The sequence below is a fragment of the Malania oleifera genome, chromosome 6 (assembly GCF_029873635.1).
Source record: "Malania oleifera isolate guangnan ecotype guangnan chromosome 6, ASM2987363v1, whole genome shotgun sequence".
NCBI lineage: Eukaryota > Viridiplantae > Streptophyta > Magnoliopsida > Santalales > Ximeniaceae > Malania > Malania oleifera.
Window position 1 is genome coordinate 91,397,763 of NC_080422.1, and position 72,089 is coordinate 91,469,851.

At 36.1% G+C, this 72,089-nt stretch overlaps 2 protein-coding genes across 4 annotated transcripts; both read right to left on the reverse strand.

Annotated features, from left to right (window-relative positions):
* Positions 1-2,047: 2,047 nt before the first annotated feature.
* LOC131157831 (pseudo histidine-containing phosphotransfer protein 5-like) lies at positions 2,048-5,101 on the reverse strand. Its single transcript, XM_058112231.1, has 6 exons — positions 4,890-5,101; positions 3,859-3,989; positions 3,701-3,769; positions 3,130-3,201; positions 2,512-2,584; positions 2,048-2,329 (listed from the first exon to the last, which is right to left on the reverse strand). Exons 1-6 carry the CDS (start codon positions 4,947-4,949, stop codon positions 2,282-2,284), a joined length of 453 nt encoding a protein of 150 aa, XP_057968214.1. The 5' UTR covers positions 4,950-5,101; the 3' UTR covers positions 2,048-2,281.
* Positions 5,102-7,110: 2,009 nt separating this feature from the next.
* Positions 7,111-60,532, reverse strand: LOC131157832 (protein phosphatase 2C 16-like). 3 transcript variants are annotated; one of them, XM_058112232.1, is made up of 4 exons: positions 59,862-60,532; positions 10,376-10,663; positions 9,963-10,068; positions 7,111-7,697 (listed from the first exon to the last, which is right to left on the reverse strand). In XM_058112232.1, exons 1-4 carry the CDS (start codon positions 60,339-60,341, stop codon positions 7,387-7,389), a joined length of 1,185 nt encoding a protein of 394 aa, XP_057968215.1. In that variant the 5' UTR covers positions 60,342-60,532; the 3' UTR covers positions 7,111-7,386. The 3 variants fall into 3 exon arrangements, with proteins under 3 accessions (XP_057968215.1, XP_057968216.1, XP_057968217.1); XM_058112233.1 differs by having other exon boundaries at positions 10,376-10,621; positions 59,862-60,503; XM_058112234.1 differs by lacking the exon at positions 10,376-10,663 and having other exon boundaries at positions 59,862-60,503.
* Between the last annotated feature and the right edge of the window lie 11,557 nt (positions 60,533-72,089).

A 72,089-nucleotide genomic window follows, 5' to 3' on the forward strand; every position in this document is an offset into this window, starting at 1 on the left:
TATATACAGATATGAGATGAGATATATACACACATATGTGTTATGCAGATATGATGAAATGAGAATTATATAGAAATGATGAGAATTATACAGAAATGATGAGAATGATACAAAAATAGTGAGAATCATACAGATTTGATGAGATGTATAAACATGATGAAATATGAATACAAAAATGTGGAAATGAGAACCCTAATGGACCATAGATATACAGAGAGCACAGTACCGTTGCTAGCATATGTGTTAGTGCAACCACACGTCTTGTATAGAATGTGGCGAGACAGTCAATTAGGTCTGCGGAGGGATGTTGACCGCCCCTGGAGTCTGGACCAAGCTGTAGTAAGCCAATCATACTATAGACGCGAACATAGTTTTGATCTAACCTGGTAGGCCAACCACGATTAGGCCCCGCCTTTGGGTCGCACAGACCGATCATGTGGGGTGAATACATGACGATGTGATGTGAATATCCTCAGGATGGTCACTCATTACAGACATGATAATTATATGACAGCTATGATAAACAGTCATGAGCTACAAACGCGTTGTGTTATATACTGGTGGATGTTCATGCGTTAGAACTTATTTATGAAAAGTGAAAATAAAAGATAATTGTATATCTCAGAGGTGATGAACAACCATAAGTTACAAACGCGTAGTGCTATATGCTGGTGGATACTCATGGGCTAGAATATGAATATGGGAAATGAAATGAGGAATGAACAGTCGTGAGTTACAGACGTGTTATGCTATATGCTGGAGGATACTCACGAGCTAGAATATGAACAGGAGAAATGATATGAAAACCTATGAGAATATGATTATGAAAAATGAAAGCTTATGAAAGCATATGATATAAGATTATGAGAAATGATATGAAAGCTTATGAAACTATGTTATGTGTGTGTGTGTGTGTGTATTTGTGTGTGTGATAATGAGTACATATCTGTATATTTTTCCTAGTTGATATATTCATTTAAATGAATGTATTATGAAATATTAAAACTTATGTTGTCACATACTGTCAATAATTTATTCCGTCTTACTAAAAGGTGTCTCACCAAGAATTTAAACATTTTTGAAAACCAAGACAACCAAGCAGAGAGAGCTCCGAGGGAGAGGAGACCATAGTACCCTAGTAGTCAGGGTAAGCGTTTTTGAGCTAGGGATGTGTTGTGCATGACCTCCAAAGTATTTTGTGGATTTTTGGGGAATGTATATGGATTTGGGTATGTAAGGATGAATAGAACTCTGGTATTTGTATTTGGGATGGTGTATATATTGACTTATGCTATTTGGCATACTTTTATGAGATGAACTAATCACTCGATACCCAATTTCAGGTCGGGTCATGTTGATATATGGTATCAGGTATATGTGGTAAATGATGGAATATTATTGTTTATTATTGTATAGAAAAAAATGGTAAAAAATTGGGTTGTCACAAGTATTGTCGAACCTACTATGAAACTTCTATGTTAGTTGATGTAAATTTTCTACCTAGTATGAACCGACTCACTGTTAAACTTCTATGTTAGTTGACGTTAGATTTTTTATTATGCATGAATTGATTCACTATTAAACTTCTATGCTAGGTTTTCTAGCAAGTACGGCTCGACTCACTGAAACTTCTATGTTAGTTGATGCTAGATTTTCACTAGAATCCATTCTCTCTCTCTCTCTCTCTCTCTCTCTCTCTCTCTCTCTCTCTCTCTCTCTCTCTCTCTCTCTCTCTCTCCTTAGGGATAGTCCTCCATTTAATCACTCATAATCAAACTAAGTAACCAATTATATTCGACTTGGCAATCCAAAAACAGACTTTTCAGATATTTAAATATTTTTAATGGATGAAAATCGGAGAATTTATAATTCCGACCCGTGTAGTAACGTCTTTTTGAATCAACTCTTTCTCTTTCCATTGTTGTGGGTTCGACCACCAGATTCACAAATCGGTTCGACCCGTGCATCCAACAAACGAGGAGGCTTAATTAGTGTGGATCTCATGTTTAAGCAGCAACTAATTATAATTAACACATATATGCATATATTGAGGAAAGCTAGGGGGAACATTACTTTATTGACATGTGACAGTGCACATTGGGAGGCTAGCTACCTAGCTTAGCTACTTTACACACACACAAGACCAAAAAAAAAAAAGGAGCGGCTCATCTCATGCAGGAAGTGAAAATTGCAGGTAAGCGGGAGGCACTGCAGGCAGGCACATCCACCACAGGAAGAACACAAGCTGCAGCACATTGGCTAGGTACGTAGAATTCAAAATCTACTCAGGCCTCTGAGCTGTCTCAGAAGGACCAGCTTGTCTTGCCATCTGCATCACCAAAACGACATCAATTTAATCATATCAATCATAACCCAAACTCCATTTATCATCATTGTGCATTATTTAAGCAGGGAAAATGGTTCTATGTCTATGCATCTTTTGAGAGAGAGAGAGAGAGAGAGAGAGAGAGAGAGAGAGAGAGAGAGAGAGAGAGAGAGAGAGGGAGATGCCTGAAAATAGGCCTCAAGCTTGTTCCTCAAAGCTTCATGGTGTCCCTTCATTCTCTCAAAACTTGCCTTGCATCTGCTCACATGTATATAAATACATTTATAGCATATATACCCAAGTCAAAGTTATTGCCACAAAACCCTAGAATTAACCCATAAGGCAGCAGGGCCCACCAAAGAGAGAGAGAGAGAGAGAGAATATGAGTACATGGTTTAATGTGTAGTAACAAAAAGGTTCTAATTAGCTACACAAAGAGAGAGAAATGTGGGGGAAACCTTCTATGAAAAGCAATGGTTAATTGCACTGATCCTAATTAACCACATAAAGTTAATGCTTTATTTTACTGGTTTCAGAAATTCTAATGCCCTCTCCAATGATAAGGCTTTAAATATATAGTAATAAGACTGCCTTGTCATTAAACTGCATTTGTTATAATCCTCACCATTCATTGTGTCCCTCTGTTTTAATCCGTAAATCTTTTTTTTTTTTACTCTTAATTTGGAAAGACCCAATGTAACATCTAATATATCTAAGCATATCTAACATAATTTATATAAATAAATATAGAACTCAAGCATGTGTTTGGGCAAAATTTTAATAGTGATTAATATAAATCTCACCCTTCAACATTTCGTTGCTTGCAATACTCCCTAAGCTCATCACACTCCATCCTCAGCTTGCAGGCTCCAATACTGCAGCAAATTAATAACAATAATTCTCTGTTTTCATTGTCATTTTAGCAAGTGAAAAATATTTGTGCAAACAAGATTAAGGACTGTGAAAGATCTTCCAGCTGTCTTTTTTTTCACAATTATGGTATGCATGTTCCGCATCCTGGTTTTTGTATACTGGTCTTTCACAGCCTAAAATAATCTGAGGGCTGTGATTGGTTAGTATATACATTAAAAGGAAACTTAAGAAAAATATGAGGAGAGTTCCATAGTGAGGAAGGACTTAATAACTCTTAAGCTGTCTGAATTGGCAGAAAAGGATTCCCAACCTAGTGGGACTATAGGCTTAATGTTGTTGTTGTTTAAAGAGAATTCCATTGTTGCATTGCCAAAAAGAAGGGAAGATTTTTGTTGTTGACTTGTGAAAAATGGAAGGTTGACATTATATATGAAAATTCCGGGCAGAACAGATTAAAAATCAATAGTCCATGGTGCTTTTGGTGGGGATTTTACCCCTTACCTGGCACTGCTCCCTTTGAACTGATGAACAAACCTCTCCAGCTTTCTGATATCAAGGGGAGTTTTGCTTCTGTGTAAAAGAAATTTGTATTATACCCAAAATAAAGCCAAGAAAAAAAATTTAAATGAATAGAACAAATTTTAGTATACACTGCTTACAGTGCCTCATCCACAGTAGCAAACAGCTTGGTGGAGTCCCGGAAAAACATAGTAACAATCTCTTCAACAAAGTTGGGGTTGTTACTGTCCTCCAGTTGCTCCAGCTGAACAAATTGCTTGTCCACAAGCCCCTGCATTAGCCAATTAAATATCTCAGTTTTAGCTGCTAATACTATTTAGTAACAAATCTTCAGTCACTTACAGATGGGTTATTGCAAATCTTTAAAAGAAAGAAAGAAAGAGAGAAAGAAGAAGATGAAGAAGCTAATTATTCGTAAATGTAAACAACTGATCACATAAATTTTAAGCTGTAAGAATGTGCATAAAGGCTTAACAGAAAAGAAAGCATTAAAACCACTGTCTTAAATCCAAATTTTCATTTCTTGGAGACAGTGGAGCATGCGACGAACATATCAGATGCTACCATATCTATCTATCTATCTATTTATATGCAAGTACATATTAAATATTCCTAGTAAAGACATGCGATGCGTGTGCATGCATTCATGGATCGTGTGTGTGTGTGTGTGTGTGTGTATATTATAAAGGCAAGAGGCATATGCACATTAAAACATATCTGGAGGCATCTTGCCATAAATTAAAATACTATTTCCATCAGGAACCCTGCTGTTAAATTGGAATTCCTATTCATTTTGGGATCTTTGCTGTATGCTTCAATGGCAATAAGTATGCTATATATGCGATCAATGTTAGCAGATTCTGAACCAATTGATTTGGCATCAACAAGATCAGTGAACACTAATGGACTCAATCTTCCACAATTCCTGAGATAATCATACATGAGCTAAGGATATGCATATAAAAACTTTTATTGAAATGGTCCCTCTCTTCAGAAGCTGAGGATTTTCTAAAGGAAGAAAGCAACCCTTCACTTTTAAGCATGGGTGTCTCCCAGAAGAAAAAAAAAAAAAACTACGAGCACTATATTTTTCCTCATTAGGAAGGTTAAAAGATATATATTTATAAGAATGAACATAAAGAACATATGCACTAAAAGAAGAAGAGGAAACCTCATCGAAGAGCGATTGCCTTATTCTGGCAACCTGTTGGCGCAAGGGATTGTTCTCCATCCTTGGATAGTTCTAAGAGCCACTGATAGACAGCTAGATTAAGAACTTTAAGGATTGAGCAGTAGTGCAGATACAACAGCAATGTAAAGGAAGGTTAAGGTATATATAATTGGGAAAATTAGTCGAGAGGGAACACGTGCATAAGCATGCACTATTTGGATCTAAGCAATAGAGATCATAACATCCAAACACAAGAAATGATCTTTCTGTTTGGGCGCTAAAACTCCACGATTTTTTGTCCACGTGGATGCCATAAGAATGGCTGCATGTGGTGCAGTCAGGATTGAGTGAACAAGTTTAGGACATGCAAAATGCAGTCGAATCGGCTAGAAAGCATTTTGGTACAGTTGGCTGCTACCGCATCAGCAATAACAATCTGTAAGTTTAATTGTCCTGGCATTAGAGCATATCTACCCAAGAAATGTACTTGCATTTTGAAAAACTTTAAGAAAATTTTTCAAATCTTCACAAATTTCCCACAGATCATGCAGTAAATGCTTGGAGATATGGAAACTCACTCTGTTTTAACATACATTAATTTTAGAATAATTTCAGCATTTAATGCACACTTCTGAGGATTCTAGGAAACTTTGGCAAGTTAATAAAAGCAGCAGCAGCAGCAATTATAGTCGTAGTAGCAATAGTAAAATTTAAAACACTGATGATGGTCGAATTGTAATTTCCATGTTAGTTTTTTTTTTTAAGAGGTAATTTTCATGGTATTTTTATGTGCATCAAGTTATAATTATTTCTGCTTATGCAGCTTTTAGAGCATAGAACAAAACGATAATCGTGTCAGAAAAACATGAAAATAGCTGTTACTACAGCTGCATTGCAAACTCTTTTTGAGCAAAAGGGGAAGAATTTGGTGACCAAAGAAAAGGGGCATGGGGGAATTCAGTGCTATAATCTCCGAGGGCTTTATTTTTTATTATAATTATTTTTGCTTACACAGCCTTTAGAGCATAGAACAAAACAATAAGCGTGTCAGAAAAAACATGAAAATGGTTCACTACAGCTGCATTGCAAATTCTTTTTGAGAAGAAAGGGAAGAACTTGATCAGCAAAGAAAAGGGGCATGGGGGGGGAATGGTTAAAATTTCAGTGCTGTAATCTCTGAGAGCTTCATTTTCATTTTATTTATTTTTTTTTCACGTAGTAATTGAAACAAACTTCTCATTCTCTGGGCTGGAGCATCTACACAAGGAAGACCATTATAGAAAATGAGGGCCAATACTGTTTCATGAAGCATTATTTGGCAGCTCCCAATTCATTTAATTGGTCAAGTTCAATGGCATTGTCCATGTTCTAGCTTGAGTGGCATATCCAAATAAAAGCTCCAAGTCATTTTGGCCCTTCTTTTCTTCCTCTCTCTCTCTCTTTTTAAGGGTGAGGGGGGGAACAAATTGGGGCTTAAGTGCAATTTTAAGCGATGGATTTAAACTTAAGATAAGAACCGAGCTGAAAGGATAACAAGTCATGGATTTAAAGTCAACAGAGGATACTGAAAGAATTTCACTCTAATAAAAAGGTAACTATTACAGAGCTTTCCTTACACACTTCTCTCGTGTCTTAAAAGGGTAAGCAAAAGAAAATGCTAACGACAGTACATAATTGACAACAAATGATCTACATACTGCTGCAGAAAGCAGGGAATATCATGGAAGAAGACTCGCACAGGACATTTCTTCACACGAATTTTGCATCTTCGACTCCCACTGACAAGCTTCTGTGAAATTACCGAGAAACAAAATCCATGTTCCCATACCGTTGCTTCACACAAGTGTTCCATCAATACAAGAAGAGACTAAAAGCCAGCAAGGCCAGCATGCTGCACTAGCGCACCACAACCAGAAATACCTTTCACAGAACTAGTGGAAAGTCGGACAAAAAAACTGCGACGTATTATAGTTCCCATATAGTCCTTCCTTCTCTATTAGTTTGAAACATAACCAATGAAAGCAAAATCTTATAGAAAGCTAGAAAATTTCAGAGGCATAAACCTAACTTAATTTGTCATTTTTTTTCCTTTTATCAATGTATTTGAAGAAAAAGGAATGAGAAGTTGTAAAGGTAGAAGGGAAATTTGGTAAATTAGTCGAGTTTCCACATTACTTTCGTACTGTCTTCCCTCATTTTCATAAAAACTAAAAAAAAAAAATTTCTTGATCAAACAAATTAAAATTAAAGATTGGGCCAGTGTTTTACCATAAGAAACTGATTCCGCTTGTTACAAAGCAGCAATCTATAACCAGTTGGCTTTGTACATGTTCGGGATAGCAGCTGAAGTTTACCACCATCGACTGGATTGGATCATATGATACAATTGTTGGACCATTCCTAGATTGATTGTTCAGACTTCATTGTCCATAAACTTCAGAAGGGGAGATAAAATTGGATTTCTGGAAGGAAAGGGGGAGAGTTATTCCTCTCAGTGTCACTGCCTATGCTGATGCCGCTTTCTTGATTTCAGATCAACAACAATTATAGAAATATTGTCAGAACTGTTTCTTGCAAATGCTATTTCAGTGAGATTATCAGCAACGGCTTGCGCTGGAGAAATCTCATCAACCATCGAGGACCTCCGCCGCCGTCTTAGCATACGGCAAGCAAACTCCCCAACCTCATCATTTGTCATAACATCCCAGAGCCCATCACTAGCCAATATCAAGCACTCATCCTCGCCACTCCTTGTTGTGAAAGTTATCTCTGGCACAGGAATAATCCATGGCCTCAAATACCGATCACCTGAAGAACAGAACTATTACGCTATAAGTACAATTTTAAATCATGCATGTAAGAACCATGAAAACAAAACAGGTAAATAGACAAACTATTAATCAACATTTCTTGAAATTAGGATGGCTGTCAGAAATTACCCTTTCCAATTTACCAGAACATGTTATTTCTTTATTGCGTTCACTTATTCTAAAACTATCAACATTTGTTGTGAGTGGGGGGCGGGTGGGTTTGCAAATTACCTTTCCAGCATTTGTAGATATGGCTTGTTTCCTCATAATGTTCAGTTCAGCATAGTAAAAGACCCAAAATAAAATAAAATGATTCTTGCGATAGGCACTAAATTTCATGAATAAAAATTGCAAACTTATCTCTGAAGAAAACATTTCCATTCTATAAATCTTTCAAATGATTGCCTACAAGATTGTATCAATATTCATGTGATTCTGTGAAACAAGACAATCACCAAAGAAATGCTTGAAAGAACTAAAAAAAATGCTTGAAAGAACTAACCATTTTTTTTATGCTTAATGAAAATAGATGCATGCATATATTTCTTTGCTAGTCCAAAGATGGTAATGATTCACCAGCATCAATTCTAATCCATTCTGTTTCCTTCATGGGAAGACATTCCCTTTTTTCCATTTCTCTTATGTATATATACCCTTGTAATCCTTGTATTGAGTGAAAATCAATAGAGAAAATTTCTTCTCCATTCTTAACAACTGCAACAGAGTTACTGGGAGAAAAAGTTTAAGAAAGATGGACAATTGGACATAATATTGAAATTAACCAACGTAACAGTGGTTAAGCTGGAGAATGTTCAGCCAGCATATGATTACTGTCTCAAAGAAAAAGCCCGAGTTTCTTTTCCTCTAAATGAAACACATATTGCTTAGACAAACAACATCGACATTCGAGAGCCATTATATCATTAAAAGTCGGTTACATTATAATCCTTCAAACCCGAGAGTGAGAACTTTTGAATAGTTCAATGAATCCAAGTTTCCCTCAGATATTAGAGCTTCCATCTATATTGTTTAGGCTATCTTCATGGATGACATTTCTAGGTAATGTAACAGAACTTTATCAGATCAATATGAAACAATATAAACCTAAGAATTTTAGAAGAAAAGAACAGAATGCTGAACAAATGGACAACATAAATCTGCCAGCAGCAAACAAATCCGATAATCATGCTTAGAAGAAAAAAAGAGACTACCAAAACAGTCCAAAATTTATCCCATAAATTCAGAAGTTGTCTCAAAAGTTAAGACGTTGAAATTATGACGTGTGTAATTAATGAGATATCACCACCGACGCCAAAACCTGTCATGCATCGGATGCCAATCTATCTGCTGCAAAGCCACCAATATTTTTTATAACAAAATAAAAAGAAGTCAAAAGTAGAAACTCGTGAATTTGAAGACCAACGTATTACAGGTTATTTGAAGTCAAAAGTGATTGCTTTGAACTTAATCTAAAGTCTAAGAAATTTGGTAAATTTCTTAAATGCATGTTTGCGTGTTCAAAAAATATTCCAGATTCTTTCTTCCCCAAGTGACCACATACTCTCCAGTACATGAAAACATCAAAGTTTTCTGTCTGTAATTTCTCTCATTTCACCAGCTAATAATGTGTTAGTTCAGTCTGTTAACAAGTAATGACTCAAAACATCGACGAGACGAGGCACAGTAGCAGTGATCTGCATCATCTAACTATGCCTAAGGCCTTGTAAAAGGACAACATCATCGATTTTTTTTTTTTTTTTTTGGTCTTTGTTAAAGCTTGATATACATTGCTGGCTTACAACATAACAGCTTAAACTTTTAGGTAAAGTGACATGGTATCAGAGCTGGTGACCAGGAGATCCTGGGTTCTAGTCTTGTTGCTCACATATATCGTGCGGTATTTAAAAAACTATTGTATTCCCTGCAATGATGTTATTATTGTGTTTATTTCTCCACGTGTTATTGGGCTGCACGTGCGGGGGAGTGTTAAAGCTTGATATACATTGTTGGCCCACAACCTAACAGCTTAAGCTTTTAGGTAAGTCTTAATCTAACATAAAAGAGCTGCAAAAAATGTAAATACCCAACTCTTCCAGGAAAGTAATTCAACAAAGAAAGAGAAGCCAACTAAGATCTGCAAAATGATTTTGACAAGGCATATTTAATGAGATGCTTCAATCAATGAAACAATGGTAAACAAGCTGTTGACAATTGATACACAATATATTCAAAATGAAATTAAGAATTACAGAGAGAACAAAACCTATGGCTCTGGACATGGCAAGAACTCCAAACACCCTAGCACCATTCCAGTTTATGACTTTCCCACCCTCTCCTTCAATTCTCATGAGTTCGTCTTCTCTATCAGGCTGTAGAAGCAACAACAACAATGTCCTTAAAACATTCTTGATGAAGTAATGATTTTTTATATCCAAGATGTCATTACAAATCATACAGACAGTGAACCTAGTATGTAAATTTTTGCAGGCAATTGCCTCCATTTTAACCGCCTTCATTGTTTGCCAAGTGAGTGACTTCATTACATACAGAAAACTGTATGCAAGGATATGAGTGCACATGCATTTACACACAATAGCATAATAACAAAATCATATTAGAATGACCAAGTCAACACAAAACTGCGAAAACAGAACATGAGAGAGTTTCTAATATGACCTTCTGATCAATGGTTAAGGGAATTGTTTGAGTCCCTCGGCAAAGTATTGCCCTTGAGTCACCACAATTGGATGTAATTATTTGGCAACCAGAAAGAACTACCACAGCAGCAGTTGATCCAACCATTTCTGGTGCTACTGACTGCATCGAAACCTCATTATCGACCCTATCAAAACTTGTAGAGAATGCCAATTCCCACCGCTTCCGCCATTCATATCCATCAATTGTTTCCCTATCCCACTCTTCCTGTACCACATTATGCATCCGCTCAGCACAAAATTGAGCCACCTATAGATTACCCCAAAGTAAAGTGGATTTTGTCAGACTTCATATATTCTAAATGTGGAAAATTTGTATATATGGGCATGTTTAATGTTACTCTGCCCTTTTCCTTATTCAATGAACAAATATGAAAAATGGGTAAGCAACATAGTAGCATTAACTGAAGTGCATTATATAGTTCAAAAACGGCATAAAATGGTTGCAGTAAGATGTTTATACTGAAACCTAATCATGATTCCAGTAATCCAATGCATAAGATGAAAAAAGATCTTACTAGACAGACAAATGCTTATGATGTTGAACAGTAAATCTGGTAAGGATTTAGTTTAGCTTCGATAATTAGATATTGATCTTCATTTCCACATATTATTTTGCACCAGTGTGTATATGTGGAATATTACTACTCTTAAGAAAAAAGTTTATAAGACAGAAATGGAAGAAGTTTGATCCCTGTGATTGTATTTTGTGAATTAGTTTTCACACCATTTCCCCATTCGAATGTTTTACTTCCATTTCCCTTTGGACAAGAGAGTGCATTCTTTTTTAGCAAGAAAAGTTCATTGCTCTTCCATCTACCCTGATTCTACCAGTCTAGATCCCACTTCCCATGTGTCTGTATTATTACCTTTCCAATAAAAAAGAAAAAAATAATAACAAGAAAAGTTCAAAAACTCTCTTTCGAGAAATAATTGTTCTCCATTTCCCTTCTTGAAAAGGAAAACACAGAATAAGTCCCCGACAAAGAATCAACAAATCAATTTGACTGGACAAAAATTATGTGCAGTTACCCACAAACATTACCAAGCGAAGTACCAATGAAGTTTAATGATGATCACAAGCATGAAAAATATAATATTTTTTTTATGCATCCATCTGTGTCAAATTAAAAAGTGTCATGCTGGATTACCAGGAGACCTGATGGAGCTACCCTACCTTTAATAATCGACATTTTAAATTTCAAGGAGACCGTAGCAACTAATCTCCAGGATAATAGCAAGTAATTCATGTTAACTCTTATTGATCAAGGGAGTTCTTTCAGTACACGAGTTTACATATTTATGATTTTATGCTTGACAATAATCACACCACAAGAAATGTAAGGCAATAAACTGCTTATTGCAACTTGTGGCTTGGCTTTACTTGTCCCTAAATAACACCCTAATAAACATAGGCAACCACCTTGATGGGAAACGTCAAAAGATCACCTATTACTATGAGCAAGACTAAGGCACTTGAAGACCTTCCTGTTCACCATATGTGAAGGCATAATTAGGATAACTGGACTTATTTATGCACTTTCCAGCATTTACGGATTTGCATTTGTGTTTCATTAATCAGGGATCTGCTAACACTTCCCGAATTATGTTTCCTTTATTTAGGCATTTGCTACTATCTACAAACTATTTTTCCTTATTTAATTTTAGGAGAAAAGCCTATATAGAGGCTCAGTTCACGCACAGCTTGGGAAGCAGAACTGAATATTGAGAATTAAGCCCTAAATTTAGGGATTTGCAAACATTTTCCAATATTTTTCCTTTTTAAATTTAGGAGAAAAGGCAATATAAAAAGGCTCGGTTAAGTGCAACTAAGGAGGTAGACCTGAATATTGAGAATTAAGCCCTAAATTTAGTGTTCCTTTGATTTTCCCTTTTGCTTTTCCCCATTCACTTTCTGTTACCTTCTTTTGGTTTTCTCCATTTTCTTGCTATTTCTGCGTTGCCAATTGGTTGTGCATCAATTTGGTATATCACAGCTTCATCTTAATCCTCCTTCATTACCATCATCAAATTATCATCCATTACAACCAGCCTAGCCATCACACAACCATGAGTCCAGTCTTACTGGCCATAGCCCAAACCCTAGCCTCTTGTTCATCAGAAACGCAACCACTATAGATGGCTCCAAATCCTACCCCAACATTTTTTTCCTTCTATTTACTTCGTCACCCCCAGTAACAATTGGGGTGGGGGGGGGGGAAGTGACTTTGTTTTTGTCAGCCACTACCATAACCAAGGAGAAGAGCAATAGCAAATTCGGGAGAAATAAACGCAACAAAAAAAAAAACATATTGTTGCTGCTGCTGGGTCAGAAGTAACACCACATCACCATCATCTTCATCATCAAGAGAGAAGCCCAACCATCTTCCTTTTTGAACAACTCCTAAATCATCCACCAAAATTTCCTTTCCATTCAATTCCAGGTAACAACCAGAGCACCATGGTAGTCAAATCCTTGCCTGCAATAGTTGCGACACTGCAAGTTGCTGGATGCACATATCTATCACCACAGATCTGTGGCTCTGCCATCTTCCATGTACATATGCAAGAGGAAAGCTAGAATCACTGAGAGACTCAAAATAGATTCATCCAAGGACTAACCAGTACTACAGAAATAAGGCAAAGATAGTAACATCTATACTAACATATTATCATAACATCTACACCCTTTCCAAGTACTAGAGTACCAACAAGGACACATTTAACAGCTCAAGGAACTAATTTTGACAATATGTGGAATATAAACAAAGCATGTGCACCCAAAGGAATGACACACAATAGAGAACATTGATGTTTATGAGTAAACAAAAGAAACTTCATACCCCTAGAACACCACAGTGCATAGTGTTAGGGAAAAATTAGTCTAAAAGGTTTAAGGAACATGCATATGAAAGGGCAAAGACCATGCCATATCATTTATCAAGTAAATGTCTATTTTTCAGTTCAGCTATTCCATTTTGCAGAAAGGTATGTACATATGACGTTTAATGAATAATCCCTTTGGCCAAGCAAAAAGACTTAAACTAATGTTTCAAGTGTACTATCACGTTGAAAAAAAAAATATTGAATACCAATTCCAAACAGAATTTTATTTTTAGGTAATTGAGTAAACCCGTTAAGAAATTCAAACTGATCTTTTCAACGGATAGATCAAGGTCATACACGAAAAATCATCCACAATGGACACAAAATATTGATGACTAATCAAGTTTTTGACTCTATACGAATCCCAAATATTTGAATGAATGAAAAAACAATGATTTACCATACGACATGACTCTCGCAAAAAAGACATCTTTATATACTTCCCTAACCATGCAGAAACCTCAAAGGAGAATATGCATACTGATTACGCGTGCAAACTGCGTAATTGGGCACTTTAACCCGGTCTTTACGGCGTATATTTTTAATTAAATGTCCAAATTTGTCCAATATTTTAATAAAGTGCCGATATTATCATTCTTGAGTTTTATTGTGCAATTTACGAGTTTTTGATAATTTTTTGTCGCAGGAAAAGTCCCGCGAACCAAAACCGACACCTGTTCGTATTTCGTGCATAACTTTTCCGTCCAAACTCTGATCGAGGCGATTCAAATTTCTGGAGAAAGAGGAAAGGATTATCTACAACTTTCGTGTTTTGAGTTTTGTGAGAAACTAGCTTCAGAAGGGTCAAATTTTGCGGTGAACAGAGAGCAAATATGTGACCCGGCCATGCAGGCCAGGTCGGGTCAAGTTGTTGAGTCGGGTTGGCTAAACCGGGTCTAGGGCTTCCCCCAATCTCTTTTAAATTCTTCTTCTTCTCCCCCTTCTTTCCTAGGCAGCCCGAGGGCTTTCCTCCTCTTCTCCCTTCTTCCAATTCCCTTTCTCTTTATCTTTTCCTTCTTCTTGGTTTTCTTCCTACCCTTCTGTTCTCGCTCTTTTTTTTCTCTTTTCTCTATTCTCTGCTCCAACCACAACACTGCCTCATCCTCTGCAAAACACCAGCAGCAGCAATACCAGCAGCAGCAGTAGAGCTTTGAAGACCCCAGAAGCTCCTCCATAGCACAGCCAGGCTAGCCGAGCACCACTCCAACTGCAACTCCCATGGCTCTCTCTATCTCTCTCTCTTTTTTTCTAACTCTTTCTTTTATTTATTTATTTACTTTTTTGTATTGAAAGTTGGACATGGTTAAATTAGTATTAAGGTTCATTTTAGATTTTAAATAATTGTTAAGTTGTTTTTGCCTTTGGAAAATTAAATTAGTTGTGTTTTTTTGTTCAAGATTTATTTTTATTTTTTTGTTGAAACTCAATTTAGATTAGGTTCGGTTTTATCAAAGTTTGTATTTTTCTTATGGTTTTTCGTTTTATTGATGCAGTGAGCCACCGTGGAATTAATTTGACCCGGAAATTGTGTATTGTAAGCATGAGTGGCTAAGTTTGGTAACTCGGGTTGTGGGTCAATGTCGTTTGTTTTCCATGGTTTATTAGTTCTCCTAAGAAATTATTGTTAAACTTTTATTTGGTTAAAACCGAATATTGAAGGCATCGTTGATAAATCGCTGGCTCTTATTTCTTGTTTTGTTGTTAACGATAGGCACATCAAAACCTTGATTTAATTTAGGATTTTAATCAACTAATTTTTACATAAAATTCGGTTGATGCTTGATGAGAGTTTTTATTTTCTTCCGTTTGGATGTGGCCAATTTACTCATACTTTAGTAATAAAATTTCATCTTATTAATGCCTTGATTGGATTAATAAGAAGAAGAGTAAGGCCTAGGAAATTAGTAAATGGTGGAAGCAAACAGACGTAGAACCCGTAACCTGAGTGTTTGGTAAAATTGTTTCAGTTAATCTGTTTAGTTTTGGTTGTGTTATTAGATTTACATTTTTGGAAAATTGATAAAATTTCAGTTTCATTTTGATAGTTTACTCAAGTTTCTCTCACTTTGTTTACTGTTTTCAAAATCATAAAAGACCAAAAAGATTTTCAAACCCCATTTTTCAGCAACAGGATTTCACTAAACTTGCATAAATACTTTGATACTCAGTGGTCCCTGTGGAATACGATCCTGGACTCATCCTTGATACAACTTGACACTTCTGCACTTAGAAGCACAACTCAGAACGAGTCACATACATATAAGAAAGGTGTGTTTTTTTTCTTTTTTTAAAAAAAGTTTTGGACTCCATACGAATCCCAAACATTTGAATGAATGGGAAAACAATGATTTACCATAAGACTCGACTCTTGCAGAAAAGACATCTTTATATACTTCCCTAAACATGCAGGACACTCAAAGGAGAATATGCATATATACAGGAAAAATGTGTTTTTTTTTTTTTTTGGTTGGGAGGGGGGGGGGGGGGCTTTGTCTTTATTTTGTTTTCCTTTTCCTTTATGGATATGAAGACATCTTGTCCTCACATTGTAACACTCTCTATTCTCCCTTTTTTTTTTCAACTCTCTCTATTCTCTTGTTGTTGTTGTTGTTGTTGTCATTCTTATTATTATTACTACTGGTAAAAAAAGGAGAAGATGGTGAACCACTAAAGACAAAAAGTGGAAACATGATACATGAAGGAGTAACTACTTTATGTACGACAATAATACAACATTTTGTAGGAAATCCTACCTTCTTAAGTAAAAGAAAATATGAAATTCTAAAAACTCTTAAGAAAAGAAAACTATGGGACTTTAAATGGCATAAAGATATGTTCTTAACTAAGCTAGTGCAACAAACAGATTGTAGAGTCTCATATTGGAAAGACAAATTTATTTCAGGATTACCAACCCTTGTTGCGACCAAAGTAAGAAATAAAATAAAAGATTATAAAGTAATCAATGGAAATAGATATATACAACTAGATTTGGAAGAACAAACATATAGAGAAATAATACATGCTATAAATATGACAAGATTAAAACTTTGCAATGAACTGAGATTAAAAGATCAATGGCCAAGACGAAAAAATGACTACTAAAAAGGAATTAGGAAATTGGTGTGAACAATTCAAGTTCAAAAAACTTAGGACACCTGCAACAAGAATAAAGAAGATGGCCAAGAAATATAAATTTCTTGAAAGAAAATACTAAAAAAAAAAAAAAAAACATAAAAAGTATAAGAAAAAGGACAAGAAAAGTGAACCAACTAACTGCGAAAGAAAGTCTAAGAAATGCAAGAAAAAGGATAGGTGCTATGTTTGTGGACAAAAAGGGCATTATGCCAACAAATGCAAATTAAAACAAAATATAGATCTTCTTGATATAGAACAATAAATTAAGGACAAACTAATTATGGCACTTTGAAATGATGAATCAGAATCATTAGAATCTAACACAAATGACAACCTTTTGTTAATAGAAGACACAAAATCTCTTACAACTTCAGGTATAGATTGTGAAGAAAAAGAATGTGGAAAAGAATTTTGTATGTGTAAAAAAGAAATAAACACTCTAGAAAAAAAAAGGATTATGAGACAATACTAGAAATGATGGACCAAATTGATGATCCCATGCAAAAAAACAAGCATCTTCATAAGCTTATACAAATGGTAGAACAAGAGACTATGAATCAGCAAGACAATTCTAAAGTCCCTAGTTTTGAAGAAGAAGTAATGAGGAAATTTAGAAACAAACCTAGACAAACCACTATCTAAGATTTCTAGAATGAAATAAATAATATAAAACAGGAAATAAAGAGACTCAAAGAAATAATCTTTGAAATTAAAGAACGACAAAATAAGAAAGAATTTTCCTCCACCGATTCCGAAGAAGAAGAAGAAGAAGAGGAAAAAAGTAGAGAAAAAAAAAAAGAAAAAGAAGAAGTCTTTGTAAATCTCATGGACAAAATAGTAATCCTAAAGTGGTTCGGCGAAGTCAAAATTAGGATTGAATCTAACTTCTCCAACAATTTTATTGCCTTAATAGACTCGAGAGCTTGAATTGTACAAGAGAAGGATTAATCCTAACCATATACTTTAGAAAGACCACTAAAACATTATATGGATCGGCAAATAAACAAAAACTCCAAATAAATTACAAAATACCAGTAGCATGGGTTTGCAATGAAAGAGTATCTTTTAAGACAAGTTTTATTTTGGTTAAGATAATATCACATCCTGTTATATTAGGATTACCATTCTTATGCCTCCTTACACCTTTTTATATAGCGCGAGAAGCAATTTAGACAAAATTCAAAAACAAAAACATTTTATTCAAATTTGCCCACACCCCAATACATAAGCAAATCAATATTCTCAAAGACCATCCTATTATTAAAGATAAAGAAAGCCAAATAAGCTTCATAAAGGATGATGTAGTCTATGAAATAGTTAAACAAAAGCTTATAGACAAAACTTTTCAAAATAAAGTTGAAGCTATTAAAACTCATATGAGTAAAGAAATATGTTCTAGCCTCCATAATGCCTTTTAGGAGAGAAAGAAACACATAATAAATCTACCCTACGAAAAAAAAATTCTCAAAGAAAATATCCCGACTAAAGCCAGACCAATACAAACGTCAAAAGAATTTTTAGACTACTATAAAAATGAAATCCAAGATCTTCTTGACAAAAACACTCATTAGAAAATCAAAATCTCCATAGAGCTACTCTACATTCTATGTACAGATGCTTCAGACCTAGAAGGAGGAGCTCCTAGATTAGTACTCAACTATAAACCCCTAAATAAGGCCTTGAGATGGATCTGATACCAAAAAATCAGGCTTATTAAAATGGGTTCATAATGCAAAAGTCTTCTCTAAATTTGGCATAAAATCAGTCTTCTAGCAAATTCAGATTGCCGAGGAAGACAAATATAAGATTGCATTTACAGTCCCATTTCGAATAATATGAGTGGAACGTCCAACCCTTCGAACTAAAAAATGCACCAAGTGAATTCTAGAACGTGATGAATGATATATTATTATATTTTATCCATATATAGACTTCATAATCATTTATATTGATTATGTTTAAGTTTTTTCAGATAACTTAGACAAACATTTTGAACATTTAAAGACTTTCTTGAAAATAATCAAGGCAAATGGACTAGTAGTGTCTAAGAGAAAACTTGTTCTGTTCCATACTTGGATTAGATTCCCTGACCACGTCATAGAAAATGAGACAATAATTCGTATTAACAAAAGTATTGGATTTGCTAACAAATTCTCGGATGAAATCAAAGACAAGAAACAACTTCAAAGATTTCTAGGTTGTTTAAACTATGTCTCAAACTTATACAAAGACTTAATAAAAATATGTAAGCCACTTTATAACAGACTAAAAAAGGACCCTCCATGGTGGTCCTTAGTCCACACAAATATAAACAACAAAATAAAATGAAATGTCAAAAATCTTCCTCTTATGACAATTTGTAGTCCACAAACCTTTAAAATTGTTTAAACAGATGCCTCTAACATAGGATATGGTGGAATCTTGAAACAAGCAATTGATAACAAAGAAAAAATAGTAAGGTTTCATTTTCATTTTGGTGGATGGAATGAGACTCAGAAAAAATATTCCATAGTTAAAAAAGAAATAATCAGAATAGTTTTATGTACTACAAAATTCCAAGATGACCTACTAAACACCCAAAAAAGAAAACATCTTTTAAGAGTATATTGTAAATCATCCAAATATGTCTTGACAAGAGAACTAAAGAAATTGGCATTAAAACAAATATTTGCTAGATGGAAAGCCTTGCTATCTATCTTTGAATTTGATATTGAGGACATGAAAGGTAACATAAACCCTCAACTTGATTTTCTTACCCATGATTTTTTGCAGGGAAGGAAATGATAGAGAAACCAAAGCCAAAGGGCAACTCTAAAAACAAATATGCAATGACAAACTATTCCCTTGCTACAAACAAAACTATCATAACAAATTATTCTCCTAAAGCACCCCTTCTATCATATATGTAATCCATCTCAAGGCCTTATTTAGGGGTTTGTAGTTGATTACTAATCTAGTAGCTCCTTCTTCTAGCTCTGAAGCTGTTTGTACATAGAATGCAGAGCAGCTCCATGGAGATTTTGATTTTTTGATGAGTTTTTTGTCAGAAAATCCTGGATTTCATTTTTACAGCAGTTTAAAACTTCTTTTGACATTTGTATTGGTCTAGCTTTAGTCAAGATATTTTTCTTCGAGAAATCTATTTTGTAGGGTAGATTTATTATGTTTTTCTTTCTCTCGCAAAAGGCATTAATGAGGTCAAAACATATTTCTTTACTCATTTCAGTTGTAATACCTTCAACTTTATTTTGAAAAGTTTTGTCTATAAGCTTTTGTTTAGTTCTTTCATAGACTACATCGTCCTTTAAGAAGCTTATTTGGCTTCCTTTATCTTTAATAACAGAATGGTCTTTGAGAATATTGATTTGTTTATGTATTGAGGTTTGCGCAAATTTGAATAAAATGTCTTTGTTTCCAAATTTTGTTTGAATTCCTTCTTTTGCTATTTTGAAAAGGTTTAAGGAGGTATGAGAATGGTAATCCTAATATAACAAGATGTGATATTGTCTTATCCAAAATAAAACTTGTCTTAAAACATACTCCTTCATTGCAAACCCTTGCTACTGGTATTTTGTAATTTATTTGGTGTTTTGTTTATTGCTCCATATAATGTTTCAGTGGTTTTTCTAAGTACTTGGTCAAACATTAATCCTTCTCTTATACAACTTAATTCTGCTCCTGAGTCTAATAAGGCAATAAATTTGTTGGAGAAGTTAGATCCAATCCTAATTTCAACTTTGCAAAAGCACTTTTGGATTACTATTTTGTCCATGAGAAACACTTCTTCTTTTTCTATATTTTCTCTACATTTTTCCTCTTCTTCTTTTTCTTTAGAATTGGTAGAGGAAAATTCTTTCTTATTTTGTCATTCTTGAATTTCAAAGATTATGTTAGTAAATTGAGTAAGGGTATCATGGTCATTGGTATTGTACTTGACACATTATAAATAGAGGGAAAGATCTATCATCGAAGTTAGGTCTTCCATTTAAACCCAATTATTCAACATGGTATTAGAGCATGATTATGAAACCTAAACCTTAATTTTCACAACCAGCATCAAAACCAAAGCCTTAAACCCTAAAAATCACTGCATGTCTACCGTCATATAAGAATTTCCAGCAACAATATAGCCCTAGAAAAGAACCAGCAGCTTGCAGAAGTTAGAGCAGTCACTGGAAATTTGCTGGGCGACACTGCCAGTTCAAGAACACAAAATCTACTATAGATTTTGCAAAAGCAACACCATAGTACCCACAGACACTGCCAATCTGCCCCCCACTGAAATCCCATCTCCAGGCAGTGCCTCACATGCCCTCACACACCGGTCAAAGGCTGCCAGGGCTGATCCCACACGCCGGTGCATAAAGCCACTTTCAGGCATGTTTTTTGCCTGAGTTTATGCAGCAGTGCTTGAATCCCTCTGAAAAAATATTAATGGAGTTTTTCATGATGATATTTGCCCAAAGATTTCACCTTTTTTAATTGCTCATTTGCGGCATCCAAAAATTGGTTGTTTGATGCTTCATGAAGCTATTTGTCAGTGGTTATTGAATATATTGAGTCTGAAATAGTGGGATATGCTGTGGTTATTATTCAATGTTCTAATTTCTCCCCATAGACCAAAATATCAAGCTGTTGGGTATGTGTCTTGCTCAAAGATTCCGATCTTTGTTTTGACCATGCACTCATGGTAATCCATTAGATGTTGTTCAGTGTTAGTAAAAGACATTGGTGAGTTCTTGGAGCAGTGGTTGTGTTCATAAGCTGCTTTTAGTGGGGCTGGGGAAATGTATTATAAGTTTGTTGGTGATTTTTCCGTCGTAGTTTCACTGGTTCACCTCTCCAATTGTTACACTTCTGTGTGTTGGTTTCTTGGGGCTGTATCTGAGTTTTTTGGTGCTGTGGCAGTCTTGTGCTGACTTATTTTTGTGACTTATTCATGGTGGGTCACCTTGTTTGTGGTTGTTCTAATTGTTCCAGCAATTAATCTTGTTATCATTGGTCTAAGTTTGTGAGTGTTGGAATGGAGTTTGCAAATCCCAAAAGTATGGTTCCCTCAGTAGTCACTTGTTTGAGTGAATTGCATAGTGTGACTATATCAGAGGAGAAGTGTTCAAGGTTTCTACAGTATCAATCTTCTCAACAAGCATCTTATCACATTGCATATTTTTCCCAAAAAGGTAATCCTACAATGTCTATGTCTTCTGGTACCTTCCCACTAGTCCTTGGGTTATCGTTATCAATTCTATTGCCACTAACCATATAATAGGTGCAACAAACTTCTTTTCTGCCCTCCATTATCCTTAAAATCTACCTCAAATTAAGAAACAAACATATATAAAATAAACTAGGCATAGCACTAGTCAAAGATAAGATAAGGGAGAGATAGCTTAGATGGTTTGGGCATTTGGAATGTAGGCCTAGTAGCACACCTATGAGGAAGAGTGAGTTAATTATTTTTTCTAGAATGAAAAAGGATAGATGTAGACCAAAAATAACTTTGAATGAGGTTGTGAGGAAGGATTTAATAACTCTTAATCTAGTAAGGGAAAATTCTCTCAATCAAGTGAATTGGAGGAAAAGGATTCATTTAACCGACCCCACCTAATGGGACTTAAGGATTATTGTTGTTGTTATTGTTGTTGTTGTTGGTGCCTTTTTAGGATTAGGTAAGCATTGCATATGATTTTATTTCCTCTAGAAGTTATAGCTCTTTATTTCTTTGTTAATACATCTTATTTTAGGTAAATTTAACTAGTAATGTTTCTTATGAGTGTGCGATTGCATACTTTGTCTTAGTATCCTAACTTCCCTTTTCTTGTATTATTTGCTAAATTTCTCTTTATTGTATGATTTATTTTCATGAAGTTCATCTTAACAACAAAAAAAAATCCTTAATCAATTAATACAATGATGGATACCCTAGAGGGGAGCATTAGCACTCTTTAGTAGTTTTTTAGGTCGAAGTCTTGCATTCCAAATCAAAATATCGTAAGGAATGTAAGGTGGAACAATATTAAATAGAATAGAATTAACAAATTAAACACAAAGGACAAGTGATGTGTATTGGTGATTATATATACCTTAGTATGTACCGTTCGTGGAATGGGTGTACAAGGGGCACTAATACCTTCCCTTGTTGGGCTCTGTGGAGCCTAATTGTGTTTGATCCATTGAGCGAAGGCTTGGGCTGGGCCAATAGGCCTAGCTGAGCCAGAAATACTAAGAGTCTCACCCAAGTGCTAGACCAGGAAGACCCTGAAGGGCGACCAAGTCGAGATCCTGAACTTTCCTGAAGATCAAGATCCTTCAAGTCTTCACCATCATCTTGACCAGCAAGACTTAATGGTGCGACTAGGTCGAGGATGCTGATGTTCAAGTTCCTGATTTCCCTCGAGGCTCGATCAGGGGCACGACCATGGCAAACAGGGGAGTGACCAGGTCAACGAAGATGATCTTCTGTGCAAGATTTGGGCAGAACTTTCCTCTTTCAGAAATTCTGACCTTGTAAACCCTAAGATATATAAATCAAAGTTTGACTATGTGTTGTGCGTGGTGTAGAGTGTTGTGAGTTCTTGTGTGTTTTTTCTATAAAATATGGTGAAACTAAGACATTTTTGTTGAAAAGAAATACTTCAAATCATTCTCCTATCATTTTACAGTGTGTGCGAGTATGGAGAGGAATGGGTCAACGCCTTTTAGGTTTCAGAACATGTGGACGTCACAAAGAGATTTTTTGGAAATGGTTGAATCATCTTGGAGAGAACACATTGTGGCGGATTCAGGATTGTGTAAATTGGCGGGTAAATTGAAAAGGCTAAAACAAAGACTTAAGGAGTGGAATAAACAGACTTTTGGTCGTGTTAGTGGTTTTATTCAAGAGTTGGAGGAAATGGTGGAAAAATATGAGAATTTACTACAGACAGAGTACTCGGAATCAGTTGAAGAAGAGTACTTTGTTTCTAAGGCTAAGTTGGAGGTATGGTATAGAAGGGAAGAGGCTAGGTTTGCGCAACAAGCAAAGATGAAATGGTTGATTGACGGTGATCAGAATTCAAAGTTTTTCATGCTGTGATTACGCAAAAAAGGCGTAACTCTTGTGTAAATTCAATGATGCTTCTTGATGATTCGGTGTTGGAAAATATGCAGATGGTCCATGATGAGGCTGTGAATTATTTTGAGCAATTCTTGAGACAAAATAGTTCAGTGCAAAGGTCAAATCTAGACGGTATTATCCATTCGGTGGTTTCTGAGGAATCTATATGTCGGTTGAGGGAAGAACCGACTGAGGAGGAGGTTTATGAAGCTATTTCTTCTATTTCTGTGACTAGTAGCCCGAGACCGGATGGGTTTGGGTCTTCTTTCTATATTACCTGTTGGAAGATTATTAAAAAGGATGTGATGGATGCGGTAAGAGAATTCTTCAGAGGTGATATGTTGCCTCTGTTTTTTTGTTCCTCTTATATAGTGCTTATTCCTAAAGTAAAGGATCCTCAGTCTTTTGATAAATTTCGGCCGATAAGCCTTTGTAACGTAATCTATAAAATTTTCTCCAAATCCTTGTTGGCAAGCTTTCGTTGGTGATGGGTGATTTAATATCTTTAGAACAAGGTGCTTTTGTGAAAGGGAGGAGTATTTTTGAAAATATAACGCTTGCTCAAGAGATGACAAAATTATTACATAGGCGGGTGAGAGGAGGTAATATAATGCTAAAGCTTGATATGAGCAAAGCGTATGATCGAGTGGAGTGGCAGGTGGTAGATCAGATTTTCCATGCTCTTGGTTTTCCATATTGGTTTTGTAAGTTGATTCAGAATTGTATTTCTACCCCATGATTTTCTGTCATGATGCATGACACTTATAGAGGTTTCTTCAAGGCTAAAACGGGCTTGAGACAAGGGAATCCGTTGTCACCGTATATTTTCATCATCATGGAAGAAGTTCTTTCTAAATTAATTCAAAAAAAGCTGTCTAAGAAGCAGATTTTGCCGTTTGCACATCCGTGTGGTGCACCTATTATATCACATTTAATGTACGCAGATGATGTTGTTATATTTGCTAATACTGGAAAAAAATCTGTTAGACAGATAATGGAGATGATTAAGGAGTATGAAAACTTGACTAGCCAAAGGGTGAATAAAGATAAATCAGCTATTTTTTTCTCAAAGAAATTGGGTGTTCAGAGGAAGGGAGAAATTCTTCAAGAAACTGATTATAGTGAAGGTAAATTTCCTTTTACGTATTTGGGTGTGCCGATAGTGCATGGTAAATTGAAGGGTTGTCATTTTAACCCTTTAATTCAAAAAATAAGTAAGAGAGTTAGGGGCTGGAAAAGTAGACTGTTGTCTCAAGGAGGTCGTCTAGTTTTGCTGAGACATGTGCTTTCAAGTATGTCATTGCATCTGTTAGCTGTACTAAATGTCCCCGAAACTGGTGATAAAAAAGATATAAAGTATGTTTGCTGCTTTTTTCTGGGGTTTAAATGATGAAAAAGAAAAAATGAAATGGTGGGCTTGGAAGAAATTGTTTGTTCCAATAGAGGAGGGGGGCATAGAAGTAAGAGACATTTCGGAAGTGCAACGGTCTTTGTTCATGAAGTTTGGTTAGCATTTATTAACTCAAAATTCTTTATGGGTTAGATCTTTTAAAGCTAAATACGTGAAAGGAGGACATATTACTCTTTGCAGACCTCATGGATCGGATTCTTCCTTTTGGAGGAAAGTTCTACAGGGTATGCCTGAACTGTTAAGTAAATTCAAGTGGAAGGTTAGAGAAGGAGATGTAAAATTGCGATATGATAAGTTTCTAGATTTGAGACCTTTGTTTGCAGAGTGTACAGATGGTGCACATTCACATATCAGATTAAAAGATTTGGTTATCAATAATGCGTGGGATGTGGAAAATTTGCAAAGAATACTGGGGTATAATAAAGCGAAAGAAGTGATGGACAAGGTGGGAAATCTTAGAAACTCTTCGGACATACTGCTATGGCTCCCGAAAAAGGATGGTTACTTTCATACAAAGTCCGCATGGGATGTTATCAAAGTTAGAGTTCCAAAGTTTGATTGGGCAAAGTGGGTTTGGAATAAATGGTTACCGAAGAAAATTGCTATTTGCATGTGGAAGACCGCTTTTGAGTGCTTAAGTGTTGATGAAAAGGTGAGAAGGGTGGGGGTTTCGCTTGCTTCGGCGTGTAATTGTTGTGAGATGAGGCAGCCAGAAGATATGGAGCATGTGTTAAATAAGGGAGACCTTGCTACTAAGGTTTGGAGGAAGGTTTCAGTGGAGGTGGGTGTTCTTTTCCTTAGACAACAAAGTTGAAAAGAAAAAGTTCAAATGTGGTTTAATAGGGCTTCCATATTTTCTCAATTGGGATCATTGATAGGTTTGATACCTTGTTTAGTTATTTGGAGGCTATGGAGAAGGAGATGTGCGGCTAGAATGGAGGAAAAATTGGAGAGTAGTACAGATTTGTAGTTGTCTATTAAGTATTGGGTCGAGGTTTTGAGTAGGAACATGACAAGAATGACTCAGTTAAAGGATGCTGATTTTTGGATATTGCAGAATCTGGAAGTGCAAATTGTGAATAAAAGAATTAAAACAATGCAATGTGTGAGATGGCTAAAACCAAGGCAAGGGAGGTTGAAACTAAATTTGGACAGGAGCAGCTTGGGAAACCCAGGGTCGGTGGGTGGTGGTGGCATCCTTAAAGACCTTACAGGTTCTTTTGTTTTTGATTTTTCAAAATATTTTGGTTCTTGTTCAAATAATGAAGCTGAATTTAGAGTTGTGTTGGAGGGAATAAAGATTTGCAAACATTTGGGTCATACTAGTATTGATATTGAATGTGATTCGAATATTATTGTAAATTGGATAAGATCCAGTAGGTGCTCCTTGTGGTATTTGTGGGATTTTTGGGAGCAGCTAATTGGTTTATTGGAGGGAGTAGACTTTTCGATAAAATATTGGTATAGAGAAGGGAACAAAGTGGCAGATGCCTTAGCTTGTCAAGGTGCTATGGGGAGGAATTGTTTTGAAATTAGGAATAGCTTCGCAAGAGGGGGGGTGAATTGGAATCTTTTTATTTTAATATTTTTTTTTTAATCTAGTTCTTTAGATACTAGATAGAACACAACAAATAATATATAGATACACCTTAGAATACTTGTAATTCAAACGAACAAGATAATTAATAACGTTTAAACAATTTAACCACTTAATCAAGAGTAATATATATTTTGTTGATTTCCCTATGAATATGTACCACCAGCTTTGAATTAACTTCCGGTATGTACCTTTCTTGATTAAGAATTCCGCAGATTAACCAACGTACTCCCTTTTGGGTTTCCGCAAACGGTTAATCAAAAACGTACTTTCTTTAATACCAAGAATCTTTATTTCTTTCTCTTTAAAACTTATTACCTGCACTTTGAAATCATACAACACAGAAAATAACGTATATAAAATAGAGAGAAAGACACAAGATTTTTACGAGGTTCGACTTAAACGCAGCCTACGTCCTCGCCCTTGGCAAAATACCAAAGGTTTCCACTATCGTAGTTCCGTTACCGGGTGGAACAAAACCTGTTTACAATCACTCCTTTGGTCAAGGCTAGAGCCCGCCTTCTCCAAACAATATATCCTTGCTTGGTCAACGTTCCAACAGCCTGGAAACGTTCAACATCTACAAAAGAAATATCAAAACCTAATGTACAAGAGAAACTCACTCAAAGAGCAGATTAGTACAGATAAGAACTATGTACTTCAAAAGATATAATATCAACAATGAAATAAACTTTTGAAGCTTTTCAAAGAATTCACCAAAATCCTTTTCTCCAGATGAGAAATCAGTAATTCTTCAGGATTTGATGAACAAAATATCAGAACAACAATATGTTCAGCTTTGCAAGAGATTGAGTAAGAGATATTAGAACAAGAGAGCTTTTAGAGAGTTTTCAATTACTTGAATGAATTCTTAATTCACAAGAACCATATATTTATAGGCTTTGAAGTAGGTTCCCTTGTTGTAAGAGTTTCATAAAATGTTTCCCAAGTTGTTTAGAAAATTTGGGTTTCAAACGGCTATATTTTAAAAATAAGAATTTTAAAAATTTTGTCCGTTGAACAGTGTTCAGTTGACTGAAGTATCGTGGTCAGTCAACTGAAGTTCCTTAAACCCTTAAAAATTTGAACTAGATACAGGGTCAGTCAACTGAAGTCAGAGTTCAGTTGACTGAAATCGCAGGTTTAGTTGACTGAGGTCACAGGTTCAGTTGACTGAAGTGTCTTATACTTTCAAAAATTAAAACAGGATACAGGGTCAGTCATCTGAAGTCAGAGTTCAGATGATTGAAATCGCAGGTTCAGTTGACTGAGGTCACAGGTTCAGTCAACTGAAGTTACTGCTGCAACTCTCTGCCTGTTCTGGAAATTCTTCAGTCAGCTGAACTTATTCTTCGGTTGACTGAAGTAATTCTTCAAATGTCTGAACTCAATGTTCAGTCAACTGAAGTCTTTACTTCAGTCATCTGAATTGAAAAGTTCAGTCAACTAAAGTCTCTACTTCAGTCTTCTTTACTTTCTTTTAAAAAAAACTCTTTTGTTCTCTCATGAAATAAATATTTAATTTAAATAAGTCTTTAAACATTAATAATCTCTACTTCAGTCTTCTTTACTTACATATATGTTTCCTAGGCCTTCAAGCTTGAGTCCTCTCATCTCTTGAGATATTTTAAACAATTTTCTTGAGCTTCAACAATATCAGACGCTTCATGAATCTTTGAGAAGATATCTTCATACTTGACTTATACTTTATTCTTCTCATAAATCATACTTGATCTAAATTTGAGCTTTTGCTTTGAATCACACTTGATTCATATTTCCTGAAACATCAAAACTCAACTTTGTTTTAAGTTAAATCATCCTTTGTTTGTTATCACCAAAATCAATTGAAAGACCTTGCTAGGCCAACATGTTTGTCTACAAATTGTAGTCAACTCCCTAGAGTTATCAATGGGTTGTATAAACTGGAGAAGATGAGTACGACTTATATGAGGTATGTTTAGCTGATTTCCTGTTGGTTTTGGTTTAAGCTTTATGTTGTTTATCTTTTGTTTGTTTTGTTGCATGAGATTTATTTTGTAGATCCTTGTTTTGTTTTGTTTTACTTGAACTTGTAATCCTGTTTTGGCTGAATGTTGGTGTTGTTTTTTGGGAGACCTTTAAAGTTTTGTATTTTGTTTCTCCCTTTGATTGTCTTGTAACCACGGTATTCATTTGCCAAAAGTGAGGGTTTATCAATAAATAAATGGAGGTGCCGCCCTTTTAAAAAAAAAAAAACAAAATAAATGATACAAAGCTAGTTGCTTTGGTGATTAGGGGGTTTGGTGCACGTAGTTTTCTCACAAACAGAGTGAGAGAAATTTTAAAAGCTACACTCTGTATTCTTCCTTGATAATAGTGAAATTCCTACAACTCCGTGGACATAGGCAAAATTGCCGAACCATCTAAATATTGTTTTGTGCATGCTATTTTTCTTTGGCATGTGTTCTTTCTTTATTTTGTTTCTCACAGGATTTGGGAATTTTGTGTTAAATTCCCTACAACTGGTATCAAAGCCTAGGGCTAGGTTCACAATGGCAGAGAAAGCAGGAAAGGCACTTGGAATAAAAAAGTTCAATGACACAGACTTTGGATTCTGGAGTATGCAAATCAAGGATTATCTTTATGAGAAGAAGTTGCATCTACTGCTTCTAGGGGAAAAACATGCAACTATGAAGGATGAGGAACAGGCTCTTCTTGACATACAAGTATTGAGAGTTATCAGGTTAACTCTGTCTAGGTCTGCTGCACACAATGTTGTAAAGGAGAAGACCACAGCAAATCTGATAAAAGTTGTGTCTGGTATGCATGAAAAGTCGTCAGCAAACAATAAGGTACATCTGATGAAGAAACTGTTTAATTTGAAGATGGCAGAGAATGCATTAGTAGCACAACATTTGAATGAGTTTAACACTATCACAAATCAATTGTCGTCTGTAGAAATTGATTTTAATGATGAGATCCGTGCACTGATCGTTTTGGCTTCATTGCCAAACAGTTAGGAGGCAATGAGGATGGCAGTAAGCAATTCTACAAGAAAAGAAAAAACTGAAGTACAATGACATACGAGATTTAATTCTAGCTAAGGAGATTCACAAAAGAGATGCAGGTGAAACCTCAGGATCTGGTTCTGCCCTAAACCTTGAGACGAGAGGCAGAGGTAATGACAAAAATTCAAATCGAGGCAAATAAAAATCCAAAAATTCTAATTGGAACAGAAGTAAATCTAGATCAGGTCACCAAGTACAATGCTAGAACTATGGGAAAAGGGGTCACTTTAGGAGGCAATGCAAAAGTCTTAAGAAGAAGAATAAAGATGATTCAGCCAATGCTATAACAGAAGGGGTACGGGATGCATTACTTCTTGCAGTAGACTATCCACTTGATGATTGGGTTTTGGACTCAGGAGCTTCATTTCATACCACTTCACACCAAGAAATCATACAAAACTATGTTGCAGGTGATTTTGGTAAGGTGTATTTGGCTGATGGTACAACCTTGGATGTTGTAGGTATGGGAAACGTCCGGATGTTGTTGCTTAATGGGTATGCCTGGTTACTGGAGAAGGTACGACATATTCCTGATCTAGGGAGGAATCTGATTTCTGTGGGACAACTTGATGATGAAGGGCATGCAATGTTGTTTGCTGGTGGCACTTGGAAGGTTACAAAGGGAGCCAGAGTATTGTCTCGTGGAAAGAAGTCTGGTACTCTATATATGACCTTAAATCCAAGAGACACAATTGTAGTCACTGAAGCTAGTACTAATACAAGCTTATGGCACCGTAGACTTGGTCACATGAGTGAGAAAGGGATAAAGATGCTGCTATCAAAAGGGAAACTGCCAGAATAGTCTGTTGATTTTGACTTTTGTGAAAGCTGCATCTTAGGAAAGCAAAAAATGGTGAGTTTCTTGAAAACTGGCAAGACACCGAAGGCTAAAAAATTGGAGTTAGTGCACACTGATTTGTGGGGGCCTTCTCCGGTTGCAAACCTTCGAGGATCAAGGTATTACATCACTTTCATTGACGACTCAACCAGAAAGGTATGGGTTTATTTTCTAAAAAATAAATGATGTATTTGAGACCTTTAAGAAGTGGAAGGCTATGGTTGAGACAGAGACCAGTTTTTGAAAATAAAATATTTGAGGTCAGACAATGGAGGAGAGTACATATATGGAGGGTTCCGAGAGTATTGTGCTGCAAATGGAATCAGAATGGAAAGGACCAAACCTAGGACACCACAACAAAATGGTGTGACTAAGCACATGAACAGAACTCTCAATGAGCGTGCTAGGAGTATGAGATTGCATATTGGACTACCAAAAACTTTCTGAGCTGATGCTATTAGTACTGCAGCTTACCTAATAAACCGAGGACCTTCAGTCTTATGAAGTTCAGTCTTCCTAAAGAAGTTTGGAGCGATAAAGAGGTAGAGTTTTCTCATTTAAAAGTTTTTGGTTGTGTTTCCTATGTTCATATTGATTCCGATGCTCGTAAACTTGATGCAAAGTTTAAAATATGTTTTTTCATTGGCTATGGTGATGAGAAATTTGGCTATCGGTTTTGGAATGAACAAAACAGGAAAATCATCAGAAGTAGAAATGTGATATTTAACGAACAGGTTATGTACAAGGACAAGTCAACTGTAGTACCAGATGTCACAGAGATGGATCATAAGAAATCTAAGTTTGTTAACTTAGATGAGTTGACTGAAAATATTGTCCAGGAAAGGGGTGAAGAGGACAAGGAGAATGTAGAATCATAGGAAGATGAGAATACACCTGTAGCTAAAGTCCATAGATCTTCCAGGACCATTAGACCTTCACAGCATTATTCACCCGCTTTAAATTATCTCCCGTTGATTGATGGTGGTGAGCCATGGTGTTATGATGAAGCCTTGCAGGATGAAAATTCAAGCAAGTGGGAGTTAGCCATAAAGGATGAGATGGATTCCTTGTTGGGGAATCAGACATGGGAACTGACTGAATTTCCAGTAGGGAAGAAGGCTTTGCGCAACTTAATATATGCTATGGTGTGTACAAGGCCAGACATTGCACATGCAGTGGGAGTTGTAAGCAGATTCATGAGTAGGCCAGGAAAGCTACATTGGGAGGCAATCAAGTGGATTCTAAGATATCTAAGGCATTCATCAAATACATTTCTTTGCTCCACAGGTGCAAGTTTGAAACTGCAGGGTTATGTAGATGTTGATTTTGCTAGTGATATTGATAGTAGAAAGAGTACTACTGGGTTTATATTTACTCTGGGTAGTACAGCAATATCTTGGGCTTCAAATTTACAAAAGATTGTTACTTTGTCTACTAGAGAAGCTGAGTATGTTGCAGCAACTGAAGCCGAAAAGGAGATAATTTGGCTACATGGTTTCTTAGATGAATTGGGTAAGAAGTAGGAGATGGGCATTATAGACAATGACAGTCAAAGTGCAACTTTTTTTGCTAAAAATTCAGTTTTTCATTCAAATTCGAAGCATATAGAAACAAAATACCACTTTATTCGTTATCTTGTCGAAGATAAACTGGTAATACTTGATAAGATCTGTGGATCTAAGAACCCAGCAGACATGTTGACTAAGGGTGTCACTATTGAGAAGTTGAAGTTGTGTGTAGCTTCAGTTGGTCTTCTAGCTTGAGAATAGAAGAATGAGTTGCAGGGATGAGGGATTGTTTTTGGAGGATGGCGATTGATGTTGGTGATTGAACTAGTCTCCAAGTGGGAGATTTGTTGGGCTCTATGTAGCCTAGTTGTGTTCGATCCATGGAGTGAAGGTTTGGGTTGGGCCGATAGGCCTAAGCCTAGCTGAGCCAGAAATACTGAGAGTCTCGCCCAAGTGCTCAACCAGGGGCGAACAAGTCGAGATCCTGAACTTTCCTAAAGATCGAGATCTTGGAAGTCTCGACCATCATCTCGACCAACAAGCCTTAATGGTGCAACTAGGTCGAGGATGCTGAGGTTCAAGTTCCTGATTTCTTGCAAGGCTTGACCAGGGGCGCAACCATGGGAAACAATGGAGCGACTAGGTCGACGGCGACGATCTTCTGTGCGAGATTTTGGCAGAACTTTCCTATTTTAGAAGTTTTGACCTTGTACACCCTAAGATATATAAATCAAAGTTTGACTATTTGTTGTGCGTGGTGAAGAGTGTTGTGAGTTCTTGTGTGCACAATACAAAGTTGGTTACTTTGGTGATTAGGGTTTGGTGCACATAGTTTTCTCACAGAGAGAGTGAGAGAAGCTGTAAAAGCCGCACTCTATATTCTTCCCTGATAATAGTAAAATCCCTACAACTCTGTGGACATAGGCAAAATTGCCGAAACATGTAAATATTGTCTTGCGCATGTTATTTTTCTTAGGCGTGTGTTCTTTCTCTATTTTGTTTCTCATAGGATTTGGGAATTTCGTGTTAATTTCCCTACATCCCCTTGTATACCCGTACTCCTAAACTAGGCTTTAGTACGCAGTCTATTGACTATTGGTTCCTTGGACTCTAGGTTAACTTAGAGACCAATCAATCAATAGTAATTAGATGAACTAAACCACATCTAGGCAAATAAAAGGTTGGTGGTGACTTCATAGAACCCTTAACACAATTAAACCCCCCACAAAAATCGTTTTAGGGTCGTCATCCCCTATTGAGGCATAGGGTCCCTGGTTTGCATATGTTGACGTGTCTCAACTTAAAAGGAACAAAAGGTGTGCCTTTTTGTACAAATGCTAATCCTCTACATCTAATGCATTAGCCTTTTTGGGATTTAGTATTTTAGATTCAACCTCAAGGCGACTTAGGCAAGCCTCAACTAAGACATTGACCCATACATATTTGTATACATACTTATATTTACACACACATACACATATACATGTGTATAACAACAACAATAACAACAAACCAAAACTTAAGTCCCACTAGGTCGGGCCGACTACATGAACCCTTTTTCGCTAATTTACACAATCATGGGCAATTTCCTCTAACAAATTTAGAACCATCAAATCCTTATTCGCTATCTCATTTCAAGTTATTTTAGGTCAATTTGTACCCTCCTATTGCCCCTCATGGTAACTAGTTAAATCCTCCTAAATAGCGCACTATTTGGCCTCAGTTATAGATGTCCCAACCATTTAAGCCATACTCCCTTATCTTTATCTTCTACAGGAACTACACTAAGTTCCACGAATATGTTCATTCCTTAATTTATCTTTTAACCTTATACATGAACACATACATAATATATTAGTATTTACATTTTATATTTATAATATATATTACACAAATTTAAAAATAATATTAATCTTATGATATCATTAAATATAAATACAAAATAATGAGTTTTAATAATGATAATGATAGTAATATAAATAATATTGGCATAATCACTAAAAATACTAAAGTTATTATATGTAATAATAATATATTAACATTAGAACATAAAAAATAATAGACTATTAAATAGTAAACACTATCACATAATTATTATTCTACATTAAATTAAGAATTATATTGTAATAATATAATGTCATTACTATTTAAATTTAATAATTACATATGAAAAATATAAGGTAAAATGTACATTCTTAATATAGTTATAAAATATATATATATAGATGACAAGAAATATAATAAAATATATATGCAAAATAAAGTACATGATGATAGTGATGATATTATTAATAAAAAGTTATTACAGAATTAAGTATAATAATATTTTCAAATAAATAATTGATTTTTCATATTATTATTCTATATTAAATTACATAGATTTTCATACTACGTAACATCTTGCAAAAGGATGATTAACCATAAAGCTTTGATCAAAAAGGCTACAACTATACCCTACCCACCGACTTTGTTCCAAAGGTATAATAATATTTTAAAATAATTAATTGACTGCTGATATTATTATTTTATATTAAATCACAACGATTTTCACACTATGCAATGGCACAATTGATATATTAGATTGATATTGATCCTTATGCCTCCACACACACACTGTTGCTTACCACTTTGCCAAAAATCTTAAGCTATTATGTTATGGCCAAACAATGTATCAAACTTTAACACTCTCAAGCACGGGTAACTCGATAGCAGTGGACAAATAAACAAACAATAAATAGCATCCATAATGAGGAATACAATAATTTTAAAGTAACCAAACAATAAACTATGGCAACGAGACTAGAACCCAAGACCTCCTGGCAACCTAGCTTTTGAAACTATGTCAGATACCACTTTACCTAAAAGTTTAAGCTATTAGGTTGTGGAGCAACAATATTATCAAGCTTTAACACATGCACACACACACCAAATATTATAATATAGTTATCATTGAAATCCACCAAATCAAGTATCAAATCATTTGCAAGGGAAAAACAAGATTAAGAGGATAGGTAAAAACCTATGGGGGATTCCTCTGATGTTTAGGTAAGGATATAATAGAGAAAGAGAGAAATGGCATAATCTCGATAGAGTAATAAAAGTTGTCCCTTAACTTCACCCTAGTCTCCATAGGCCCTAAATTCTCCTAACTTAAATGATCCCTTTAAATTAAAGTTACTTATATCCTAGATAAGGGGTTTATGCCCCTTCATTTCTCTTATATCCTTTAGAAGGGGTCTATGCCCCTTCACTTCCCTCCCTAGAGCCCTTTATGCATCCTTTATTTCTATGGTAACCCAAGGGTTTCTCAGTTGGTGGGTAATGAACCTATACCAAGTAAAGGACACATTTTGCCCCCATTTCCCCCCACACTAAGGCCTTAAAAGATACTTTCAAGTTTATTAATATGTTTCCCGTAGCTCAATATATGCAAGAACATAATTTCCTTTGCCACTTCTAAGTTCTTCGAGTCTTGAGCTCATTAGTTATTTTGGACAACAAGTTCTTCGGTCATTAAGACCGAGGTGGCCTTGAAGGTCATTTCAGTTTAACCAAGGTGCTCTTTGGTCTTAGTGATTAAAATGAAGATGGCGTTGGAGATCTCTTCAACTTAGACAAGATGATCTTCAACTTTTTCATTAAGATCAAGGTAACCCTGGAGCTTGATTTATAGCTGAGGTGCTACTTGGTCTTAGTCATTAAAACCAAGGTAGCCTTGTAGATTGCTTCAATTTAGTAGATGTGCTCTTTGGTCTTAGTCAAGGTAACCTTCGAGATTTGTTCTATTTAGCTTAGGTGCTCCATAATTATAGTCATGAAGACCGATATCGTAGAGACCTAAAGAATTATAGTAATTAAATAATAAAAGAAAAAATAGAAAACGAAAATTTAAAAAGGGACTCACATGGTCTCGTTGACGAACGCAAGGCGCTCTTCGACGAGCATACCTCTTGGAATCGTCGACATGGACACGTGTCTCGTCAACGAGAACTTTCCGAGAGGGGTTTAGCAGAGCCTGAAGTTTGTCGACGAGGGTATCGGGTTCATCGACGAACTCCCTTCAGGGACTCATCGACGAGGTGACGTGTCTCATCGACGAATCCACACTTTATAAATAGGTTTAACTTGGGTTCTAGCGAGAAATTCATGCAGAAAATCCATTCTCTCTCTAAAACCCGTCCCTCTCCCCTTCTCTCTATAATTCCAGCTTCATTCTTCGCCGGTTTGACGATCGGAAGCCACCACGCTACTCCTGAGAAGATTCTCTTCAAGTCTACTGGAGTAAATTGTTGGTTAGGCCAACTTGGGCACCATCCCAAAACCAAGATAAGTTGAATATTTGGGTATTTTCAGCATTGCCAAGCTTATCTGAGTTTAAATTCTGTGTTGTATGGGAATATACTGGTATTTTGTGGAGTAAAATTGGGGTATTATGTTTTTACGGTGTTTTAAGACCTTGCAGGTATGGGTTAAGGACCCCAGCAAGTATATATCCAGAAACTCAGGTAAATTATACTTTAGAAATACTGAATATGTGAAGTTGGGGAAAATATGAATGTGATAATTATTCTGGTAAATTCAGTTGTGTAACTGGGAATTATATGGGTGTTGTTTCAGGGAGTTGAAAATTATGAACGCTGCATGTGTGAAATTATGAGTAGTATTTAGAGCTAGATAGTCAGGTAAGGGGAATACATGTTATGCCAGTATTATTAGACATTTTATCAGTATATTATAGTATTTGATCAGAGCATGAAAATTATACAATTTTACAGAACATATGTATAGAGTTTTATTGAATTGTGTGGCATGAGAAATACTGGAATATTATAGAATATGTTATACAGTTTTACAGAAGCATGATTATATAACCTACAAAATTATGGAACACAGCTTATACAATTTTACATACAGAACCACGGCAACACAGAGTTATACAGAAATACAGCTTATATGAGATAAGTATTTTACAGAATCATGCTTATACAGTATTTTACAGAATTACGACTACGTAGTATAATCCAAAACAAGAATGAACAACATTTTACAGATTTGACTATGCAGTATTTTACTACCATGATATACAGAATATACAGAACCATGATATACAGAAATATAGATTATACCGAATATAGAGCTATGAAATACAAAATATAGAATTATAGTTACAAAATTACAAAATATACAGATATACAGTAATTACAGCGTCATAGCTATACAGTTGATACAGAATCATGGTTATATAGAAATACAGAATCATGGAATACAGCAGTTTACAGAGCACAATACCGTTGCGTTACAGTATAGACAGTGCAACCATACGTCTCAAATAGAGTATGGTATAGCCGATTGTGCCCTCAGGTAGAGTTGTGAGCTCCCTAGCGTCCGGGCCAGGTGGAGCGGGCCTTTTGTGCTATAGGCATCCTAATATGCATACAGTTAGGCTAACTGGAGGGCCAACCAGTGTTTAGCCCTGCCTTCGGCCCGCACAACCCAGTCATGAGGGGGTAAATCATGACATATAGTCATCCAGGGGGAAGTTAGTTATGTATAGTACACACAGAAAGCAGAGATTACGTATTATAGATAGAAGTACTTTTGAATAGATAACTCAGAAATTTCCATATTCTATATGATATAAGCATGTTTTATTATACAGATGTTTTTCTTGATGTATATCGTATACAGTACTAATTAAATGATATGTTGCCAACTAACTCATATGCCACACACTAGTGATAACATGCTCCTTACTGAGAGGTGTCTCACCCTAAAATTATTAAACATTTCAGGAAATTCGGAGAGGTGTGCAGGGCCGACTCAGAGGTAGAGGTGGTGTAGAGTCGGCATAGTTTTTGGGGTGAGTTTTGGGCTGGTCTGTGGAGCCCGCAATGTTTTGGGACTTTTGGGAAATGTGATGCATATATGTGTTGTACAGCTAGGTATATGGTACTCTAGTATTGTATTTTGGTATATGTTGGATATGAATGTACTTCTGCTACTTAGGTGTTATATGAAATGCATAGGATTCCACGATCCCACTTCGGGCCGTGATGATGTCAACTATGCTCATGCAAGTTATTAAAGATCATGTATTAATATAAAAAAAAAAATGGTTGGAAATTTCAGGTCGTTACAGATATGGCGTTCATCAGGTGCTCCTTGGCCTTCGTCATTAAAACCAAGGTGGCCTTGGAGCTCTTTTCAATTCAACAAAGGTGCTTCTTTGTCTTAGTAATTAAAATTGAGGTGGCCTTGAAGCTTGCTTTAGTTTAAAAGAGGTGGCTTTTTTTCATCAAGGTTTACTTGACAAGCTACTACTTCAGGAGGGGGCTTGCTTTCCAAAGCTATTTTCCTAAGTTACCACCTCAGGAGGTGGCCTTCTTTTCAAGTCTATTTGCCAATAATAAAACCTCAACAAATGGATTCTCAAGTCTATTTTCCAATGTTACAACCTTAAGAGGTGGCTTGCTCTCCAAGGTTGTTGCCAAAGATACCACATCAAGAGGTGGCCTATTCCCTAAGTCTATTTGCCAAATATTAACATCTTGCGAGGTGGCCTGTTCTTCAAGCTACTTTCCAAGGTCATGGTTGTTTGAATCTAACAATTCACAATTTGATTCATACGACTCATATCAATTCCACAACAAAGTGATTTGAAACAAATCAAAAATCAATAGAATCATTTCCGAAGCAATCAATTCACCTCGTGAATCTAACGAAACAATTCGAATCCATTGATTCAAACAATTCTAGACCTATCACATGATTTTGATAGACCCGACTAGTCTAAAACTCCAAAAAATAACATTGCTTTGTTTTATTACTTTTATTTTTACATAATTACCTTCTATTCTTGTCTATGTCAATTATATACTAAAAACTAAAAAGGAGAAACTAGAACTTCAGGTCTTATGTTGCCTTCACAAAACCACACTAGCTCGTACAAAGGAAGGTAATTAGGCTCAAATTCAACAGTAAATTAAGTTACATACATAAGAAGTATTCAAAACGAAAGGCAAGAGTGATGTTCAGAAGAAAGCTACTCTTTCTCTAAAGTGAGTGAAGTGCTTTGCTGCCTAAGCCTCGTATGTCCCTCATCCTACACAGACTACGGGCTTGGGTAACAAAGGCTGAAGAAACATTGCTTGACTGCTTCCTTGTGGAGGTACAACTACATGCCTATCAAGCTTTCGGATCTCATATGCAATAGGGTTTCCTTATTGTACTAGGAGACTGCTCTTCACTTTTGGAGGAGTATAATGTTCTACTATTAAAAAGAAGGGATAGAACACTCATCGGCAAAGGGGGGTACTCCTGTTTTGTTTCATTGTGAAGATTAAAAAGTCAATTTTCATTCGTAGTTTGTTCAATTATATCAATTTTTTAAAGTTAATTGTTGTTTATTTTTAGTTACAAAAAGAATATGAATGAAATTTGATTATCACATTGTTGATACACACCCAAGGTTCAATTCTTTATTTTCTTATTCTTGATTCCTGTCCTTAAACAACATAGAGTTCATTTTTTTGTTAATTTTTCTTGATGCAGCCCCTTACTTTTTATTCTCTAGGGAAAGCATAAACATGAAATATGATTTTTTTTTTTTTTTCAAAATTTAATATATCTAGTATTTTACTTGTTCTTTGAATATCAATATGTGCATGTCATTTGGAACCAATTTTGCAAATTTGTACCAAAATCTTATGATTTGATTCAATTCTCGATTCTTTATTCCCAAAATTGGAATTGCAATTAACAATTTGAATCTCGATTTGACAATTATAGCCAAGGTTACCACCTAAAGCAGTTTTCATAAGATAGTGGAAATTGCAGAAGAGCTCTATGGAGGTAGGTATACTGCTGAACCACCTATATTTGTTATGTTCTTCTGTTTTGATTCCTCTTTTCGTATTGTTATGCAGACATGCATAATATTAAGGTGTGATTATCGATGCCCATTTTTCACCAAGTCTTGTTTGCCTTGCTTAATGTGCATAAAGGAGGTTTAAAACCCCTTTTTGGTAGATTTTGTAACTTTAATTGCATATTCGAGCCCTTTTAGTGCGTCAATTTGGTGTTTGAGGCTTTTCTCCTAGTTGGATTGACTTATCTTGGTTAAGTCTAGCATTATTTGTATTCCCTATCAAAGTAATGTGTGAATGGCCCAATCGTTTGGCCTTGAGTTCTGTATATTATATATAGACTTAACAAGAATGCTATACATGGAAAGTAAATAAGTTCTAGCATGATTCTTGCCCTATACATATAAACTAAATATACGCTAGCTGTACAAAATAATGAATTAAGAAATAAGGAAATAATTGTGGGCTGAAGTAAGGAAAGAAATCTTTTGCTTTGTTGTTTGCTGTTCCATTGACAGCCCCCCTCAAATTGATGCAGGTTGATCAACAAGCATCAATTTGCTACTTAGGAAGCAATGTCGATGACGAGTGAGAGTCTTGGTGAAGATATTGGCAATTTGTAATTCAGTGGAAATATATGGAAGAGTGATAACACGAGCTTCAAATGCTTCAAGGATAGAGTGACAATCAACTTCAATATGCTTCGTGCGCTCATGATAGATGGGATTGGTCGTGATCTGGATAGCACTCATATTATCGGCATGTAGAGGTGTAGGATCAGTCTCAGAAAAATCTAGCTCAGCAAGCAAACCTTGAAGCCAAATAATTTCAAAACAAGCAAGAGACATCGCTCGGTAATCAGATTTCGCCGATGACTTAGAAACTTTGTCTTGCTTCTTACTTTCCCAAGAGATCAATGCATCACCTAAGAACACACCCGAACCAGTGATGAAGCAACGTGTATCCACACAACCAGCCCAATCAGCATCGCTATAAGTAGCAAGGCGAGTAGAATTGCCTACAAGGAAGAATAAACCACGAGCAGGAGTGCCCAAAACATAGCATATGATCCTATGGACAGCAGCCAAATGAAGATGACAAGTCTGAAGAAACTGGCTAACTTGCTGTACAGCAAAAGAAATGTTTGGTCTAGTAATGGTGAGATAGACAAGACTACCCACCAACTTCCGATATAAACTAGGATCAGCAAGTAAGTCACCCTCCTCTTTGCGAAGGTTGACATTTAATTCCATGGGAGTATCAACACAAGTACCCTTCTAAAGGCCAGTTGTGGCCACCAAGTCACTAGCATAATTATGTTTATTGAGTGAAATTCTAGAGGGACTAAGATTCACCTCAAGACCAAGAAAATAAGTGAGAGACCCAAGATCTTTCACATGAAAGGACTTTGAGATATGAGTCTTGAATTGAGCAAGTAAAGCAGAATCGGAACCAGTAATCACAATATCGTCAACATAAACCAAAAGAACAAAAATACCCATGTCTGATTTCCGAAGAAACAATGAAGTGTCATACTTGCTCTGCTTGAATGAAAATTGTGATAAAGTGGTATGGAATTTATCAAACGAGGCCCTCGGAACTTGTTTGAGACCATAAGGAGAGCGATGAAGCTTACACACATGTGAAGTCGGAGAGGGAAACAAGCTCGGGGGTGGCTTCATATAAATACACTCTTTAAGATCCCTGAGAAGAAAAGCATTCTTGACATCCATTTGATGTAGTGGCCAATCACTAGAAGCAGCAATAGCCAGAATCGTACGAACAGTAGTCATATTAACCACAGAAACAAAGGTATCTTCATAATTGACACCATATTCTTGATTATTCCCAAGTGCAACAAGGCGATCTTTGTAATGATCCAGACTTCCATCATATCGGAGCTTGACTGAGTAAACCCATTTACAACCCAGAGGAACAATGGTGGGAGGACAAGGCTCAATGTCCCAGGTATGATTGGCCTCTAGAGCGGCAATTTCTTCCCGCATAGCTTGTCGCCAACAATTGTATGCTAAGCAGCGTGTGAGTAGGAAGTGAAAATATCTAAATTGGACAATGCAGCAGTGAGAGCTGAAACAGGATTGCAAGAACTTGAAGAGGGAAACCCATACCTATCCGAGGGTATAGACACTCGAGAAGAGCAACGTACCAAAGGCTCTGTAAGTGCTGCAACTGACTGAATATGGAGCGTGGTAGGATCAAATATCCAATGAACTACCAGAAGAGACTATGGGCAAGAGCGCCACGTATGCACACTACCTAGTTTAAAACGAGAACTAACTTGATGAGGATTCGAGAACTGCTCCTCAAAGGAGGGGAGAACTGCTCCCCAAAAAATAAATCAACGCATGTACAAAGAAAACCAAGAACAACCTGCCTTCCTGCATTAAAAAATAAATCTTGAACCAAGAAACCTGCTGTGCCGAGAATCACAAGGACAGAAACCTGCTGTGCCGAGACAAAGAAGCACCAGAAACAGCAAAAGAAAGCTGCTGCCTGCACTAAAATAAATGGCAAACCAGAAAACCTGTTGTGTCGACAGCCACTGAACCACATAAATACCGAAAGAACAAAGAACAAAAAGTTCCAGAAGAGAAAAAAAAAAAAAAAATACAACAACAACCACAGAAACGAGAGACACCTCCGAAACTAAGAAGACAAAAAAATTCTAAGGGAAAAAAAACTTAGCAGTCGGCCGGCTCTGATACCATGTAAAAGTATTGTGTGAATGGCTCAATCGTTTGGCCTTGAGTTCTGTATATTATATAAAGACTTTACAAGAATGATATACATGGAAAGTAAATAAGTTATTGAATGATTCTAGCCCTATACATGTAAACTATAATCTGTCAAGCCCTATACTTGTAAACTAAATATATGCTAACTGTACAAAATAATGAATTGAGAAATAAGGAAATGATTGTGGGTTGAAGCCTGAAGGAAAGAAATCTTTTGCTTTGTTGTTTGCTGTTCCGTTGACATTCCCAAGCACCTAAAGGGGCAAGGAAACAATTTTCCTTACCCCCCAAAGACACTCTTGGAATTCTGTTTTTTTTTTTCAAGCCATAGCCCCTCGCCTATAAATAGGAGGCTAGGGTGAGAGTTAAAAGACACTTAGAAGGGAGGAAGGTTCATGCTTGCAAGAAAGAGAGAGGGATAGACTAGGGAAAGGAGAGGAAGTATGACACTTCATTGCAATTAAGCATATCGGATTTCAATTCCAATCATCATTAATCCTTGATTTCCCAATTGAGTCAAATCCCCTTTAATTTGATTGCCAATCAAATCTTCCACTTTAATCCTAATCATCACTAATCCCTGATTTCAATTAAATCAAATCCCCTTAATTTGATTACTAATCAAATTGCCTCATTACTCCCATCTTTCCAAAAGCATATCGGATTTCAATTCCAATCATCAGTAATCTATAATTTCAATCAAATCAAATCCCCTTAATTTGATTGCTAATCAAATCTCCCTATTACTTCCATCTTTCTAAATGCACATCAGATTTCAATTCCAAGCATCATTAATCCCTTATTTTAATCAAATCAACCTCTAATTTGATTGTCAATCAAGTTTCTATTACTTCCACTTTTCCAAAATTTCGGTCATCAAATTCAATCATCTTTAAATTCCTTGATTTTAGTCAAATCATATCTCATCTTTAATTTGATTACAAACCAAAATTCTCCACTTTTTTATCTTTTCTAAAACAAACCAATTCTGAAATCTAATCATCTTAAACTCATCAACTTAAATCAAATCAAATTTGGGCTTTCCATTTTCTCAACCTTTTTTCAAATTTCAAACTTAGGGAGTTTCCTAGGGCCAACCCTTTTTCAAACAAGAGCATATTAGGGATTATAACCCTATTGTTTGGGACTCTTGGACGATGATCTTTCATCAGAGGACCAAAAAAGGGATTCTTTCTTCCATCTTTCTTTTCCTTTTCGATTGAGGTGCACACACATACACACATACTTAGTAGTAACCATTCTTAGAATGAGTGTTGATAAAGGTGTTGGTTGTCTGATCTCCTTTAGCTGGTCAACCACCTTCTCTATGCATAAGTGTACTCTTGAACCCTTTTTCTGTAGCTCATAAATCTCTTGGGGGTTATTCCTTTGTTTCCCCTTCAAAAAAAGATAAATAAATAAAATGGCAACTCTGCTTTTCAATCTTTCGTGTTTTGTAATTATAGTTGTTTTTCTTAGGTTTTCTTGTTTTGGAATCGTCATGCAACTTCCATTCGTCGACACCCCTAGACAAAATCCAGTGTAGATAGTGATCTCATAACAATTGGTATCAAAGCTCCAAGTTTTTACTAGGGTTTTCTAGGGTTTGCATCTTGATCATAGCAAGGATGAGTAGGTGAAGGCCAGACTCAACAAGTTCAATGGTAAAGGACACTCTAACCTACGGCAGATGAGTGTAACCAATTTGTTGGTTCAACATAAGGTTGTCAAGGCTTTGACAAGAGAGAAACCAGAGAAGATGGATGAAGATTATTGGATGGAACTAGAAGAGATCATCTTCAATACTATCTGATCGTGTTTGGCAGATTCTTTCATATTTGATCATTTTGATGTGATAAAGGAGAAAAATGCCAAGGATTTGTAGACAAAATTGGAGTGTTTGTATATGTCAAAAAGCAATACTAACAAATCGCTCCTAAAGAAGTTATTGCTGCTTCTTCGTATACCCAAGTGTAGGAATCCAAATCAACATATTAATCAGTTCAATAATATTCATAGCGATTGCTTATAGTGGATGTGAGGATTGAAAACAAAGATAAACTGTTGATGTTACTATCTTCTTTTACTTCTTCATATGAACGCTAGGTTATGACACTACTTTATGAGAAATCCACTCCAAGCCATAAATAGGTTTTTGGGATTCTCAGGTCAAACAAGGCTAGAAAGAGACTTAACAAAAATGACCATGAACCAGAGAGTTTGGTTGCCTAGGCCAAGTATAAGAGAGGAAGATTTAAGAAGTATAAGCAAAAGGGCAGATCAAAGCCTAAATCAAAGGCCAAGAACATTGAGTACTACAAGTGCAAACAAAAGGGGCACTATAAGCATGACTATCCTCTTCAAAAGAAAACAGAAGACAAGAAAGATCGACCATCAAGCTCTGCAAGTGTGGTTTCAGATTAGTTCAAATGATGAAGAGCTTTTAGCAATTGTTTCAAGTAACAATTCTTTTTAGGATACTTCATAATTTCTAGTTGCTTCTTTCATTATTACCCATAATAGGGAGTGGTTTGATACTTACAAGGAACGTGATGGTGATCACTACTTCTAGGGGAAGATCATCCTTGTCCTGTAATTGGCATTGGTATTTTGAAAGTTAGACTATTTGATAGCACTGTTAGAACATTAAAAAATGTCACATGTTCCAAAATTTAAAAACCCGCTTTCTTTATGGTACTAAGAAAAACTTGGCATGGACTTTTAGCGACTCTAGGAAGTGGAATCCTAAAAGTGTCAAAGGGTTTTATGGTGGTTATAAAGGGTAAATGAGTCGATAACAATCTGCATTGGCTATTGGGCAGTATTGTTGTGGGTAGTGTAACAACCACTTCATTGAATACAGACATAGTTGACACTACACCTTGACATATGCACCTAGGATATATGACTGAGCAAGGTATGATGGAACTTTACAAGAAGAAATTTCTAAAAGGGTTAAGGGAGTACAAATTTTATTTTTGCAGATATTGTGTTTTAGGTAAACAGTGCAAAGCGAAATTCAAGCTATCCTTCCAAAAGAGCAAAAACATTCTATATTATGTTCATAGTGATGTTTAGGGGCCAACAAGAATATCAGCTAGGAAACAAAGCTCAATATTTGTTAGCTTCATTGATGATTACTCTATGAAACCTTTTATTTACTTCCTGAAGGGAAAATCACACGTACTCTCCAAATTCAAGCAGATGAAGGCAAAGGTCGATAAACAAACAAGAAAGTTAGTGAAATGTCTCAGGTCAAATAATAGGCCAAAGTATAAGTCTAATGAGTTTTTGAACATCTGCAACTCCAAGGGAATTATCAAGTATTTTATAGTTTGTCAAACTCCACAAAAAAAATGAGATGGTTAAAAGGATGAACAAGACACTCCTTAAGAAAGCTAGAAGTATGAGACTACATGCAGATTTGCCTAAAATGTTTTGGCAGATGCAATTAGCATGGCATGTTAAGTATTAACAAGTCACCTTTTGTAAAGATGGATTGTAAAGTGGTTAAGGAAGTTTGGACAACTCAAGAGGTTGACTTCTCCATGTTGAGGATCTTCAATTGTCCACCATACACTCACATTCTTAGTAAGTTTTGATATAAACTAGATCCTAAATCCATGAGGCTCATTTTCATTGTGTATGAAAAAAGGGTTAAAGGGTTCAAGTTGTGGGATCCAAAGAACGAGAAGGTATTTCTGAGCAAAAGATGTAGTGAATGATGAGGTATCCATGCTGAAGTACAAAGAACATGGACAAAGCAACAACGTTGACAAGAAGGGACCAAGGATGCAAGTGGAGCTTGATAGAATATAGGACCACCAACCAAAGGTGCTTTAAATTGAGTAGCATGATCAACGACAATCAAATGAGCATATTATAGCTATAGATAGACCTAGACGCATTACCCGTGCACCGCAAAGATATGGTTTTGAGGATATGATCCTCTTTAGTTAGTGTAATGGAGATCCATATTCTTTCCAAGGTGCAATTTCAGGTTCAAAGAGAAATAGGTCGAGGGAAGCTATGATGGAAGAGGTGGAGTATTTACATTAAAATCAGACTTGAGAGTTAGTAGAACTTCTTAAGGTAAGGAAAGCAGTGGAATGCAAATGGGTATTTAGGGAAAAAATGATATTTCAAAAAGAGGCAGTAAACGATTCAAGGCCTGGTTAGTGGTAGAAGGATACTCTCAGAAGAAAAGGATAGACTACAATCAGGTATTCTCTCCAATTGTCTAACATATCTTCATTAGGGTTTTGCTTTCCATGACAAAGTTTGATTTGTATTTAGAGCAGTTAGGTGTTAAAACAACATTTCTTCACGGTGATGTAGAGAAGAAAAATTTATATGAGCAGTTGAAAGGTTTCAAAGAACCTAGGAAGGAGAATTAAGCTCACTAGTTTAAAAACTCATTGTATGGTCTGAAGCAATCACTAAGGCAATAACACAAACACTTAACTACTGCAAAGAATATCCATGATGTCAATGGTTTAAAATACTTCTTGAGTAAGGAATTTGAGATCAAGGATCTTGGTGCTATAAAGAAAAATTCTTGAGATGGAAATACAAAGAGATAGGAAAGATCGGAAGCTATGGGTCCTTCAAAAGGCTTACATAGAGAAGGTGTTGGAGAGACTAAGCATGAGCAATGCTGAGCTAGTGTCTAACCTATTGGAAAATCATTTAAAACTATCTTCAACACAATGTCCACAATCATAGGATGTCGTGGAGATGTCAAGGGTAACATATGCCAATGTAATGTATGCTTGATGCATGCTATAGTTTGTACTCGTCCGGATCTTGCAAATGCAATTAGTAAGGTGAATAAGTTTATGGCAAATCCAATGAAGGAGCATTAGAATGATTTGAAGTGGCTCTTTAGGTACTTAAAAGACTTTATAGATTTGGGTATTGAGTTTGGAACAGAACAAGATTCAACTTTAGTATCGACATTTGTTAATGCAGATTATAGAGGAGATTTAGATGCTAGGTGGTAAACCATAGGTTATGCATACACTATGGCAAGCGAACCTATTTGTTGTAAATCAATGTTATAGCTGTTGCACTATCTACTACTGAGGCAAAGTAATGGCAATCTCAGAGTTGCAAAGGAGGCTATCTAGTGAAAAGAATTAGTAACTAAACTTGGCATAGAGCAGCAAATTTTTCATTTGCTTTGCGACGATCAAAGTGTCATTCACTTAGCAATGAATCAACTCTATAATGCCAAAAAAAAACATATCCCGGTCAAATATCATAAGATATGAGAGTTTATTGGTACTAATGAGGTTTAGTTGGTTAAGGTGGTTACACAAGGAAATGCAACTTATATATTGACAAAGGTTGTTATTAAGGAGAAATTATTGTATTGCTTGAATTTACTCCATATTACTAGTTGCCAAATTAGATATGAGCAACTTCAATGGATGTACAAGTCTGAAAGCTCCAAGGGGGTGAATATTTACCAAGGTGAAGATTGCATATTCAAAAGGGTTTATCCATATGAAGTTTGTTACAAGTGGGGTTTCACGTCGCCTAAGCTAAGCGTAGTGTAATGATGTTTTCATGAGATTATTTTGTAGTTTTCACACGGGGGTTGTATATAACATATTTGTAGCTAGGGTTTGAAAACTAAAAGCAATTTTCATTTGAGAAAGTGGAAAATTGCAAAAGGGCTTCATGGGCATAGACACACTACCAAACTGCATAAATTAGTTGTAGTGTTCTTTGTATTGTTATCTATGTGTGCATAATCTTAGCGCATGATTTCATAATAGTGCTTTTAAGGCTATTTTCCAAGGTTACAACTCGAAGGCTGGTCTTCTATCCAAGGCTATTTGCCAAGGTTATCACCTTAGAAGGTGGCCTACTCTGAGCTTGTTTGACAAAGTTACCACCTTTGATGTGGTTTGCCCTTGAAGGCAATTTCCCAAGGCTTCCACCTTAGGAAGTGGCCTTCCATTCAATTAGGTTAGTTGAGACTTCAAAGAGATTCTTTCCCAAGGCATTGCATTCTCCCTAGGAATCTCAAATTTAGAGTCTTGCATTCCTTTCCTATGTTATATTTTGGTGATGATGAGGAAGCTTTAGGAAGGGGGTGAAGAGTAATACTTTTTACATATTGGGCTTATAATGACTCTCTTGTTGTATCCTTTTATCTTCAAAAAGCTTTGCAACCTGGCTATCTTGATTCAGGTATGTACATGAATAAATAGTTAACCTTACACAATATTTGAGAAAAATAGAAATAAATTGTACTTTTTCTATTCACTAAAATATTTCATAAATGATGAAATGGGGATACCATAATGGCTAAAGTTCTTAGTTGATAAATCACGCCCTAAGGTTATGCACACAAACACAACAAGTATGAAAAAAAAACAAAGAAAATCAAAAGAGATAAGAAGAACAATGAATTTACGTGGTTCGACAGTTTCCACGATATCATCAAACGAAACTACCTTAGTGTCTCAACCCTTAGCTACAATATGTATATATAGCCATAAATGAAAATCCCAAAAATACCCACAAATGATAATTCATTTACACTACACCCTGGCTCAAACATACTGCACCATATCGTTCGACCCCCATACCCCGCCAATGAACCCTTGTTGGGCTTGGTTTAAGTAGACAGGTAGGTTTCGCGCATGGAGGGCTCAGGAGCCCCATAGGCCCTTGAGCCCTCCACACGAAACCTCCCACTTGCATTAGGCTTCAAGTGGAAAACTTCTCTAAATATGAACAATAACAGTCTCCACCTTGGCAAATATTCATCCCCTTAGAGTTTTCAAACTTGTACCTCCCCCTGAAGCTACACATCACTAACTCAACAACTAACAATATGAAGTAAGTTCAAGCAAAGCAAGAACTTCTCCTTAGTAACAACCTTTGTCAACATCAATCAACTCTCATATCTAGTGATATCTGACTGCAATGTGCTTTGTTCGGGTATAATAAACTTGATTCATTGCTAAGAAAATAGCAGTCTAACTATCACAATGCAAATGAAAAGTTTGTTGCTTTATGCCAAGTTCAGTCACCAATCCCTTTAACCACATAGCCTCCGATGCAACCTCTCAATGCCATGTATTCAACCTCACTGGTAAATAATGCAACTAACAGTAACATGAATTTCCAAAAAATAGGTCCACCTACCATATTGAATACATAACCTTTGTTGGACCTCCTGTCATCCAAATCTCCTGTATAAGCATCAATGAATCCTTGTCCTACAGCTGAATATTGTCTTGTACCAAAATGCCAAAATTCGCAATATGTTTCAAGTACCTAAGGACCCACTTCAAAGAACTTCAATCCTCTATGACTAAATTTGCTAAAGCTTACTCACCATACTAACTACATGTGCAAAATCTGGACAAGTACAAACCATGAGATACATCAAGCAATCCATTGCATTAGCGTATGGTACCCTTGACATCTCTTCCACATCTTCCTCTAAGTGTAGACACTGCATCGAAGATAACTTGAAATCATTTGCCAATGGGATAGACACTGGCTTAGCATTGCTTATGCTAAATCTCCCTAACATCTTTTCTATGCAAGCCTTTTAAGAGACCCAAAGCTTTCGATCTTTCCTGTCCCTTTGTATTTCCATCTCCAAGATCTTATTTGTAGCACCAAGATCCTTCACCTCAAATTCCTTAATAAGGATTTTAAACCATTGACATCATGGATATTCTTTGCAGCAATCAACATATCATCAACATATAATAGTAGAAACATAAATGAATCATCAAAAATATTCTAAAATAAACGCAACAATCATACTCACAATGAGCATGTTTGATACTCATCATGTATGAATCAAAACACTTGTACCATTGCCTTGGCAATCAAATCATTCAATGATTTCCTCAAATTTGCAAATGTAATTCTCCTTCCCAATATAAATTTGCTCCTCTAAGTCACCATGAAGAAATTTTGTTTTAATATCTAGTTGCTCTAACTCCATATCAAACTGAGATGTCATGGCTAATAAAACCTAAATAAAGGTATGTCGAACAATCGGAGAAAAATACCTGATCATAGTCTATCCCTTCCCTCTAAGAGTACCCTTTTGCTACTAGTCTTGCCTTGAATCATTTACTGTCTCTTTCTAAAATATCATCTTCCTTCCTGACACCCATTTGCATCCCATTGCTTTCCTTCTTATTGAACATAGCATATAGTTTTTAGTCCCACATCGAAATGTTACAATAACCTCACTCTCTTGTATAGCTGTATACATCTCTCAAAGTTGTAAGCTAAGTACACCAAGTGATATTCACTTCCTCTTGTATAGTTCTCTCTCTTTTACTTTCTTCTTGGTATCAAAGCAAGGTTGGGTACCTTGTTTAAGGTCCCGGTTCTCAATTGAGCCGTATGCTCTACACTCGCCACGTATGTGGAGCTTGTGCATCAAAAAGCTTTATTGATAATAGATTGAGTCGTATGCTCTGTACTTGCCACTTTTAGTGGATCTTGTACATCAGAAAACTCAGTCAACTATATTCCGATGACTACGTCGACTTTTCAGCGCCCTTTTCCTGCAACTTTTCCGATGCCTTCCGACGACTTCCGAAAACCTTCCTGGAAACATTCTTCCCGAACTTTACAATGGCTACCAAGGACAGTAAATTCACCTCTTCATGTCTAAACCTTCCACGCCCGGACTTATCTTTAACTCAAACTACTCTTGTTCAGAAGGTCACCAACATTTTTTTAAATGGTGGTAACTTTCATGCCTGGTCACAGTCCCTTCGCTTATATCTTGGGGGCCGTGGCAAGGCTAAGTGATTGTTAAGATTGGAGTTTTGCCCTACTAATACTAATCTGACTTACCAACAGTAGTCCATTGACAACTGTGTCATCTTGGGTTAGATATTTGCTTCTATGAAAGATCGCCTCTATAGGATGTTCATGTTTCACGATACTATTCATAGCCTTTGGTCTACCTTGACCAAAATGTTCACCCACACAAGGTGTGAGGCTTGGATTTTTAAGCTTTATCGAGAGCTCCACCAAGCGACCCAAGCTTCTTTGGGTTTTTCTATGACTGACTTCTTCGGCTATCTCCAGTCTTGTTGGGAGGAGCTCACCCAGTATGAGCCTCTTTTGGAGTTTCTTACCGAGGCAGCAATTATTGAGGCAAAGAGCCAGGATCGTCGGCATACCTATTAGTTCATAATGGTTTTAAAACTAGAGTCCGAATCACTCCGAGCTCAGATTTTGAACACATCCCCGATGCCCTCTTTGTACGAGGCATTTGCAATGATTGATGGTGATGATCGGCGACAACGTCTTCTCCCTAGATTTGCTTCTTCTAGAGTGCCCGAGCAGGTTGCCCTTGCAGCCCCTACTAGTGCTTGGTCTATTGACTGCAAGACTCGATTTTGCCAGCACTGCCAACGGAATAATCACACCATTGAGCGCTGCTTCATTCTCCACCCTGAGTTGCAAGAGCGTAACTCCAAATAGGCCTGTCATGGTCGTGGCCGTGGCAAAGGTTGGGGACCTTCTAACATTGGAGCTATTGTAGAATCTCTTCCTACTCCTCCGACTTCTTCTACTCCTGCACCTGCTGCTGCTCCAGATTTCTTTCAGCTCCAAGCTCAGCTTACTCAGCTTCAGTCTCAAATTAGCATCATTGCCTCTGCTGCACCGACTGCATCCTCCTCTACGACCACCTTTGCGGCAGGTAACCCTACTGCCCTTTTAAGTAAGTATGGCATGCTCGGTGGCATACCTGTTTGGATACTGGACTCGGGGGCGAACAACCATTTAACCAGTGAGGCATTTTTCATTACATCCCCTGTCCCTTCATTGGTTCGTACTATCCGCATTGCCGATGGTACCTCTCATTCCATTCATACCCAAGGCACTGCTTGTTTATCTTTGACTCTATCTTTATTCCTTGTTTATTATGTTCCACAATTTTCCTATAACTTGTTATCTGTTAGTCGTATTGCCAAAAAATATAACTATGTCGTGGTTTTCTTACCCAACTCTTGTTACTTGCAGGACCTGACTTCAAGGAAGAATTTTGGCAGGGGCTTTGAAAGGGACGGGCTCTACTACTTTGGCAATCCACCTTTCTGTCCTACATCCTCTTCTGGCTTTCAAGCATCTGTTTTGCCTTCTAATGTTTCCTTTGTTTTCTCTTTAAAAACCTAGGATTTGTGGCATGCCTATTTGGGACATGCAAATTGTAAATATTTGTGTTGGCTATTTCTAGAATTTAATAAAGCTTGCAAGAATTTTAATTTTCAGTGTGCTACTTGCGAATTATCTAAGCATGTTCATTCATCTTATCTATCTCGAATGCTTGTTCTCTTGCTGCTTTTGATATTGTTCATAGTGATGTATGGGGTCCCTCCCCTGTCTCCTTACTCAGCATCGATATTATGTCACCTTTATTGACGATTACTCCCACTGTACCTAAGTATACCTCATGAAAAATAAATCCGAAATTTTCACTCATTTTCAAGCTTTCTAGTGAATGATTAAGACTCAATACAATATTGTGGTTCTTATCTTGGGGTCTGACAATGGCTGTGAGTACCTCAGTAATGAGTTTTGTGCTGAGTTGTGTCAACAGGGTATTCTCCAACAGCTGACATGTCCCTACACTCTTGAACAGAATGGTGTGGCTGAACGCAAAAATCACCACATCATGTCTATTGTCCGTTGTCTTCTTCGGGGAATGCAAGTCCCCAAGTCTTATTGGCCTCACGTTGTTCTCACTGCAGCCTATCTTCTCAATCGTACCCTGAGTTGTGCATTACAGAATTTTGCTCCACTTCATCTTTTGCATCCTAACAGCTCCCTTTTCTCCCTCCTCCCTAGAGTGTTGGGATACGCCTACCTTGTTCATGACCGAAGGCCTTCTCGGACCAAGCTTGATGATAATGCCATCCAGTGCATTTTTCTACGATATTACTCTATGTCTAAGGGATATCACTATTACGATCTTGTTGGTCGGCACACTTATCCCTCTCTTGATGTCATGTTCCATAAGTTTACCCCCTTCTACACCGACTCCTCTCCTTCCATATCTCTGCCAGTGCAATCTCCACTTCCTCGACCTAAGCCTTTCTTTCTCCCATCTTTACAAGTGCCCTCTTCTCCGGTGTCGTCTTCATCTTCTGAGCATCCTACCTCTACCCCACTGGGCAAGACCATATCTCTCTCATTCCACCAGATTACACTCGCCGACCGCGCCCTTTGGAGCCTCTGTCAGCATCTTAATCGAGCTCAGGTATGTCTCCTATAGTCCTTCATCCCACTGCTCCCTCCTCACAGTATCCTTCTCGAATCCGTCGCGCTCTAGATAGACTTTCTTTAGCCTTTCTACTGACTACCCTATCTCCCAATATCTTTCTTATTAGAATATTTCCTCGAGTTATCGATCCTTTTTGGGACAGGTTGATGCTATTATCATACCTCGCTCAATTCATGAGGCCCTCCAAGATCTCAAATGGGTTGCAGCCATGCATACTGAGATGGAAGCTCAACAACAGCAACATACTTGGGATCTTGTTCCCCTTCCTTCAGGTGCACACACAGTGGGCTATAAATGGGTGTTCACAGTTAAGCACCATGCAAATTGTACTGTTGACAAGTATAAAGTCCGCTTGGTGGTCAAGGGTTTAATGAGATTTCAAGTCAGGATTTTCATACTACATTTGCTCCTGTGGTGAAGCTTACTACTGTTCGCCTCCTGATCTCTTTGGTAGCTTCTTTCACTTGGTCTTTATATCAGCTTGATGTCAAGAACGTCTTCTTAAATGGTGATCTTACTGATACTATTTACATAGATCCCCCTCCCGGTTTTTCTGCTCAGGGGGAGTATTCTGGAAAGGTGTGTAAATGCGCAAGTCCTTATATGGGCTTAAGCAATCACCTAGTGCATGGTTCGAAAGATTCAGTGATATGGTTCTCTCTACGGGATTTATTCAGTGCAATTCAAACCACACTTGCTTTATTGGGCATCTCTTTCATGATCCTTGCACCATTATCTCTGTCTATGTGGATGTTATTATTGTTATAGGTAATGACTTGTCTAGAATTGCTCAAATTATAAAGGACTTGGGGAACACCTTTGACATCAAGGATCTGAGACCCCTCAAGTATTTCTTGGGCATTGAGATAACACACTCCCACAAGGGCATTTCCCTCTCTTAGTGGAAATATGCCCTAGATCTCCTTATAGACACTAATACGTTAGAATGTCGGCCCGCTTCTACGCCCCTGGATCCTAATATTTCCCTTTCTGCAGAATCTAGTGATCTATTGACAGACCCTTCAGTTTATTAGAGACTTGTTGGTCACCTTATCTATTTGACCAACACTCGGCCTGATTTGACCTATGCAGTGAGCCTAGTAAGTCAGTTCATGCATTCTCCCCGGACTTCACATCTTGATGTCGTCTATCACATGTTATAGTATGTGAAGACCTCACCTGGACTAGGATAATTCTATTCATCTGGAATACAACTAGGTCTTTCCGTGTTTACTGATGTTGACTATGCTGGGTCCAAGACTGATAGACGATCTACCTCAAGTATTTGTACATTCAAGGGTGATCATCTTCTTTCTTGGAAGAGTAAGAAGCAAGCGGTGGTTTCACGTTCTTCTGCTAAGGCTGAGTGCCGTGCTATGGCACAAGGTACTTGTAAGATCCTGTGGCTACGCTCTCTCCTATTTGAGATTGGCTTTCCTGTGACCGACTCTTCTTTGTTGTTTCGTGACAAGAAGTTTGCTATATCTCTCTCTTCTGATTCAGTTCTGCATGAGAGGACCAAGCATATTGAGGTAGATATTCACTTCATCAGGGAAAAAGTTCATTATGGGATTATCTCTCCCCACTTTATCTCCTCCAAAGGCCAGGTTCCTGATGTCTTCACCAAGTCTGTTGGCCCAAGTTTATTACAAATTGCTCTCTCCAAGCTTCGACTTGTCAACATCTTTGTTTCATCTTGAGGGGGAGTATTGAACATAGTGTGTAGTTTTTAGTCCTACATCGAAATGTTAAGATAACCTCACTCTCTTGTATAGCTTACATCTCAAAGTTGTAAGCTAAGTACACCAAGTGATATTCACTTCATCTTATATAGTTCTCTCTATTTTACTTTCTTCTCTTCTCTTAGGAAGTTCCACCAACTCCCACGTTTGATTTTTATGCAAAGACACCCCTACCATTAACAAGAGCAAAGGAAACCATATCTTAGCAATGCATGGTTAACGCATTTGGGTCTGTCTATAGTTACACCATGGTCACTCGATTGCCGTTGATCATGCTACTCCACTAAGGACACCTTTGGTTGTTGGTCCTGTAGTTTACCAAGTTTCATCCACACCTCTGGCTCTTTCCTATCAACTTTAGTGTGTTCTCCATCTTTTTTGTACCTCAGCATTGATGCCTCATCGAGCACCACATCTCTGCTCATAAGTACCTTCTTATCCTCTGGATCCCACAATTTGAACACTTTAACCCCCTTTCTATAGCCAATGAAAATACACCTTTCAAATTTAGGGACTAGTTTGGATCAAAGCTTGCAAGGAAAGTCAGTGTATGCTAGACAACTAAAGATCCTTAATGTAGAGTAGTCAACCTCTTGACATGTTCGAACTTCCTCGGCCACTTTACCATCCATCTTTGCAAAAGGTGACTTGTTAATAATATAAAAGATTTTGCTGACTTCATCTTCCTAGAAATTCTTGGACAACTTTGCATGTAGTCTCACGCTCTTGACTTTCACAAGCAGGGTCTTGTTCATCCTTTCAGCCACCCTATTTTGCTATGGAGTCCAACAAACTGTGAACTATCTGACAAGTCCCTCAGACCTACGAAAGTTCAAAAACTTATTAGACTTGTACTCCAACTGATCACTATGAACATAATCTAGAATGTCTCTACTCTTCTAGGAAGACAACTTGAATTTCACTCTACCCTATCTACCCAAAACACAATACTTGCAAAAATCAACTCTGCACTCTTTTAACCCTTTTAGAAACTTTTTCCTTATGGAGTTCCACCATACCCCGCTCACTTATATATCCGTAGTGTATGTGCTTGAGTGCAGTGTCAATTGTGTTACTATTTGTGAAGCGACTACTACACTACCCACAAGTAAATTGCCTATTAACCCCATACAAATTATTATCAACTCATTTACCCTTCATAACAGCCATAGAATCCTTTGATTCCTTTAGGATTCCACTTCTAAGAATTACTGAAAACCCTTGAAAAATCTTTTCTAAGTAACCTAGAGAAAGTAGATTCTTCTTCAATTCTAGAACATGTCTAACATTTTGTAATGTTCTAACAGTATCATCAAACATTTTAATTTTTATAATATCAATGCCAATTATAGGACAAGGATGATCATTCCCAAGAACTACAAACCCACTATCACATTCCCTGTAAGCATCAAACCACTCCCTATATAAACAACAATGAAAGGAGTAACCAAAATCCATAATCCAAATATCCTAAAAAGAATTGTTACCTAAAGCAACTAGCAAGAGCTCTTCATCATCTAAACTATTAGCCACCACACTTACTGAGCTGGAAACTCGGTCTTTCTTGTCTCCCACTTATAGTATCCATTCTGTTTGCACTTGAAGCATTCAACATTTTTGACCCTTAATCTAGACTACGAATTGCCCCTCTATATATAGTTCTTCTTGGATCTCCCTCTCCCATGCTCAGTCTTGGCAACTAAGCTCTCTAGTTCATGGTCCTCTTTATTGAGTCTCCTTCTAGCCTCGTTTGACCAAAGAACCCCAAAAACCTTTTTATAGCTTAGAGCAGATTTCTCGTAAAGTAATGTCATGACCAAGTGTTCAAACAAAGGAAAAAACAAAACAAAACAACCTTAGGGCTTTATTTTCATCTTTAATCCTCACATCCACTTCAAGCAAATCGCTAAGAATATGAATAAACTAATTCATGTATTGATCCAGATCCTCACCCTCGGGCATATGAAGAAACAACAATGACTTCTTCAAGAGCAATTGGTTAGCTTTGCTTTTCAACGTATACAGGCTCTCCAATTTTGTCCGTAAACCCTAGGCAATTTTCTCCTGTATCACATAGAATGCTACAGTATCTACCAAGCAAAATTAGGTAGTACTAAAGACAATTTGTTCCAGTTCCATCTAATGATCTTCATCCCTCTTCTCCAATTTCTCTCCTATCAGAGCCCTATAAACCTTCTATTGACAAACATATCTGTTACCCACATCTACCATAGGCTAAAGCTCCCTTTACCATCGAACTTTTTGACTCAAGTCTTCACCATGCTCATCCTTGCTGCAATCCAAATGCAAATCTTAAAATCTAGCATGATCCTGGTGCTTTAGTGCTCTACATAAAACCTCCACTTGCAATAGACTTCAACTGGATAACCTTTTTGAATACGAGTAATAACTCAACAACAGCATATAAATATTCTGCCATAAGGTTCTTATATCTTATCTTTACCTTTCAATGTCACAGCCTGCATCATAACTGCTACAAGTTGCCTTCTAGTCACCTCTTACCTCATCTATCCTTAAGGATTGAATTTCATCGAAAGATGATGAGTAGAGGCCATTGCCTTTAATGTGTTTAAGCCTGAGCTTCTTAGTATGATATTGTTATTCTACTACTAGAAATTTGGTCATCATCGTTACGTGATATTGTAATTGATTCAAATAATCATTAAAATTATAAATTTAAAAATTACAAAAGAATACAAATTTAAAAAAAAAAAAAAAAAGAATAGAAATGGAAATTAATATCAATTTTCTTCAATTAATATGTGTCAAAACTCATTGTTTAGTGATACAAGATCAATCTTATTTTACATAACAATTGAAAATAATAAAAATATTTTTGAATGACTTAATATTTTTTTCAATTTTTTGGAATTTTATAGATATTTTCATTTAATTATATTTTAATTCACATGAATATTTTATTTTAATATTAATTGAAAAGTATGTATACTATCAATAATTTAATTCAAAAAAAGTTAATATTAAAGTATTATGTGGCCATAACATAACAACTTAAAATCATAAATTTTAATTTTTAATTTTTAATTTAAAACAACTGAAAACTAATAATAAAAATAAAAAACTAAGAACATAACAAATTCATGATTCTATTCTACTTTTACTGTGTAAAAATGAAAATAAAACAAAAAATAAATAAAATAATGGTAAATAGACTTTAGTTAAGAAGTTCTGACAAAATTTTAGTAATTTCTTTTACTCCTTAAAAAAAAATGTGTACCGAGTTACTCAAACTAGTGTACGCCAACACAAATCCAACTTGTCATTCAGGCATGCCCTTCGGATACAAACGCAGCGAGAAAATATCATAGTGCAGGAAGATCATACCTGCTGTGGAAAAAATATTCTTAGCTGCTACTTTTCAATATGCAAATAATTCATACCTTGCTTTCAAAAATAATAATAACAATAACAATTCACACCACGTGGCATAACCACCGTAAAGGGCCAGCTTAGGCGTATTAATCATGGAAGAGGCATAATCATAGTCCAAATAAAATTATTTAAAAAATAAACAACCTATCGCCCTCTTCCTGTTTCACAAACAACAGGTGGCACACCCCATCACCCCCCCGGGGCCCACCAAGATGCCCATTTCCAACCAATACGATCCTCCTGATCCTTGCGGCCGGTCCCACTTTCAACCACCGGAACCCCTGCGTGATTACAAAATTTTATATGCCCAAATTAACAATCGAAAGTTCCCGATTCATTCGCCGACGATTTATTTTCATGCTTTTCTCTGTTGAAACGAACGGTGGTGATGCGCCCGTGACGACCACCCTCACCCACCCCCGTGACGATAGCTGGACAGCCATGCCCCACGCTCAGAAACATCGCACGACACCCAAGGACACGTGTCCCGAACGAAATGGAAACGCGCCATAAATTCTCTCCTGATAATAAATGGTCTCTCTCTAGGGGACCACTCTCCTGGTGCTACGTGTCATCTTTTTAGGAGCACATATTACTTTAATTTTAAATTAACTTAGTTTAATAACCATAACTAAAAAAACCACCAAAATAATTCTCTAAATAACAATTTGAAATACCAAAAAATTAAGAATAATAAATGAACAACGAAGAAGTAAGAATTCCAGACGCTCAGCCTGCTCGTTCCGTTACTACTTGTTACATTCTGAATATTTTACGATTAGTTTTGCTTTTTTAGATTTAATTGAGAAATAATTAATGTAAGCATGAGAAGTAGTGGATTAGAGTAGGTGTGTAGTGTGCACCTGAGAACCGCCGTGACCGTCGTAGACGCCGAAGAAATGGACGGGCGAGATCTCCGCCGAGGCTCGAGAGAGAGGCGCCGTGCAGCCGCCAACGCGATCGCACGAGCGGAGCATGAAGCCGGGGACGACGGCGACGGCGTCCTCCATCTCACGCCGCCTCCCTATCACCGAGGTGAATCCCCAAGTCACGTTGCGGTTGCTCTTCCCGACGCACTTATGCCTCGCAACAGCTCCCACGCTGCCGACGGCATCGCCGGAGGGCGCGGGGTCCAGAGGCCTCGGCACGACGGCCTCCGCCACCGCGGCTGCGGGAATCTCTCCGGAGCTGCTGCTGGTCGCGGAGATGTCGCTGAGGCTGGTGGTGCTCGGGGCGTCCTCCGAAGTCCCGAGCATGGACGACAGGCCGGAACTCGTCGACTCTAGGTCGAGCTCGGATAGCAACTCGACTCGCCGGAGATCTTCGTCCTCCGTTGCCTTCATAACCCACGCATTCACCAAACCGGCCCCCGTGCGCGTGCGAATCGCGAGGGCAAAACCGCCAACAAACGCAACAACTAGCAGAGAAACACGGAGAGGGAGAGAGAAACGGAGGGCGGTGATGGGATAAAAGAAGAGGGGAAGCACAGTGAGGTGTTGACACGTGTGACAACATACGAATCGATGACACACGCACCCGTAGCCAATGAGAAAAATAGGCAGTAATTATAGAGTCGTACTCACTCGCTTTTCGCTGCTCAGCCACGTGTCCCTTTTTTGCGCTCGAGGTCGAGTCATTGAATTATTATAGAAGAAAACGATTCTCTACTAAATGAAGTGTCAGGGCCTTCCTGCACCCGCAATCTCCCGCCCTTCATCCACGGCCTAAACGTCTCTCTTGCTGACGTGGCGCACAGGACGCGTGACAGCAGGGGCTTACTGAAGATCTGCTTGCAGCGGACTCGCACCGATGCGAATGAGGAATCTAAGGTGTGCATCGTGTGGACCCGAGTAATGGTACGATCATGGTACATGGCTCGTTAAAATGAGCGGGGACCCAGAGTAGGCAGAAATTGAACCCCCTTAAGTTGCCACGTGGGGAAGTAGCTGCTTCATCACAGGAACAGAGAGAGATCAGACGGTGAGAATGGTTTGATCATCTGGCCACGGCAAAGGCAGTGGCGCGGAGCGGTGCAGTCCCTCGGGGACTATGGTGGTGGGGTCAGCACAGGATTTGAACCGGGCTTTAATCATCAGAGGATTGGATCAGACGGCAACAGGAGGTGGAGCAAATGAGAGAGAACACACGGGGGGGAGGCGTGGCCCACGCACCGGCCAGGACACATAATCAGTCCTTCCCCAAGTCTCGGATAGATGCCGAAAGGCTTGAAGCGACGAAAAGAAGATTCCATCGAATCTTCAAAATGATTATTTTGCCAACCCTATTGGAAATACAGCTGTCACGTGTTTTTCATTTAAATATTTTTTTTCCAATGAGAACCCCAAAAAAGACAATTTTCATTCTCAAATATGTCTAACACATATTCTTATTATTTTCCATCCACTTAAATCATCACTCAAACTTAAAAAGAGGAATCAGTACCATGTTCATTAGAAATATTAAAGGTGATTTGTTTTAAATTGAATATCTTAACACTTCATTTAAGAGTTCGTGATTACTAATTTAAGAGCTCTTCTTTTAAGTTTCAATGCTTTGTAAAGATTTTGTCTTTCTTATAAGTTTCTTGTCAATCAAATCTTATATTTCTCTTTTACAATAATCTAAAACTTCTTTAGACGATTGTATACGTCCCACCTTGATTGAGATATTCTTTTCTAAAAAATCATTTTCAAAAGATAAACTTATAATATTTTTTTTCCTTTCCGAGAATGCATTTGGGGGATCATAACATTTTTTTTTTTTACACTTATTTGAGTGTTAATGGATTCAACTTTGTTTTAGAAGTTTTTGTCTACGAGTCTTTATTTAATCTTCTCATAAACTATTCCTCCTTTTTGAGAAGTTTACTTAATTCTCTTTGTCCTTAATTATAATAGTCTTTGAAAGTATTAATTTGTTTATGTATTGGTGAATGAGCAAATTTAAATAAAATATTCTTGTTCCCAAATTTTGTTTTAATTTCTTCTGGTGTGATTTGGAATGGAGTGAGTAAATACAAAAATGGTAATCCTAATATTAAAGGCTATGAGCTTGTCTTAACTAAAATATAACTTGTCTTGTAACATCTTCTTTCATTACAAATTCTAGCTACTAATATTTTTTAATTTATTTATAATTTTTGTTTATTTGTTCCATACAACGTTTCAGTAGTTTTTTCAAAGTATTTGGTCGTAATTAACCTTTCTCTTATACAATTAAAATCTGCATTTGAATCTACCAAAGCAATAAACTTGTAAGAGAAATTTGATTCAATTCTAACTTCAACTTCTCAAAATCATTTATGTTTTAATCAGAAACTTGTATATATATATATAACTTTAAACTTATGTTTTTATTTTTTATTTTTAGTCACTTTACGACAACTAAAAACCAAAGTTTTTCATTTTAAGTAATTGTGGCAATCTATAATCGCAATGCCCTAGTATTTAAAACTCACTTTTATAGACTAAATTATTATGTAAATGCACAACTTACTTGATACTAATTTAAAAAATAAAAATAAAAATAATAGTTTTCAAAAAAGAAAATTTGTCCTTTTCTAGTCTTCATATGTAATAAAATTATTTTTGGAGTACTTGCAACAAGTTTTTTATAATTAAGTTAAATGATTATAATAATTTATATGCCTTTATTATTATGTTTTATATTTATATTGTGTTGTATTTTTTCTAAATTATTTTAGTTGAATTTATTGATATCCATTTCATCCAAGGATAAAAATATGAGTGCATTTCATGTTTTAAAAATACTAATCAACAAAGACATTATTTGACATCTCTGTCAAAAAATTATGAAAATGAAAAATAAAAACTAAAGATCAAAAACTTATTTGTTTAATATTTAAAAAATCAATATAATTTAAAGAATAATTGAACAAATGCTCATTTTTTTTTTAAATCAAATAAATATAAAAAATTAAATTTAAAATATTAAAAATTTAAAAATAAAATTTAAAATATTATTAGTTTTAAATTTTTTTATTTTACTTAATTATTATATTTTAAAACTACTTTTAAGTGCAGCAAGAGCAACCTTAATGTATTTAAAAATTTTAAAATAGTATAATTATTTTGAATGACTTTTTCAATTTTTTATAAATTTTATGTACAGACATTTTTTTATTTTAATTAAAATTGTGTATAAAATAAATGATTAATTTGCAAAAAAATAATTTACTTATAAAAAATATTTTGACAATGAGTAGCTAAAAAAATTGAAAATAATAAAATATAATTTTCAAATTTTTGAAAAAAAAAATAGAAATCAACAATAAAAAAAATGACAACATGAACAAACACATATAATAACCTATTTCTTCATTATATAAAATGAAAGCAAAATATAGAAAATATAAATGGCACCAAACACACCCTAAATTTTCAGTCTTTGAATTTATTTCTTTGTGCAATTCTTAATTTTCATTTATATTTAAAATTTCTCCAAATAATAATACCGAATGTTTTATTAAATTATTATAATATAGAACATATTAGTAACACTTTGACTATCAATTATAAATTTGGATGCATTTTTTTTTATATATATATTTCATTGAAACCCCATATTGAGTCAAATAGTTCATTTTCCATTCTATACAATTTCTAACTCCTAATATTCAAACATGAAAGTCACAAATTTTTTAATTAAAACATCTATTAAAACATGTTTGAACATTGTTAAACAAAGTTAATCAATCATACAAGAATGGAAAATTTCCTTCATATATACATTACCCAAGTAAACAACTTTTGTAAATATATTCCTACTTTAATAATAATTTTTAAGGGTAAATTCAAATACTTGCATGCTCTCTCTAGTGGGTCTCATTAGCTTATTTCTTCTATTGTTTCGTTCCTTTTTCCAACAAAATTCGTAATTCAAACCGACCCTACAACATTCTTAGAAAAAGAAAAAAAAACTATTTATTGCAATGAAAATCTTCAACAATCTAATTACAAAAATAAAAGGGAGATTTTTTATTGCCGAATCAAGTATGTTCAACAATTGAGTTTAACAATATTATGAATACTTAGCCATGAGAACGCAAAATTTTTATAAAATGGTATATTTATTTTGAAAATTTATTTTTAAAAAAGTAATTAGAATTTGAAAGGTATTTAAATTTATTCAAAATTAGTAGTAAGGGCATTTTAGGATAGGTATGAATAGTTATAAAAGTATTTTTGGGTAAAGATTTAAAATTCAAATTGTTTCCTACTTTCAAGGGGTTGGATTTGTTCTTTTTTACATTAGAATCCTTAATTATTAATTTTTTAAAAAATAAAAAATATTTATATAGAAATAAATTTGATATTTGTGAAAAATGACACTAAAGGAAAATCTCCTTTTTTAAGTATTAGAGAAGCTAATGAAGGAATTGTTGAATATGAAAACTTTTTGTGCGTGAGATATAGTAAACGTATTTTCATTTATTTATTTATTTATTTTAATTAATTACAACTTCAATGTTTAAATTGGCATGTTATTATAATGTGCATTGGTAATGAATGCGCTAAAAGTTTAATAGTTCACCTAATAATTCAAAAATTAATAAATAAGGTGCAAGCAATTGCCCTACTAACCAAGATCTAAACTTTGCCATTGTCAAATACTTGATGTACAAGTGATTTTAAACTATTAGAGTTAAGGTCTATTGCAACATCCCAGAGGTCTAACCCCAAGTGACGGGTGGGATCAAAACTCCGAATCTTCTCGATTGAGTGACAAACTCGATATTATATGATATGAAGTCTAGTGTAATATATAGAGTGAGAAATGGATTACTTTAAAAAACAATGAAGTCACCACTAACCTATTCATTTTAGGTGCAGTTAGAATATTTATTTAATATACCATTAATTCTTGGGTCACCTAAGTCCAAGGAAGCCAACAGTCAATGGTTGCATCACCAAGTTTGCATTCAAGAGTATGGTTACATAAAGGGAAGGTATTAGCACCCCTTCACACCCATCTAACGAACTGTTGGAGATGCGACTTATATTTGAGTGGAACGCATGCACCGGAGAAAGCATAGTGATGCAAAGAACAATGAGGCTAATTACAGGATCAAATCATCAATGGATTGGTCGATGGTATGAGAGACAATTTGCTCTCGATATCAAACCGTCAACGGTTTCTATGATGACCTGAAAATTTCGTTCAATTTCTCTAATACCACTTGTAATAACTAGAATATTTCATATTATAATAATCACTGATACAAACAGCAAAAGACCTCAAATTCAAATTAGCAGAGTACTAATTATCCCAATATAACATTATCATTTCCAATAGCGCAATTCATATCCCTAAAATTTTGGACTCATCAAAAGAAAATTTATTTAAAAGTTATTATAAATAGAACCTTCTATCCCACCCACGCTTCATAATCTGCTGCGCTACTCTAATCACTATTATACTCCACATGACATCTGAAAAATATTGGATAATCATAGGGTGAGACACTTCTCAGTAAGACAGAATAGATTATCATCAGTGTGTGGTAACATGAGTTCTATTGTAGCATGAATATATACTTCAAATAATTAACTTTAACTGATAATATCATGTAAATCTGTATTCACACCTATATATATATTTTGAAAATACATACTTTTCAACATAAACCATCTGATATCTATATACATAAAGGATTTTTCCTAAATGAACAATCATGTAGTATCATGTAATAACCCCACATGATCAGGTTGTGCAACCCATGGGCAGGACTTAGTAATGGCTAGCCCACGACGTTAAGCCAAACATAACGCATCTTTAAGTATGATTGGCCTACCTAGCCTGGTCCGGACTGCCAGGGGGATACTCTACTCTTCTTTGGGCCTAATCGACTATCCATACACTAACACTCTATCTGAGTAGTGTGGTGGCACTAACTGATCTGGCTAGCTACGGTACCGTGCTCTGAATATAATTAGTCCATCAGGGTTCTAATACCATATAATGCACTTTATAAAATAAAAATGTAACATGATCTCATTTTCAAAAGTCTGTATAAAATTTGACATGTTCATAATTCTGTATAAAATCTGTTATATCATATCTCTATATAAAACTATGATTTCATATTTCTGCATAAGCAGTTTGAATTGAATTTGGCATAAAGTCGTCTAAACTGAATTCGACATAAAGTCGTCTAAACTATTATTTCATAACTCTGTAATAATATGTTATATCATAATTCTGTGTGAAACTATACTTTGCTATATATTTTCATAAAATATTCTAACAAGTTTATTTATGTTGTAACATATTCATTACTCATGCCACGTAATTTGAGTGATAATTCATAACATAATAATCTACCTCGGATGACTATATTCTTCTGCTGAAAAATAATAGTATAATCATCTAATAATCTGCCTGGGATAATTATATTTTTCTATTGAGAAATAATGGTATAATCATCTCTAGGATTTTACTTAAACTCAAATGCCCAATTTTTCCCAAAACATACATAAAATAAATTCAAAATTTCCATTTCTATATGCCTAAATACTCAAAAAAACATATTTATTATTTCAAAATATTTCCAAAAATTTAATATAATCAAATCCCTATTGTCACGCCCCAAACTCAAAAATGGGCCCCAAAGTGTGATTTAGTAACCTAACATGTCCTTGTATCATACAATAGTCCATGATACTATATAATATAAGGGTCCGACCTCGTAGGGTTCACGTATACCCTATCCATTATCACATACACAGTATATACGCAGCAAAAAATCCAATCTAATACATCCATAAAACCATACCAAAGTCTATACTAAACAAGATCTAGTTCCCCAAAATACATAACATACTCTGAGTGTCTACGTAACCCAAATGACTACCCGACAAAGGACTAGTACTTACACAAGTGCCTCTACACAGCTAACCAACCACCATGCTCCTGAGCCACTAGGACGCTAGTGTCGGCTACTTGAAGGACCTGAAAAATATTTGTATGATAAAGGTAAGACATCTCTCAGTAAGGGAGAAACAGATTATATTAGTGTGCGGATACATGAGTGTTATTTCAACAGCAAACATACATATCACAATATCAGTATTTTCAAAAATACAGTTCTAGTATACATACGATACAAAGCAATACGATCTAGTATTATCACATCCTTTGGTCTAAGTCGGACTGTCTGGTGGTATTTCACACCTTTCGGAAAAAGTAGGTGCCCCCAGTAATCTGACATAGCATAAGCCCCCACAGTGTTGAACCGGTGTAGATCTGGTCTTCTCACACCCTTCAGTAAAAACCGACCTGTCTAGTAGTGTTGCGTACTCTTCAGCAAAAGTCAAACATCAAAGCATACGGTCTTATTCTGACTTGGCTCAATATCTCAGCCTACGGCATTTTAATCCGGCCCGCTTTGATATATCCCTTACGATATTATCTCGACTTAGCATTTTCACAAAACCTAGAACATTTTGGAACTCACGTTCCTATATCTCATTTGAATAATTCACAGCCTACAGTAGTTAACCGAACCACACAAAATACATCATTCAAATTCATCATCTCATTCCACACTTATTTGGGTAAACAAACAATTACATATTAGGTATTCCAGAAACCCCTTACCTTTCCTCAAAAACTGAAATACGAACTATACGGCTCCTAAACAATAAATTGAGTTCCCAAAACCTAAAAATCAAAGAACACAACTTCAATATAATCCTATCTACTACATATCTACAGAATTAAAAACGAAATCGGACCCTTATCTCGATTTTGGAATAAAACTCAAAAAATCTTCAAAAAGAAATTCTGATGTGCTGTAAACATAGAGATTCTCCTCTTGATCCACGCGGTAACGTCGGATCGTTGATTCAGGCAACAGATGGCCCGAAACCCTAGAGAAAGAGAGAGTGGTTCGAGTTCTAAAGAGAGAGAGAGAGAGAGAGGGAGATTTGAGTTGTCTTAGCAATGAAAAAATGCAAAATGATATTATGGCCCCTTTAACCCGGTCCAATTCATCGATGAGACGGCGCCTTCATCAATGAATCATCTACGCATTTCGTCGACGAACCGGTACTTTCGGCAACGAACCCTATTTCGATATTTTACAATTCGTTCAGTATCTCTTTGTCGACAAGGCTCTGAATTTCAGCGATGAAGATTATAAGAGCATTCGTCGACGAGAACAATGGCTTCGTCGATGAAGCCTACTAAATTTACCTTTTTGCTATTTTTTTATTTATTAAATTTGAAATTCTCAGGTCGAGTTGTTACAACCTCCCCTCCTTACAAAAATTTCATCCTAGAAATTTGTAATCTCTCACTAGATAACTCATCCATGTACCAAAACGTATACCTGACTCTAGAAAGAGTCGGCGGCCACCCACATAGCAGCCCCGTCCCAAATATATAGCATACCCTCATTTATGGCGGAGGAATACCGTGGTTACATACATAGTGTCTCAGGAGTTCACAATATCACAAAACCCTCCCAAAGACTAACCACACATTAATACTCTAAACAGATACATCAAATGCTTACCTAAACTGTACCTGTAAACATTACCCTTAGAAAAAATGTGGATATTTTGCATATTTCTGTCTCCAATTCCCAAGAAGCCTCATCAACCGCGTGATTCTGCCACAATAATTTCACTAACGGTGTCTCCTTGGTACGCAACTTCTGAAATTTCTGGTCCAGAATCTGAACGAGTGTCTCCTTATACGCCAAAGCATCCCCAATCTCTAAGGATTCGTAACTAATCACATGTGACAGATCTGGAACGTACCTCGTCAACATAGATATGTGGAACACATCATGGATCCAATAGAGCACTGGTGGTAGTGCAATCCTGTAGGCTACCAGATCTACTCGTTCAAATACCTTGAATGGTCCAATATACCTCGGGCTTAACTTATCCTTCTTCTCAAATCTCATCATTCCTTTCATGGGAGCGATTCTCATGAATATCTTACCCCCCCACCTTGAATTCCAACTCACAATGGTGCACATCCACATAACTCTTCTGCTGACTCTGAGCTGATTTAATTATATCCCTGATCAATCTAACCTTCTTAGAAGCCAGTTGTACGAGTTCGGGACCCAATATCTACCGTTCACTGACCTCATCCCAGTACAGAAGAGACCAACACCTCCGACCATACAATGCCTCGAACGATGTCATACCAACACTAGCTTGGAAGCTATTATTATAGGCAACTTCTACTCACGATAGAAACTGAATCCAACTACTGCCGAAATCTAACACGCAAGCCCGTAACATATCCTCCAAGATTTGTATCGTCATCTCTAACTGTCCGTCAGTCTGGGGGTGGAATGCTATACTGAAAGTAAGCTTCGTCCCCAGTGCCTCCTATAAGCTCTTCTAGAATTGAGAAGTGAATCTCGAGTCTCGATCTGAAACAATGGACATTGGTACCTCGTGCATTCTAACTATCTCCTGCACGTATAGATCTGCTAGCCTACTCAAGGAGTAGCTAACTTTCATCAGTACAAAGTGAGAAGATTTGGTCAACCTGTCCACGATTACCCAGATGACATTCTGCCTATGTAGTGTTGGTTATTGACTCTATGAGTCCAATCTGGTTTTGATAATGACAAATCACTTGGTATTTGATCTGTGCATTGAGATTGTGAACAGGAACAATATTTAGCATGCACGGAAAGATAACAAGTCATGGAAGCCATGAAGATTAAAGCATACACAACTTGGCACAATCCATGGAACTAAAAGAGTTAAAGAATGAAGATGCAAGCGACAAGTTCAAGATCATCATAGGTATAGACACCTTATTTTTGCCCTAACTAAATAGAACAAGGGGTCCCCTTTTATTTTTTTTCATTATTATTATTATTACCTTATTTTTATTATTTTTATTATTTATTATTATTATTATTAGTATTTTCATTATTACTTTCTTATAATTATTTTTATTTATTATTATTTATTACCAGTAGTATTATTAGTATTACTTTACTATTATTATTTTGGATATATTTATTATTATTATTGTTATTATTATTATTATTATTATTATTAGTATTTTATTATTATCGTTATTTTTAGTATTTTTTACTATTACTATTAGTATTATTATTATTATTTTACTGATAGTATCTTTATTATAATTATTTATTATTATTTATTATTAGTAGTAGTAGTAGTAGTATTATTATTATTATTATTATTATTATTATTATTATTATTATTATTATTTTCATTATTACCATAATAGTAAAAGTAGAAAAAGAAAAGAAAAACAAAAATAAAATCAAAAAGGAAGTTTTTATTTTAGGGTTTACAGATTTTTTTTTTTTATTTATATAAGGGGGGCACAGCCAAGCCAAAGGGGGGAGCACAGACCAAAGAAAAAAAAAAACCTTACCTTACAATCTCGTACTGTAGCAGTGGAGTCGTTGGCGTCTGCGCATTCAACTAGACAAAGCCAATCGAGCGACGATTTCTTATCTGATCAATGCGAAACTTTACGAGGTCGTTTCCAACCCTTTTGTCTTAATTGTCACTGTTCAGATTCTTTTTTTGAGTTTTCCCCCTTTGTGTTAATTTCTTGCACAGTCGTATCACTGCCACAGCAGTGGAGTCATCGGCATCTGCGCATTCAACTGGAGGAAGCCAATCGAGCGGCGATTTCTTGTCCGATCAATGCGAAATTTTACAAGGTCGTTTCTAACTCTTTCTTCTTTATTGTCACCGTTCAGATTCTTTTTTGAGTTTTCTCCCTTTGTGTTAATTTCTTGCACAGCCGTATCACCGCCGCAGGAGTGGAGTCATCAGCGTCTACGCATTCAACTGGACGAAGCCAATCGAGCGGGGATTTCTCATCCGATCAATGCGAAACTTTACGAGGTTGTTTCTAACCCTTTGTTCTTAATTGTTATCATTCAGATTCTTCTTTTGAGTTTTTCCCCTTTGTGTTAATTTCTTGCACGTCCGTATCACTGCCGTTGCAGTGGAGTCATCGGCGTCTGCGCATTCAACTGGACGAAGCCAATCGAGCGGCGATTTCGTATTCGATCAATGCAAAAATTTACCAAGTCGTTTCTAACCCTTTCGTCTTAATTTTCACCATTCATATTATTATTTTGAGTTTTACGACTTCATTTTAATTTATTGTACAGCCGTCTCACCGCCGCAGCAGTGGAATCGTCGGCGTTTGCACATTCAATTAGATGAAGCCAATCGAGCGGCGATTTCTTATCTGATCGATCTGAAACCTCACTCGGTTGTTTCTGACTCTCCCTTGTTAATATTTATTGGTTGGATTAATTTCTTTGAGCTTCGTAATTTTATCTTCATCTCTTGGACAGCTTGTTCACACACCCACAACACACACTCAGCACACTGCCTACACGTACACTGCACACGCTAAATATAGGCTGTATATATTATATTTATTATAATATTGTCAAGTTCTTATATTTCTATTATATTGTATTATTCATAAGATCTTTTAAGGTGTATATGTTAGTAAGTTAATTGCTTTTTAGTCATAGTATCACTTATATATCTATCTTGAGTTTTGGGTTTTTATTATTGTGGTATTTATCGTAGACATTAACTAGTCTATTCTCGTTGTGGTAGGACTTTAATAATTTTCTTGTTTACATATATTTGTTGTAGATGTTAATTGATTTATTGTTATTCTCGTTATTTGTTTTATTATTTATTGTTAAAATTCTGTCTGTTCGTTTTTCTCGTATTGTCATGTATTTATTACTATTATAATATGTGTTGATTATTTTGTATTTAGGGTTTTTGTCATAATTAAGGTTCACATGTGGGGTTATTATTATTTTGTATATTTAGTGTTTATATCATATGTACATTAATTTTTTATTTGATTTATTTTCATAATTTCCCATTTGATGGTCATATTAGATATTTACATATTAGTATTAGCTTTAAATTGTTTCCATAGTTTCACAGCTTGCTTACCCTTTGTATAATTACCTGTTAGTCTTAGAGTTACTTGATTTAATTTGATGAATAGATTGTTTCCTTAGTTTTGGTAATTTTGTTTATATATGTATTGATTGTGTGTTCCCATTAGGT

What these genes read in the sequence shown, in the direction of transcription:
- LOC131157832 (XM_058112232.1), bottom strand. Translation starts at nt 60,341, where the DNA reads ATGAAGGCAACGGAGGACGAAGATCTCCGGCGAGTCGAGTTGCTATCC. An exon ending in CCTTAACCATTGATCAGAAG is followed by an intron (nt 10,069 to 10,375) that starts GTCATATTAGAA and finishes TTGCTTCTACAG; the next exon opens with CCTGATAGAGAAGACGAACT. An exon ending in TGCCATGTCCAGAGCCATAG is followed by an intron (nt 7,698 to 9,962) that starts GTTTTGTTCTCT and finishes TCTGTTCTTCAG; the next exon opens with GTGATCGGTATTTGAGGCCA.
- LOC131157831 (XM_058112231.1), bottom strand. Translation starts at nt 4,949, where the DNA reads ATGGAGAACAATCCCTTGCGCCAACAGGTTGCCAGAATAAGGCAATCG. An exon ending in GCTACTGTGGATGAGGCACT is followed by an intron (nt 3,770 to 3,858) that starts GTAAGCAGTGTA and finishes TCTTTTACACAG; the next exon opens with AAGCAAAACTCCCCTTGATA. An exon ending in AAGCAACGAAATGTTGAAGG is followed by an intron (nt 2,585 to 3,129) that starts GTGAGATTTATA and finishes ACATGTGAGCAG; the next exon opens with ATGCAAGGCAAGTTTTGAGA.